This window comes from Tenrec ecaudatus, chromosome 14 (genome assembly GCF_050624435.1).
Source record: "Tenrec ecaudatus isolate mTenEca1 chromosome 14, mTenEca1.hap1, whole genome shotgun sequence".
Classification (NCBI taxonomy): Eukaryota; Metazoa; Chordata; class Mammalia; order Afrosoricida; family Tenrecidae; genus Tenrec; species Tenrec ecaudatus.
The window spans coordinates 118,833,961-118,905,865 of NC_134543.1; the positions used below are offsets into that span (position 1 = coordinate 118,833,961).

The 71,905-nt window shown below is 45.4% G+C and overlaps 1 protein-coding gene and 1 non-coding gene across 2 annotated transcripts; one reads left to right on the forward strand and one right to left on the reverse strand.

Moving 5' to 3' along the window:
• Positions 1 to 2,675: 2,675 nt before the first annotated feature.
• On the reverse strand, positions 2,676 to 2,864 carry LOC142426932 (U2 spliceosomal RNA). Its single transcript, XR_012779800.1, has one exon. It is a non-coding gene; the product is annotated as a U2 spliceosomal RNA (small nuclear RNA).
• Positions 2,865 to 28,583: 25,719 nt separating this feature from the next.
• POLR2M (RNA polymerase II subunit M) lies at positions 28,584 to 36,966 on the forward strand. The gene is made up of 4 exons (XM_075532342.1): positions 28,584 to 28,841; positions 30,616 to 31,233; positions 33,544 to 33,748; positions 35,426 to 36,966. The coding sequence occupies exons 1-4, from the start codon at positions 28,729 to 28,731 to the stop codon at positions 35,567 to 35,569; spliced, it is 1,080 nt and encodes a 359-aa protein (XP_075388457.1). The 5' UTR covers positions 28,584 to 28,728; the 3' UTR covers positions 35,570 to 36,966.
• Positions 36,967 to 71,905: the final 34,939 nt, after the last annotated feature.

Consider the following 71,905-nt stretch of genomic DNA (forward strand, 5'->3'; position numbering starts at 1 on the left):
AGGTAGGGACAGAGAGCAGCTTGGTGGGCGCCACGGGTTAGGAAGAGGGGAGGGTGGAGGTGACTGCTCATGGGTATGGGTTTCCTTTTGGCGTGATGAAAAAGTTCTGTATCTGGATATTGGTGACAAATGTACACCACTCTGAATGTACGTCATGCTACTCAATCACTCTTTTACATGAGGATGAAGGCAAATTTCATGTTGCTATCCCACTATTTTAATACAGAACATCATTCTGAAGGGACACATGCGCCAGCGTTTTAAGAGGACACCAGGAGCTGAAGATTTGAGCCAATTTCGTAGATATGGTATGTTAGTCAGGGTTGACTAGAGACAGAAACTCATAGACTCATATGTGTATAAGATAGAGCTTTATATTAAAAAACAATTGTGTATTGAAAAATCATCCCAACCAAGTCCAGATCAAGTCCATAAGTCCAATATTAGCCCCTATGTTCGATAACAATCTATAAATTCCTCTTCAGACTCACTCAAAACATGCAATGCCGCCTAATGCAGGAAGATCACAGGCCAGTGGGTGGAAACTCTTGTGGGTCCGGTGGGGGTGTAAGCATCCTTAGCACTGACGGGTCTCCATGTGGCTCCTCCAGCGCAGGGACTCTAGCATAGCTCCATGTGTTTTGTCAACAGGAAGATGAAGCAGAGAGTCTGTGTGTATCTGGCCTCCAGTGAGCTATTTATTTATCTCCACAGCCTCCAAATGAGGTCATCAAGCTGCGACCTGATTGACAGGCTAGACTCTACCCCTTCACAAGTTGACAGGAGATGATGTCACTGCCACATATGGTAAGGCCACGATGTCTTTACATACTTTTACGTGGCACAAACATACACCAGAAAGACACCACAGCTGTGGCAGTCTCATAGAGGGGTTTTTTAAGTAGCAAAAGTGAACTTCTCACTATTGTTTATTTTATAGGTTTTTTTGGCTTTGTTTCTTCTTGCCTCCAGGAGGGTTTTTAATACAATGAGAAATCTGAGGAAAACATTACTAGTGGCTCGGACAGCAGCTTTGCCTATGGAATTGCATCCTCCGCATAAGATAGTTATGTGAATCATGAGAAATACCAGCAAGGCGCTGATGACTGAAACCTGATATCAGTAATACTGAGGAACCCTGGTGGTGCCGTGGTTAAAGCGCTCCAACCATCCACTCTGAAGGAAAACTATGTGACATTTCTGTACTTGATTAATTTATTTGCTTGTCTTGATGCCAATACCACATTGTCTTGATGACTGTTGCTTTATGATAAGCCCCAAAGTCAGAAAGTATAGATTCTCCAACCCTGTTCTTTTGTTGCAATGTTACTTTGGCTCTCCTGAGTCCTTCGAATTTCCACACAAGTCTTACAGTCTGTCAAGTTCTATGCAAGGGGGGCAAGGATTTAAACTGGGATGACATGGAGCCTCCAGATTACAAAGGAGGTACCAGGACCCAGCTGGGATTGTCAGGCCAACTACCAATCCCCCCATGATCTAGCTGGAAGTCCTATAGACCAGTTCCTGGATGTCAGGGGCTGCCTTTTTCTCTCTTAGCGCGCAGAGTCCTAGGTTAAAAAAAAAAGAAGGTTAAAAAAAACCAACTTCCATAATGTATTTTGATAAAGGCATAGTATAATCTTTGTGGAATTCCGAACAAAATATTATAAGAAACATTAATTTGTGCCCAAGGGCCATAAAACTGATGTCATTTGGATGCAGTAAAACATAAATAAATGGCTAGCAGTTGTTGGGTGCTTTCTCTTAATTTTTCAACACATACTTTAGGGTTTTAACATGAAGCATTTACAGCTCACCTTCCTGAAGGAGGACTGGGAGCAGGGTTGAGAAATAATTAGTAGGCAATTTTTTGGCCCTGGGACATTTCTTGTAAATGTTTTCTTTGGCAGCCATACTCTTGAGAACAGGAAGTTACTCTCTTGTTACAGATTTAAGACTTTTCTGAGCCAAATCACAGAAAGCTGGATTCGTTCTGAAATGAAGTGGGGGGAAAGAAAACAACAACGCCGGACTGGCTGGAGATTAATGACATCTTGCAAATATTTTAATTCTCCCCTTTCCTCTCAACTGGCTACCTCCTCAACAAAGCTCATGCAGCCTGAAGACTGGAACTGGTTAAAATTTTGTGGGCCGAACCTAAAATAAAATATCTTTATGGTGCTCACAAATTCATTTAAGCATTTTTGGAAGGGAGCTTGGAGTAAGGAAACCAAGGTTAACTGAAGTTGAACTTTTAAAAAATTGGGTAACAACTTCCCAGGTACAGGATTTATCACAGAAAATGTAGTGACGATGCTGGTGTTTCCATGGTGTTGGAAGAGATGTGTGATTTGCTTGGGCTCCATCAAATGGCTCTTGTTCTAGACAAACGTGTCAGATGAAGCTTTGGAAACAATGCCTATGGAATGTTTGATAGGGTTCCAGTCAGTTCTGCTAGGAATTGTTCAAAATGACAGCAGTCTATAACCTTTGAAGAGATCACTTACTAATCTGACTATAAAGAACAGACACCAGTTTCCCCCCAGAACAGACTGAGTCTTTATTCATAGATAGAACTGCTAAGGTGGTAATAGAATGAAAATCTATGTTTTATGATTGATGCTAGGGGGCAGGAAAGTAGTCTTGATGAATCTGGGGGGTGTTATTATTATTTTTTTTGGTGCACCTCCTGAAAGTACTGCAATACCAGGTTGATGCGTGGAGTGGGCGGAGCAAGCTCCTATTCCAACTCCCTGCTCCAAAAATCCGTTTAATATATTGTCCTCAGATAGAGGACATATCAGATATTAAACTGATAAGAACAGATACTACACTTGATCTTAGCCAAAAGACTGAGAAGCGATCTGGGGGGTGTTATATGAGTTGTTTGAGAACCTTTTGTGAGGATTAACGAACATTGATCTTACAAAACTTTGAGATTCAGAGATAAAGAATGTCTTCCTGTTATGACTCTCCATCTTCTACCAAGAATCTACAGAGTTCTCGCGGTGTTCACAGTAGCCTCTCTGAAGGGAAAGGCGGGTACCCAGCTAAGAGATTCTGCATTTCCACTTCCATCAGACACCCAAACTCAAACGCACTGGGGCCCGTGTGTCATGGGAGTGCCCAGGGGGATGTTACATGCTGTCAATACACGCCCAGCCCAGCGTCACCCAAATTCATGATTATGGAAAGCTGAGTTTGGCTGAGGAGCCATCATTTTGAGACTCTTGATACTTGTGTGTGTGTATGCACATTATAACTAGTCTGCTTATTCTGTTTCTCTCAAGACAATTCAGACTTGTGACAATTCCATGGACCTCAAAGTAGAACCATGCTCCATAAAGCTTTTTCCTTGCTTTCGCCCTCCTTCCCTCCTTTCCTTGGTTAAAGTTTATTGTGCCAACCTGGCCAATAAACACATGTGGGGTTGATTGAAGGGCAGAAGGATAAATGGCTCAGTGAGCCTCGCCTTTCTAGTTCTCGGGTCTCTTGCTCTTTGATGGTCAGACCAGGATGCAGCTGCCTTAGCCAGTTCCCTGCTTCAGCTGGCAAGGCTCACTTCCTGCAAGACATCCCCAAGGAGAAGCCACATGGACCTACCCTGATGAAGCCCTGGGTGCTGGAGCACCGTGTGGAGACCCCTGCCAGTGTTGAGATGCTTACAAGCTCACTGACTCGGCTTTCCTCCTGCAGTCGGCATCATAGTGTGTGTTTTGTGAGATGGAGGAGGACTTTGTGGATTGGTGTCGGACATATGGGCTAATGTTGGGCTTGTGGCCTTGGGCAGCACTGGGTTGGAATGTTTTCTTGATGTGAACTTAACCTTTATATAAAACTCTTTTACACACGAGTTTCTGTGGATTTGTTTCTCTAAACACATTTCCTCCTACTCTTCTTTTTCTTCCTTCCTCCCTCCTTCCCTCCCTCCCTCCCTCCTTCCCTCCCTCCCTCCCTTCCTCCCTCTGTCCCTTCTTCCCTCCCTCCTTTTCTCTCTCTTTCCTCTCTCTTTCTCCTCTCTCTCTCTCTCTCATACATGTAACACAACACAAATGCATTATCTTAAGTGCTGGGTTTGAAGTCCTACAACAGATGCCGGCAGGGTACCTCCGTTCAGAAGGCACTATGCAAGCTTCCAGAGACCGCCCGCACGCCTTGGCTCCCGGCTTCACACCACACAGTCCTTTCTTTCTCCCTCTGCTTCCACCACCCATCACCTCTGTCTCTGACTGGCACTCGGCGTGTCCCTCTCACAAGGACCCTTGTGATTACCTTGGACCCACCCAGGTAATTCAGCATAAACACCCCATCCCGGGGCCCTTAACTTAGTTATGTGGGCCAGGTCCCTATCTCCATAGAAAGAAGCATATCCACAGATCGCAGGGACTAGGGCAGAGACATCTTGTGGGGGCCGTTACACAATCTACCACAGGTTGTGTTCTTTTTCAGAGATGTATTTGTGTCCACAGACTTGCGTTGTGTTTCTAGATTCATGGGATAACTTATTAGGGGGGGAGGCGGGGGGGTGTAGCGATGATCCAGAAGAGAGGGGACAACCATGAGAGTGCAGCCTTGAGGGATGGAGGGCATGGGATCCAGGGAGCAAAGGGAGGCCTAGCACAGCCAGGAGGAGCACAGAAGGCAGGCTAGTGGTTGGCCGAGGTACGTGGCCCCAAGCAAACGATAGCCAGTTAACCTGGTGTGCTGTGGAATCAATCCCGATTCACGGTGACTCAGAGCAGAACACTGCACCTCCGGGCGGACCTCAGCTCCAAGGGTGTCAGTGAACACCCAAGTCCACCCCCCAGAAAGGAACAGGACAATCCAGTCCTGAGCAAGTGGCCCAAAGAGATGCCCATGCGCACCCAAGTTAAACAAGAAGAGCCTTCACTGTTAAAACGTCCACCTTTCCTATTTCACAAAATGACTTGCAATGCAATTGTGAAAAATAATGCATCTTTCATGAAATGTAAAAGTTATACAGTTATAATTATACTAAAAAGCAGTTCATGAATAGTAGAATGTGGTCCTGTTTCTATAAATTGCACACACACATATATATACATGTGCATGGGTACATAGATATCCCAAAATCCAAAGTCACTGCTCAGTTGATTCCAACTCATATATAGGGATTACTAGGCTATAATTCTTTATGGGAGCAGAGCGGCTCACCTCTCTCTCAGTGGGTTTGAACCTCCAATCTTGAGGCTAGCAATACAAATGCTTACCTGACAGTACCACTAGGTCTCCTATATGCAGGTATTGATTCATCAGAATGTAAACTGTACCTGGTGGCCATCTAAAAATTGTGAGAATCTTCTTTTTATTATCTTCTTATTTATTTTTATGCTTAAATATTTGCCTGAAGAGCATAAATCACTTTTAAACTATAGCAATAAATCTTTAAACAAATATATTGGCCTCATTGGCAAAAGCAAAAAGCACACACTATAGCCTAATCACTAAAAAATTCAAATGATTTTTATGTACTTTATCTTTTTTATTCTTCAATGGTACTCTATCTCAGAAAATCTCAATCATAGAAAATATGTTGAGAACTCATTCAATTTGATAAGGGGCGTGTCATATACACACACCACATACATATGAAGTATATATAATATATGTATTATATAGCCCATAATTGTTTTCCACGTTGAGATTTCTGTTCATCAAGTACGGGCAGGAAGGCAAGCATTAGGAAGAGATCGCAGGGTGGTGGGCCATGAGCAAATACTATTACACTTACTTAATTTGACAAAGAACCGGGGCAACCATTTCTCTCTCCTTATCTAAGAAGAGGTGTGCTTAAATTGATATTAAAAATAGGAATAAAACTTATGTTCACAAAACAATCCTGAACATAGATATTAATCACTCTCTAGACTTTATTGTCTCAACTATAAGCAACTCAATGTCCGTTGGTGGGCAAATAGCGGACGTATGGTACATTCTTACACTCTTCTAATACTGCTGGGCAGTAAGAAGGCAGAGAAATAGAAGAACCTGGGTGAATCTCAAAGACATTAGATTGAGTGAAAGGCCTACTTCAAAAGGTTCCATACTGCATGATTCCATTGATAGGACTTCTCCAAAAGATGTGACTTTGGGAGCAGATCCGTGGTTACTAGGGGCTAAGAGTTTTGAATAAGGAACACTAAAGAGGAAGCAAGGCATTCGAATCATGGTGCCGGCAAAGAATATTGAAAATCTCATGGACTTCCCAAAGGACAAGCAAGTCTGTCCTGGAGGAGGTGCGGCCAGGGTGTTCTATCGAGGCCAGGATGGGGGTGGTTTGTCTTACATCCTTTGGACATATCAAGAGAGACCCATCCCTGGCGAAGGACAGTGTGCTTGGTCAATAGAGGAACAGTGTAAAAGCTGCAAGTTCTAGACAAGATGGATGGACACTTCAGATGGATGGGCACTTCAACAACGGGCTCAAGCAATAGGAATAGCTGTGAGGATGGCCCAGGTCTGGGCCCAGTTTCCTTTAGTTTTATATAGGGTCGTTATGGGTTGGAACCAACTCAACGGCACCTAAGCACAACAAGAGTGTGACTGAATGAATAGCAGAAAGGATTTGGTTGAGGGGGGGGGGGCGGAGGACAAAAGAGCTACACGATATCCTGATTGTGAGAGTGATGACATTACTATATTGACATGTCTCTGTGTGGAACCAACAGGTCACCCCTTTGACTGCCAACCCAAAGGTTAGGAGGGTTTCCTGCCTCCCAGCCATGGAGAACCACATGGAACACAGCTCCACACGGGCATACATGGGATCACTGAACGTTGGAATCAGCTCAGTAGCATATTAAAAATTCTCCATGTATTAAAATTAATAGAATTGTGTATTAGTCAGTTTGACTGTACATTAATTATCAAACAAAATAGTTTTTACCACCACTCTCACCAATATGCTTTTATCTACCATTTAATAGGTTGCTAAGTAATGCTCATACCTTTTGAAGGAATCACTGACCTATAGTAATCTCAATTGTGTCGTTCAAAGAGTTTTGAGAAATGTAACAAGTGTATAGCTTTGGACTTTTACTGTTTGAGTTGTTGATCTTCTCTTTTGTTATTCATTCATTCATTCATTTATTGAACAAGGCTTAGTAAATGTTTAATCTGTTGCCAGAGGGCTGCATGGGCCCAGATGGTGCAAGGCTCAGGTTTCTGAAGTGAAGGAAAAGGCTTTATAGGTAGTGAGGGAACTCCAACAAAGATGTTTTGAGTGATTGGTTTAAGCAAAAAGTATTTCATTGGGGGATAGGGATTATAAAAGTGGGTAAAGATGATTCACCAATTACTTTGGAATATTGTTTTTTGTATAATTGGCTCGGTCTCTCTTTTTATTATTATTTTTTAAAATAATTTTATCGGGGGTTCTTAGAGCTCTTATTACATTCCATGCATCAGTGGTATCAAGTATACTTGTAGATATGTTGCCATCATCATTTTCTAAACATTTTCTTTCTATATGAGCCCTTGGTATCAGCTCCTCTTTTTTCCCTCCCTCCCCTCTTCCCACCCTTGTGACCCCTTGATAAATTATAAATTATTATTGTTTTCATATATTACACCAATCGCTGCCTCCTTCACCCACATTTCTGTTGTTCATCCTCTTAAGGTGGGGATTATGCATCAATCATTGTGATCGGTTCGCCCTTTCTCCCCTCCTCCCCCCACCTTTTCCATACCCTCCTGGTATCACTTCTCCCAATTCTGTTCCTGAGGGGTTTATGTGACCTGGATTCTATGTCATGAGCTCTTATATGTACATGCTCCAGTCTATCCAGAACTGAAAATCAGGACTGGGGTCATGATAGTGGGGAGTGAGGAAGCCTCAAAGGACCAGAAGAATATTGTGTTTCATCGGTGCTACACTGCAGCCTGGTTGACTCATCCTTCCTTGTGGACCTTCTGTGAGGGGATGTCCTATTGTCTACAGACCCCAGACATTATATCTTTGGATAGCCAGGCACCATCAACTTTCCTCACTACATTTGCTTGTGCACCCATTTTGTCTTCAGCAATCATGTTGGGAGGGTGAGCATCACAGAATGCCAGGTTATTAGAACAAAGTGTTTTTATGTTGAGGGAGGGCTTGAGTAGAGGTCCAAAATCCAAACACATCCTCAGTGTATTGCCATATAAATATATGTACATAGGCCAATACCTCTATTTTTATATATTTAAATGATATTTTATATATTTACATGATATTTTGATATATTTACATGAGTGCACACCTATGTTTATACCTCTTCCTAGATCTTTCCTCTGTTTCCTTTTACCTTCCTCCTGCCCCACCATCATGCTCACCTTTCTTCTGCCTCATAGTAATTCCTCTCAGCTAGATTGCTGTTGCTCCAACATCACCAGGATCTCTTCATCCTTCCTCATTGTTGATTTTAATTCCCTGCTTGTTCCCCTGTCTATAGCATTGTTTGCTCACTGCTCCTTTCCCTCACCTCCTTCTCCCTCCAGAATCGTTGGTCCTGTTTCTTTCTCCTTGGGCTTGCTTCTTATGCCTATCTTATATAGGTAAACAGACCAACAATAACAGAGATGAAACAAAACAAATAATTGAATAAAAAGAGGGGGGAAAAAAGAAGAGGAAAAAAAACTAGCAAAAAACATCTGTAATTCCAGGTCTGTTCACAGACCTTTATGATTATCTCCCCACTGATCCTGTGGGTTTCTGAGAATTGCCCCTCCTAACCTGGTCTATTTTGGGGGCTCTCCAGGGATTTGTGGCTTGGCTTTGCACCTGCTGCTGATCTGTTATGTTCCCTTCTTGGTTCCCCCAATTGTGGGGGGTGCTCAGGCCAGTCTCACTCCCCACTGTGTGTCCCCAGGATGCTCAAGCAAGGGGACATCATGTCTTGAGCTGTTTTGGGCCCTACAGTCCTCTCTATGCCTTAGCAGCTCTGTGCAGGACGTCGTCCTCAGGGCAATCTTTTACCTATAAATTTTTAAATATTAATAGTTATTAGGACATAATCCAAATAGCATACAATTCAATAGTTCAAGCATATCAAGAAGACTTGTACAAACATCACCACGATTTTAGAACATTTTCTTCTTTCTTATACTCTTTGTGGCTTCTCTTGATGGAGTCAGAAGGATAAAAAAAAAACATTTTATTGTGGTTTGAATGAAAGTTTACAGAGAAAATTAGTTAATCATTCAAAATTTATAAACATTTTTCAAGGTATATGTTCCAACCCCCTCCATTGGACAGCACTCCTTCCATTTCTTCCTGACTTCCTCATTTCCATTAGTTCATCTTCCCTATCCCTTCTTGCCGTCTGAACCTTGTTTGGGGCAAATACTGCCCTTTTGGTCTTGTTAGGTGGGTTCTTCTGAGGAGTATGTGGTGTTATCGCTCACTTTATAGGTGTGTCTATTGTTGGTGTGATTTTTGGGTAAGCACTGAGCTGCTCTGTTCAAACCCATCTGCCATTCCACAGAAGGCAAATGAGGCTCCCTGCTCCTGTCAAGATTTATAGCCTTATTGGACAGCTCCGCACAGAAGGGCCACATGGTAGGGATGATATATCCAGGGTGCAGTATAGCACTGATGAAACACAAAACTATCCTCTACTTCTTTAATATTTCCTCCCTTGCTGTGTTAGTCTGGGTTGACTAGAGAAACAAATTCGCAGGCATTCATGTGTGTACAAGGAAGAACTTTATATCAAAGAGTAATTGTATATTAAGAAAACATCCCAGCCAAGTCCAGATCAAGTCCAAAAGTCTGATATTAGCCCCTCTGTCTGATACGAATCTACAAACTCCTCTTCAGACTCATGCAACACATTCAATGTCATTGAATGCAGTGAAATCACAGGCCAGTGGGTGGAAAGTCTTGGTGATCCAGTGGTAGTGGAAACATCTCAGTGCTGGCAGGGGTCTCCATGAGATTCCTCCAGCTCATGTGTCTTGTCAGCAGGAAGACTAAGCAGAGAGTCTGTGTGTACCTGGTCTCTAGTGAGCTATTTATCTCCCTGGTGCCTCCAAATGAAGTCATCAAGCTGCGACCTGATTGACAGACTAGACTCCACCACTTCTCAAGTTGACACCAGATTATGTAACTACCACAGACCACCCCTTTTCAACCTGACACATTTCAACAACTCTTTAACCATACATAATTTTTAGCAAAACAATAATAAACTCATAGGATAAAACTAAAATGCATGCAACTCAATATGTGCCAAAGCCCCATTTAAACATAATATTCTATAAGTGAACAACACAACAATAGTCTGTGCCTAACAATTGCAGTTAAATGAACATCTGAACTGTTATTCTAGACTCCTATAAATATTCCCCCCCAAACACCTATGAAAGCTTGTAATTCAGTCACTTCATGGCTTTATCCCCCCATTTTGGGTATACAATTTCTATACTGCCCACTTACATCAACCCAACACTCTGAGGAGACAATCATACTCTTTTTTTTTTAACAATTTATTGGGGCTCATACAATTCTTATCACAGTTCATACATATACATACATCAATTGTATAAAGCACATCTGTACAGTCTATGCCCTAATCATTTTTTTCTCCTCTTTTCTTTTTTTACATTTTATTAGTGACTCATACAACTCTTATCACCATCCATACATATACATACATCAATTGTATAAAGCACATCCATACATTCCCTGCCCCAATCATTCTCAAGGCATTTGCTCTCCACTTAAGCCCCTTGCATCAGGTCCTCTTTTTTTCCCCCCTCCCTCCCCTTTTCCCCCTCCCTCATGTGCCCTTGGTAATTTATACATCGTTATTTTGTCATATCTTGCCCTATCCGGAGTCTCCCTTCCCCCCTTCTCTGCTGTCCCTCTCCCAGGGAAGAGGTCACATGTGGATCCTTGTAATCAGTTCCCCCTTTCCAACCCACTCACCCTCCACTCTCCCAGCATCGTCCCTCACACCCTTGGTCCTGAAGGTATCATCCACCCTGGATTCCCTGTACCTCCAGCCCTGTACAAGTGTACAGCCTCTGTCCTATCCAGGCCTGCAAGGTAGAATTCGGATCATGGTAGTTGGGGGGAGGAAGCATCCAGGATCTGGGGGAAAGCTGTGTTCTTCATCGGTACTACCTCACACCCTCATTGACCCATTTCCTCTCCTAAACCCCTCTATGAGGGGATCTCCATTGGCCGACACTTGGGCCTTGGGTCTCCACTCTGCACTTCCCCCTTCATTTAATATGGTATATATATACATATATACATATACATATATACATATACACATATATACACATACATACACACACATATCTTTTTTTTGCATGATGCCTTATACCTGGTCCCTTGGCACCTCGTGATCGCACTGGCTGGTGTGCTTCTTCCATGTGGGCTTTTTTGCTTCTGAGCTAGATGGCCGCTTGTTCACCTTCAAACCTTTAAGACCCCAGACACTATCTCTTTTGATAGCCGGGCACCATCAGCTTTCTTCACCACATTTGCTTATGCACCCATTTGTCTTCAGCGATCCTATCATGGAGGTGTGCAGTCAATGATATGATTTTTTGTTCTTTGATGCCTGGTAACTGATCCCTTTGGGACCCCTCGATCACACAGGCTGGTGTGTTCTTCCATGTGGACTTTGTTGCTTCTGAGCTAGATGGCCGCTTGTTTATCTTCAAGCCTTTAAGACCCCAGTCACTATCTCTTTTGATAGCCGGGCACCATCAGCTTTCTTCACCACATTTACTTGTTCACCCACTTTGGCTCCAGCCGTTGTGTCGGGAGAGTGAGCATCATAGAGTTCCAATTTAATAAAAGAAGGTATTCATGCATTGAGGGAGTGTTTCAGTAGAGGCCCAAGGTCCTTCCGCCACCTTAATACTTGACCTATAAATATAGACACATAGATCTATTTCCCCATCCTCCTTTATATATTTGCATGTACATGTATTTATCTAGAACTCCATAAATGCCCTTTGACTCCTAGCTCTTTCCTCCATCTCCCTTGACTTTCCTCCTGCCCTACTACCATGCTTCATCGCCACCTGGGCTAGAGTATACCTTTTCTCTAAGCAACCTTACCCTTGATCCTTTTCCACCAGGCCTGCCACTCCCCCTTCTCTACCATTTGGGGTCCCATGTTTTTCCCTTGTCCCTGGGTTTGTTAACACCACTTCCTTACCCCCTCTGCCCCCCCACTCCAAGTCCCCCCAGAACTGTCGGTCCCGTTGTTTTTCCTCCAGATAGTTCATCCAGCCTGTCCTATTCAGACAGACCTGTGGAGACACTAACATGCATGAAAACAAGACAGAGGAAAACAAAGCAACAGTATACAACCAGGCAACAAAACAACAAAAACAAACCACTGACAAAGAACAGAACAAAACAGTTCACAAGAGAAAAGCTTGTAGTTAGTTCAGGAATCGTTTGCTGGCCCTTAGGAGCGTTTTCCAGTCCAGTCTGTTGGGGCACCACGCCCTGGCCCCAAAGTCCACTTTAAGCATTCCCTGGGGACCTTGCCACTCCATTCCCTTGCTGTTCCGCTGCACTCCCCCAGTGATTTGCCTCCGTGTGGTGGGATCAGGTCAGGTGCAATTCCCACACTCTGTCTCCGGTGCTGTCCCCTGTATCGCCCTTAGTCACTGATTGGCATCATTTCTCATAGTGGGGCCAGCCATGTTGTTCTCTCTGTGGACTGACTGCTCTACTCAGGAACATCATCATCACGGCCTGGTGGGCCAGGCTGTGCTCCACTCTCTCCTCCTGCCCCTTCATCTTCTCCCGTGTGCTCTGATCAGATATGTTCATCTCCCGGAGCTGCCGAGTCAATGTCGTCCTTTGGAACAAATTCTTTTGGGGGGAGGGGCAGGAATCCACTTAATTTATGGTGCTGGGGCCAGCCAATCATACTCTTTGATGTGAAGAATCTTCTTTCCAGTTGCAACCTTGTCAATTCTGCATCTATAAACAAAGTCAAATCAGGACAGGCCACCCATATAGTCAGCAACAATATGCACCAGTTCACAGGCTCAAAAATCTCCATCTGGTCGGGTTCTGGTCAACTCAATGTGGGCTGTCTCACTCAGCCTCCACAGGGTGCCCATTGGTCGCCGCACCTTTAAACCATGGTCACTGTCACAAATTCTCAACAAGCTAAGCCCCCTTGTGCTTGGTCAAGGACTTCAGATCAGTCAACCCACTCTCATCTTTTCCTCTAGTCCCTGTAAACCAGGCCCACGAGTGTCAGTGCCAGACTCAGTCCATGTCTTTATTGCTGCATTTCTCCCACTTCCACTCAACAAGTGTACCTAGGTGGTCACCTAGCAAGCACTTCAGCCTGTCCACGGGCTCCCTTTAACATTCAGTCCCAGAGAGGAGTTTTCTTCTTAGTTCCAGGTTTTTTCCAGCTTCTGACAAAAACCACTAGTTGAAAATTCAAAAATCCAAAGAGTTTTGTTTTTTTCCCCTTCAATATGTCAACAGCCCACTAGGCAAGTCTCTTTACCTTCGAACGGCCTGAGCATTCAAGACACTGGATGGGGCTTAGCTTTTCAGAGCCTTCTTTGCAGGCATGTCCTAAACCCATTTAAAGATTAGCTTTAATGGCTTAAGGCAAGTGGGCTTACAAGCTCTCTATTTTCATATGTACCAATAATAATTTCTATCAATCATTATATAAAAAATGATAAACAGAAGAAATCAGTATAAACAAAGTAGAATCAGATACTAAACTCAATTCTTAAAATAGTCAACTTCAATCCTTATTTAGCTTATCTTAATCCTAACCTAACTATTCCATTATTACAAAATATGTCCTTAGGCCTCTGGCTGCATCAAGCCAACGCCAGGTCTTCTGTCAGCCATTTTGACATTCTGGCAGCCATCTTTATTAAGCAGTATGGTCTCTGAGAAATTTAAATGGCGATTTCTAGCCCTGAGTTCAAAATATACATTAATCACATTCATCTTTACCATTTCAAACAGGAATAACCAAAGGCAAAAGCCAAACAAAATAATCAAAACTTTAACTTCCCATAGTCTTTCTAGAAAACAACCCAGTAAACTTTATGGCCATATCTGACTTCTGGCTAGCCAAAGAAGAAACCTACCACAAGGCAGAGGTCAAACAAGAATCCACTGTCCATCTTCATGTGATGTTTCTCTCGTACCCCACTCCCAAAGTACCATAATGTGTTAGTCTGGGTTGACTAGAGAAACAAATTCATAGACATTCATATGTATGTAATAGAAAACTTTATATCAAAGAATATTGTAGATTAAGAAAATATCCTAGCCCAGTCCATATCAAGTCCATGAATCGATATTAGGCTTTAGATCTGACACCGATCTATAAGCTCCTCTTCAGACTCACACAACACGTGCAATGATGCCGAATGCAGGAAGATCACAGGCCAGTGGGTGGAAAGTCTTGGGGATTCAGAGGCAGTGAAAGCATCTCAATGTTGGCAGGGGTCTCTATGTGGCTCCTTCAGCTCCAAGGCTGTAGTGTAGCTCCATGTGTCGTCAGCAGGAAGACAAAGCAGAGAGTCTGTGTATATCTGGCCTCCAGCAAGCTATTTATCTCCCTGCTGCTTCCAAATGAAGTCATCAAGCTGCAACCTGATTGACAGGCTAGACTCCACCCTTTTACAAGTTGACACCAGATTATGTAATTACTACACTTACTATTATGATCTTTGTTTTACCTCATTAATCTTGTTAGACCTGTGTGTGTTCATTTGTATAATTAAGATAGTTCAATGCATGAAAGCCAGGCTAGATAACCCTTCAGAAACAGTAATGGAAGTAATGCTTCTCTGAGGTATGGGAAGAAAGGTGTATGTGTGTGTGGGGCGGGGGGGAGCAGGGGCGGGGAAGGAGGGTTGGGGGAGCTGAGTAAAATGATGACTGTATAACTCTACTTGAGGGGAACAAATAACAGAATTGTAGGTGAACATATACATTAAATGGTGCAATATATGGAAAATAATAATATATAATGTAATAATAAGGGTTCCTGGGAAGTTGGGTGGGGGACGGAGGGGATGATGGGCAGCTAATAGCAAAGAGTTCTAAGAATAAGGAAAATATTTTGAAGCTTATGGTGACAGCAATTGTACAATTATGCTTGAGCTAATTGTATTATCATTATAATATTTGTAAGATGTCCTAATAAAATGATTAATTAAAAAGTCTTTTTATAAGTAAAAATGAATAAAAACATGGGAGAAAAAAAGATTTACTATGAGTCGGTACTGACTTGATGGCAGTGGGTTTGAATTTTAGGCTTTCATTGTTTAGCTGAAGGATGCTCTCTGGGAGTGGATTATAGTCCAGGTTTGAAAAGTGTCCAAGGGCTCAGACTAATAACTCTGATCTATTTTGAGTGTTGTCCTATATTTTTCTCCTACCCTGTTGAGAACTCTCTACTTTGATGCCTTTCAGTGCAGTCAGTAGTAGGGACCTGGTACCATCTCATTCCTCTGGTTTCAGACTAGAGGAGGCTATAATGTGTGTGGTCCATTAGTCTATTGGACTAATTGTGTTCTTGAGTCTTTGACTTTACTCTTCTTTGCTCCAGACAAGATGAAACCAATAGGTAAATTTTAGATGGCTGTTTGCAAGCTTTTAAGGTTCCAAGTGTTACTCACCAAAGTAAGATTTAGAGTGTTGAATGGTTTTCAATGAGTAATTCTTTTTCTTTTAATAAACAGATCACCAAACCTTTCTTCTGAGAAGGATGCCTCTGGATCTTTCCAAGCTTGATAACCCTTTGCACCTCCTAAGGACTACTCCACTCTAAGTAACAGCACTTACTCTTTCAAACTACCTTTTCCTTGGTTCTGCTTCAAGTGCTGTTCCTCCCACATCATTCATTATAGCTTTCTTGTGTTCTGCTGTTTCGACAACTTCAGCTCCCCCACCTTTTTTAACCTTATAAATAATCTTTAAATTACTCAGAGCTGTCATCCACTAGATTAAAAAAATAAATTATGGCCAAGAATTCTACGTGATGGAAAACATTATCCAGTTCCATAAGAGATGGACCATGATGGGAGTACCGCTAAAGCTGATAAAACCTGAAACCTCATCAGTGTTGGATGAGAATTTATTTAAAGGGAGCTACCTGCTTCCTGGTTTACTACATACCAAATATTTCTGCTCAACCTTTATGAGCTTAAATGGATGCAGATGTTGCCAAAGAATGTTTTATAACATTAATCATCCTGGAATCATATAATTTAAGTGTTGAAAGGCACCATGGAGTTTATCTGTCTTAATGCCTTCATTTTAGAGAGAAAGAAACTGAGACCCAGAGAAGTTATTGACTTGCCAACAAAAAGGAAAAATAATTAAAGATGACAATCCTCCTGCCCCCATCTCTGGTCTGGGCCATCATTATTGTCTTATATATACTGTTAACACAAAAACCATATTAAGCCAATAAAACCAAAATTCACTGTCACTGAGTCGATGCTGACTTACAGCAGCTCTCTAGGACAGGGGAGAACTGCCTCTGGGGGTTTCCAAGACTGTAACTCTTTACAGGAGCAGAAAGCCCCATCTTGCTCCTATGGAGGAGCTGGGGGGTTTGAATTGCTGATCTTTCAGATCACAGCCTAGCAATTTGCAAAGCAAGATAGGAGAAGAAAAATATGTCAAAGATGAGATCTTCCAAAACTTCTTATACCCCAGGCTGAGGAATAATGCTCACATCATAAAAACTTACCCTAAAACAGAGCTTCCAGTCTAACCCTGGAAATCCTGTGTCCTGAAACTGACTGAATTCTTCAAAGGAGTACCATGGCCAAGACAAACGGTATTTTGTAATTGGCAAGACTATTGTTTGACTTAAGATGGCTTTCAGGAGACCAGGGTGCTCAGGGCTTAAGGTCAAAAGAACATCTAAAGACAATGTCCTGGGTCTGGATTCCAGGAGAATTGAAACTATTTCTAAATACTCTTGAACTGTTCTTTCCTCTAGATTTTTGGCAAGAACATTGTGCATTTCCCCCAGATGAATTATTCTACTGCCTATGGATTACATGGATTGAAGGAAGAAGTCAAAGTTACAATCTTCTCTGGAGACCCTAGCTAAAAACAAGGCTCCAAAGATTGATGAATACCAATTAAAGTGTTTCAACAAGCTGATACGGCACTGGAAACCCTCATTAGTCTGTGGAAACAAATTTGGAAGACAGTTACTTGGTGAACTGATCGGAAGGGATCCATGTTTGTGCCCATTCCAAAGAAAGGCAATTCATCAAAATCCAGGAATTATTGAACAATATCATTAGTAGTATATGCAAAGAAAATTGTATTGAAGGTCATTCAAAAATGTTTGGTAGAAGACGATTATTGATAGAGAACTATCAGAACTTCGAGCTAGCTTCAACAGAAGTCATGGAAGGAGGGCTATCAGCAAAGAAAGGAGGAAATTCCAGAAAGATGTTTACTTGCTTTTTATTGACTATCCAAGGGCATTTGACTGCGTGGATACCATTGTGAAGAGTGGGAGAGATCTGGTGGTGCTGTTGGGCAATTGTTGGACTGCAAACTGCCAGGCTGGAGGCTCAAACTCACCAGCTGCTCTTCCGGAGAAAGATGAAGCTGCCTGCTCCCATGAAGATCTATGGTCTTGGAAACTCTATATAGAGACACTGTGATTCAGAATAGAATTGATGGCAATGGGGTTTTGTTATGTCCATGTGGCACCTGTGCACACACCAAAAGGCAGTCCTAGAACAGAACAAGGGAATATGGCATCATTTCAAATCAAGAAAGGCTGTGGTAGGATTGTATACAATCTGTATGCTGATATAAAGCTCTCTCTTAGACATAGATGAGTGTCTCGGGATTTGTTTCTTTAGTCAACCTGGACTCACACAGAGGAAGACTAAGTACAGGAAACTCTATGCTTCAGCATCGAGTTTGAATGAATCCTCAACAAAGCTTGCTTTTTGAGAGTGCCCTACTCCTTCTTTTGCCTGCCCTCTATAGTCTGAAAATCCTGGAGGCAGGTCCTCTCGGCCTTCCTCCTACCCTGCAGACACTCGCTGTTAGGACATTTTCTCTTATCTGACCTCCCCCTCAGATTGCTCAATATTCCCACCATATTACTCTGTTGTTTTCAATCAAGTTCCACTCTTACTTGTGTAGAAGAATTACCAGTTGACTGTTGTGCTGGGTGTCATAGGGTTGTTGTGCACTAGAATCCACTGCGTGGCAATGAGTTTGGGCATACCACCCAAAGTCCCACCCATAAAAGTATTTGGTTAAAAGGATCTTCCTTTGATACGTCCAGAAGCATGTTAGTCTAGTGAACATTGGGCTTGAATGACTGACCTTTTTGGTTAGAAGAAACGAAAGTCAGGCAAGTGGAGAAGGTACTTTAAACCGACCTCATCGGAGTCTCCTAAACTGAGAGGAGGAACGTGTACATCTGACCTAACTGTACATCCAGTCTAATTTCATATATGAGCTCCCTGTTGCCTTTGAATTTGGGAGACATGGAAAAAGGAGTTTTGTTAAAATTGCATGTGTTAGTCTGGGTTGACTAGAGAAACAAATTCATAGACACTCATATGTGTATAGAAAAGAGGTAGAATGATCGGTTCACATGGTCTTTCCAGGGCGTTTTCTGTATTGTGAGTTTATTCCTATGAAAAAATTGTACATGTATGCTATTTGTCAACCACAGTTAGCCACATAGTTAACCAATGACCTTTATTAATTAAGAAAATAAAACTGGAAATTAAAAACTCAAAATACATGAAATTTTAGACAATCAAATATTTCATTTTTCCGCCTCGAAATGTTCTCTTCTCCCCACACAATCAAGATCAGAAGTTCCACTAGTATCCTAAAATTTGTGACTTGTAACTAAATAACACTCAGGTGACAGTCTGAGAAGAAAAGAGTCTTTTTCCTCCAACTTGAAACTTATGGCGTGTGTGTGTGTGTGGGGGGGGTGTTCTTTTTAAAAAATCATGGAAACGTTCCATTATCTTTTAGTCCCACTTTTCCACAAACTTTTTAAAACCCCCTATTATTTGGCTTTGATTTTCTCACCAAAATATTCATACTTTTTCCCCCCTGTCCCCCCGGGGGGAATCTGCTCCCTTCATTAATCCCATTTCCCTTAGTCCTAGTTTTTCCACACAGCTGAGCAAACAAAGATGCAGGCAGCCAGTTGAACGTGCTTCCTCCCTCAGCCCCTCTGGGAAGGGCTGTCTGTTCATCCTGTTCATAAACCAATGACCTGACGGTGCTTGGAGAAAGCAGCAAGGATCCTCTGTCAAGATGAATTTTAATAGGCCACGTCCATCACTTGGGAACCATAGCCCTGGTAAATGGCTTTAAATTACTATTTGCTGATAAAGAGGGAGATGGATCAGTAATGCAAGCACTTCCTTTCAGTGTGCAGTGCACACCCTTTACAGCCCCAGCCCTGGGGGTGGGTGGGTGGGTGGAGGAAAACCTTTTGCTGCCTGGGGATCCCAGGGGAATGCAATGAGGGGAAATGTGACATTTGGTAGGAGGATAGAATTTTAGCTGGAAGGGAAATGAACAGTGTATGCCTGGATTCCCAAGCATGCAGAAGGCTATATTATTCTAATTTCTCTGTAGAGAAACGCTGCTTCTCTTATTGTCCCTCTCTTTGGGGTCTCCCTATTCATCAGCCCCTTTTCTTTCCTCCTGCCTTCCCCCCCATTCTTTTTCTCTCATATCCCAGTTGTAGGTTCCCTGCCCTCCCCCCGAACCCCACCCCCCAAACCTTCTCTTCTCTAAGGCCTAACTTAAGATACCTGTGCATGTGTTGTTTTGGCTGAGGATCAGGGAAAGCAACATCCAAAACCAGAAGTGGATGACGTAGAATTAAACCCTTCCTGCCACGTCAACATCTGACATAAATGTACATTCAGTCTAAGTTCATGTATGAGTGTCCTGTTGCCTTTGAATTTGGGATACAGACGGAAAATGGACTTTTGTTAAAATTGTATGTGTTAGTCTGGGTTGGCTAGAGGAACAAGTTCATAGACACGCATATGTGTATAGAAAAGAGCTTTACATGAAGACTAATTGTACATTAAGAAAACATCCCAGCCCAGTCCAGATCAAGTCCATAAGTCACTCATATGTCTAGTACCAGTCTGTAAATTCCTCTTCAGACTCATGCAACATATGCAGTGACGTTGAGTGCAGGAAGATCACAGGCCAGTGGGTGGAACGTCTTGTGGATCCAGTGGGGGTGGAAGCATCTCAGCACTGGCGTGGGTCTTCATGTGGCTCCTCCAGCTCCAAGGCTCTTGCTGCATTAGCATAACTCCATGTCAACAAAAATGTTTTGCAGGGAGTGAGCGAGCTATTTATCTCATTAGTGCCTCTAAATGAAGTCATCAAGTTGCGACCTGACTGACACGCTAAACTCCACCCCTTTACTCTGAATAAGCTCTAGTTGACAACAGATTATGTAATGATCACATTGCACAAAAATGGGAACCACTCCTGGTCAAGAAAGTGTATCATTTTTTTGTTGTTGTTGATCATGGTTCTAGAATATACACAGCAAAACATATACCAATTCAGTAGCTCCTCCATGTACCATCTGGTGACATGGGTTATGGTCTCCAAGTTAGGCAGTCACGCCCACCCTCCCCGGACTGCCATTGCAGTTGGGCATAGCGATCCTAGTCCCCAGATCTTAGGACTCTTTGTTTCGCCTGGTCTATCTGTCCTTCAATGCAGAACTCCACAAATAAACAACTGGAACCTGACCACTTAGGGAAAGGAAAGCATAGCTTTGGGTGGAGGGAGGGGTGCCAGGAGAGTACAAGGCATAGTAGCTGATTGTTGTTTTTACTTGTATTTTCCTAATCATTAATAATCTTAAGCACGCTGCTGTCTTTATTTTTCATCTGTACGTTGGTACATTGGGTGAAAGGTCAGTTAGAATCTTTTGTGATCTACTTTGGGAAGTGACACCCCATGACGTCTGTCATGTCCTTTTTTGTTGGAAGAGAGTTAATAGGTCCCACCCAGCTCAATGGGAAGAGGACTGTGCAAGGCTGGGTATCACATTGCACCACAGAGGCTAAGAATAAAATCCATGCTTCGTGCTTCGGCTGACAACCCCTCAGAGATCCAGCTCCAGCCTTCCACACTGACCTTCTTTTGGGGATGTGAACATCCTTGCAGGATCTGGGGTTTGCCATTCTTTCCATTTGGAATAGATTGCCATTGGATTTTCCCGAGGCTGGGGTTCTTCTTGTTATTCTCGGGTCAGCTAGCAAGTTGCCACTTCAGAGAAACCAGCTTCAGTCACTGAAAGTAGCCTCCGGGTCAACCTGTTCAATTCTCTGTGGGGCACTCAGTCTTATGTAAGAAATTGGAAGTTCCAATGGGGCCCATGCTTTTTGGTCTTGTTCAAAATTTTACCTATAAAGCTCAGAACAGTGATTTACACATGGTAGGCATCCAATAATGATCAGTTCCGTGAACAGATGAACAAACTCTCCAGGGGCGCAGGATGGGGTTTATAGCTCAGCTGGAAGTGTGACCCTTCAGTAGCCTGCCTGTTCCCATTGCTGTGGAGCATTACACCCCAATCTTAGAACAACGGCGAACTATCTTGTGCCCCTGACTTCTGTTGGTTAGGACTTCAGACAGGACATTGTGAGGAGACAGGCCATCATGAGGGGGGTTTGTTCCTGCTCTGGCATAATCCCGAGGCTTCTGTTTGTGAGTCTCAAGGTGGAGAAAGGACTGGACAGCTGGGAGCTTCCATCATCGAAAGGGCTGCTCTCTCACATGACTCTGGTGGATTCTGCCTGTTGGCCAAAACCTCAGTGTGGGATGACAACCAAGCCACAGAGTCGGGCTTCTTTATAGTTTGCCGCATTGGGTCCCAAGGTCAAGTGCCCAGAGAGAACAAAGCAGAAGCTACTTCACCTTTTTAGCACCTGCTGGGGAAGTTACTTTGGCTGTGGTCCTAAGAACGCCCAGATTCAACAACAGGGAGGAGGCAGATACTGTCGCTGTCTTTGGGCTGACTCCAGGTGTATGCGGGCCATGGGTGGCCACGTAAGACTGACAGCCAATGAAGAAAGCAGAGTGAACAGGCTGGGGTGCTGAGATGCACTCTGAGCCATTTTACAATGGACTGAGTCTGTTTGCAACCTAGTTACAGACTTTTTTTTAAATCGCATTCACATAATACTGTATCTTTGGGCAGCTTAGCGTCAATAGGACAACGAAGTCATCTTCTCAGCGCTTCCTGAGTTGGAGGAAATGGCCTTTTCCCTTTCTACTTTAATTTTTCTCTCTTTAGGGCATAGCCGTACTCGTGAGTTTGCTTTTGGGGACCATCACTTTTAAGAGGTCAGCAAGTACTGGCTCCACTGGAACGGGGATTTGGATTTGTTTATGGGCATTAAAAACAGAAACCCAGACCATTGGTCCAGATTCAATTTGATAGTAACTCAAAGCCAAATTCACTGCCTTTGACTCAATACCGACTCATGGAGACACTGGAGCACACGCTAGACCTGCCCCTGTGAGTTTCCCAGACCGCAACTCTTTAGGTAACCAGAGTAGAAAGCCCCTTCTTTCTCACTCGGAGAGCTGGCTGGTTTCGAACGTGAGATCACGAAGCCCGATGCCTAACCACTATGTCACCAGGGCTCCTTCAGGTTATAAACCATAATAAAATAATGGCAACGTGATTCTGTATGTGGTTAGCTTTGTGGTTTGTTTTTTTTTTAACAGAGATGAGGTGTCTGTGGTTCGTGGTCCCCATTTCTTCCCCAGGGTTCTCTGGGGTGGTTGGAAACTGGTCAAATCATGGCACTCAGTGTTCTTCAGTCGTTCATTGTTACATTTGTCCTGTTCATGTCCCTTCCCCTCAGACTAGTGGTTCGGAACCTTCCTAAGGTTGAGACACTTTCCTACAGTGCCTCATGTTGCCGTGACCCCAACCACAAAATTATTTTTGTAGCTACTTCATCACTGTAATTTTGCTACTGTTAGGAATCGGAATGTAGATATCTGATATACAGACTATATTAGGCGACCCCTGTGAAGGGTCATTCGATCCCCAAAGGGGTCGTGACCCACAGGTTGAGAATTGCTGCCTTAGACATTGCTGTTGAAATCTGGCTTCCTTCCCTTGTTTAGTTTGTCTTGTTTGGTGGATCATCAAAGACTACTCAGCCGGTTTTCCTTTTAAAGCCCAAACAGTCTGCTTTTATTTTGCTTCAGGTGCTCTTAATTAACTTGTCAAGCCTCTTGGCTGCTGGCAAAACAAGTGGACAGTTTGTGCCTGGGGTGTGGTTAGGAATTCAGATTTGTGTTAGGGCATCTTGACACTCTAAGCTGTGTTGTATAAAACATTCTATGCCACACCACTGAAAATAGTTTCCCGCTCATAACAGATAATACTTGTATAAAAGGCTTATAATCCATATATCATATATACGTTTGTGACATTTTATTAAATGAAAGTGGAATATGAGGGAAAGAGAGAGAAGAGAATTATGAGCGAGGGAGGGTCTGCTAGTTAAGGCTTGCTAAGGGAGCCCTGCAGGCCTAGTGGGGCACACACTGAGCTGCCAAACACAAGAGCTAAGGTTTGAACTCAACAGCTGCTCCCAGGAAGAAAGATGAGGCTGTCCACGCCTATGAGGCTTTAATAAGGTATTGGAAACCCAAAAGGCCAGGAATTTGTACCCAGTTCTTTAGAGTCCCTGTGAGTCTGAATGGGCACAGTGGTCGGGAGTTTAGTTCTGTGGTGGTAGTGGGTTCTGTGCCGGGCTGCTAACAACCCAAGAAGAGTCTGTGTATTCTCAGAACCCTGCGGGGACTGTCTGCTCTCTCTTTAAGAGTCGGTGTGCATAGGGATCAGCTGGAGGACAGCAGTGGGGTTTTGTTTTAAGGCGTTAGAGGCGACAGGAAAGCGTCATCCTGGCTCCCTCACCAAAAGGACTGGACAGGGCAGTTGTCGTTTGCTGTGGTTGCACAGACTCCCCCTCATGGCCACCCCCTGGAGGAAGAGTGGAGATGCTCCATCAAGGTTTCGGGGGAACAGATCACCAGGTCTGGCTGCTAAGGCACCTCCAGTGGGTTCAAGCCAACACTCTGTTCGTAGCCGAGCACCACCTAAGCTTTCTGTTTAGTAAGGAAAGAAGGAAAAAAAGGCTGTGCATAACACACACACACACACACACACACATTACTGTCTCGTGGATGCCAATAGAATAAAACGGCGCCATAGGGTTTCCGAGGCTGTAAATCATAGAGCAGGCGGCCACCACTTTCTCCCACAGAGTGGCTGTTGGGTTCCAATGACCAAGCTTTTGGTTAACTGCTAAGTGCTTAAACCACATGATCCCCAGAATTCCCTGTTTAAAAAAAAATCATTTTATTGGGAGCTCATACAGCTCTTATCACCATCCATCCATCCATCCATCCATCCATCCATCCATCCATCCATCCATTCATCCATTGTGTCAAGCACATTTTTACATTTGTTGCCATCATCATTTCCCAAACATTTTTTTCTACATGAGTCCTTGATATCAGCTCCTCATTTCCCCCCTTCCCTTCCCCACCTCCCCTCCCTCATGAACCCTTGATAATTTATAAATTGTTATTGTTTTTTCATGTCTTACATTGACCATTGTCTCCCTTCACCTACTTTTCTGTTGTCTATCCCCCTGGGAGGGGTTATATATACATCATTGTGATCTCCTCTCTTCTTCCACCTTCCCCTTCTTTTCATGGTATTACTACTCTCAATATTTGTCCTGAGGGATTTATCTGTCCTGGATTCTCTGTGTTTGCAGCTCTTATCTGTACCTGTATACATGCCGTAGCCAAATTTGTTAAGGTCATGGGGTCATGATAGTGTGTGTGGGGGAAGCATTAAAGAAGTAGAAGAAAGTTGTGTGTTTCATTGGTGCTATACTGCACCAGAACTGGCTTGTCTCTTCCTTGTGACCCTTCTGTAAGGGGACGCCCAATTGTCTACAGATGGGCTTTGGGTTTCCACTCTGCCCTCCCCTCCATTCACATTGATATGATTTTTTGTTCTGGGTCTTTGATGCCTGATACCTGATCCCATCGACACCTCATGATCACACAGGCTGGTGTGCTTCGTCCATGTGGGTTTTGTCCTTATAACACAGAGAAGCAGAATACGTCTCACATCGTGAAGTGCCAACTCTAGGCATTAAAGGTAAGTTAAAAAGAAAAGGAAATTTGGGCTGGAATGATCTAAAACTCAGGAAGGCATTGAAGTATGAGCCAAGATTTTTAATCAGCAGCAGGAGAATGCTCTACCCCAAAAGGACCCTGCCAAGGGCCAGAATTCTGATCCTGATGAAAGTGCATCCCTGCTCTGGACATCCCAGGTGCAGAGCAAGGGCAATCACTTAAACAAAACCAAAGCCATTCAGATAGGGCTTCTGAGGCTATAAATCTTAGCAGGAACAGAAAGTTTCATCTTTCTCCCACAGAGGGGTTGGCAGGTTTGAACTCCCAACCTTTCGCTGAGCTCCATAGGGAAATTAGTCCTGCGGGGGAATAGAAGCCTCCAGCTGGGGTCCAGGAGCAGGATAAGGGCGGCCTTGGGGAAGCTTGCTAGACAAAGACCTGCCTCAGAGGCATCAAAGTATGAGTATTTCTTAATTAGTTTGGTTTGGGCAGGTTAACCACGTTCATGAAAAAAGGAGGCTCCTGCTGAGAACATTTCTTCTGGTATAAGAATTAATCCGATCAGAAGGACTAAATTGGGAAGGATGCAGAAATGAAAGTGGGCTCCGTGGAGTAGTTCCAGATTCTCTCTAGAGCATCTGTCTGCTTGGCAGGGAGTTGCTTGTGCTTATATAGCACCTTGCATCATTTTGAGAATGCTTCTGTTTTCCAGATTATAGGATGGGAGGAGTGCCGGAGGTCATGGGGGTGTGCAAGCCTCCCAAGTCTCCTTGCCTGTGATTCTTGTGTGCTGTTTACCGTTTTTGGAGATAGCGCTGAACTGTAAAGAGAAGGCGAGAGCTGGGTGTGATGCTTGTTAACTGGCTTCCTCTTTGCACCAGCCAGGGGAGGTTTTTCTCCCCCTCTCCCCCCGCCAAACAATTGAATACATTTGAAATTAGGTCTGTGACATGTTTTATGTCAGCTTGGCTGGGCCTGGGTTCTCATTGGTTTGGCAGTTGAGGCTGGTAATTCTCTACGCTGTGACCTAACATAATGTAATCAACTCCACAGTGGGATCTGCAGTGAGCAGCCACTCAGTTATCCGAAGATTAGGGTGGAGTGCAATTCCCTTATTCAGGCCACAATACTGATGCAATGGAAAGGAAATTTCCTCAGGGGCTACTTATGCAAGGAGACTGCAGAAATGCTGGCTTGCTTTTTCTGTGTCTGGACCCGGCACCTGGCTCATTGACCTCTAGTTCTTTGGGCTTGAGTGAAGGGCCTGCCATGTGGCTTGCTGATCCTGGGGGTGGTCCTGGGCCTGCCATCTGACCTGCAGAGGTCACTGGGCTCTGCAGCCACAAGCCAAACCTGCTGACTTTGGATTTCTCTTGCTGGTTTCGGGGTCATCGGTCCCCATAGCCACAGGAGTTAGGAGAACCCTCAGCTTAACCTCTGACCCACTGACTTGGAACCTGCCTGAACTTGGGACTTGTCCACATGTACACTTGCGAGTCATTTCTTGACAGGGATTTCTCTATATCTACCCATGTGTCACTGGTTTGGCTTCTTTAGTGACCCCGGCCTAACACAAAGCCTAAGGTGTAGAGCATTTCTGAGTTGTGCATTGAAAAGAGCACCTGAGCATTGATTTTGAAATCTGAGGCTACCACTTACTGGCTTTGTGTCCCGGGAATATTCACTTCAGTGAATTGTGACGTGGTGTTTCTTTCAGAAAAATAGGAAATTGCCAACCGCCTTGCACTATACCTTCGGCAACTCTTGTGAACTTTTGGGAATGATGTTATGTCTTGGATTGCCATACTAATTTGGGAGGATGCGAGGCATTAGTGAGCAAGAGTCAGAGGCACTAAATACCCAGGGCACTGCTGCAAATGAAGACTTGTGCTGCCGCAAACAGCCTGAAGGAATCAAGGAGTCTTGAAACGGAATCATTTCAGGACCTCGCTAAGTCCTAGAGTGGGAGGAAATGACACGGTAGCCCAACCCAAACATATTGCCACTGACTCACGGGGTCTTCCAAGTAGAACTGCTGGATGTGGTTTGCTCGACAATAATCTTAATGGGAAAGCGCTCTAGTGGCCCAATGCTTAAGTACTCAGGTTTGAACCCATCAGCTGCTTAGAGAAGACCCGATGATTTGCTCCATAAGTACTATTGCTTTTTAAAAACCCCACTGCCATCCAGTTCGTTTCAACTAACAGAGACTCAATTGAGCAGAGTAGCACTGCCCTTTCTGAGATTTTAAATCTTTACAGAAGCTGATAGCCTCTCTTCTCCCAAGGATTGACTGGTGGGGTAGAACAGCTGAACCTGTGGCTAATAGTTCATTGGTTAGTCCCCTACAGTATTAGATTACCTGTGGCCTGGGAACCACTGTGTCACACGGGATTGTTATGCTTGTGAGTCAACTTGATAGCACACAATAGCAGTCTGAATGGGAGCCATCTTCTGAATGCTCCCTGAATGGGAGCACTTTGCCAGGTTTTTCTTCCCTGGTGCTGGTGGGTGGGCTCAAATCACCAACCTTTAGTAGTTCCACACAAACTGCATTATTCAGGGATAGTGATGGGCTTACTCGGCCATTCCTTTAGGTTTCAACAAAAATTTCATTTCTTTCCCCCACAGATTTCATTTCTTAAATGAATGCATTTCAGAATTCACTGCTATCGATTTCTGATTCATACCAACCCTGTAGGGCAGGGTAGAACTGCCCCTGTGAGTTTCTGAGATTGTTGTAACTCTTTATAGGAGTAGAAAGCTACATCTTTCTCCAGGGGAGCAGCTGACAGTGTCCAATGGCTGACCCTGCAGTTAGCAGTCCAACGAATACCCACTATGCTATACCCATCCCAATCTTTTATACTTTATTATTTGATTATTTAACCTGCTTCACAATACTGCAGGGACCAGTGGCTCTTTGTTCATCAGGACATGCTGTTTTCTGAGCCCTGGCGACGTGGTAGGTTACACATTGAGCTGCTAACCACAAGGTCAGCAGCTTGAAACCACCAGGTAAACCGGTGGTGGTGGGGGGGGGGAGAACGAAGAGGCTTTCTACTCCCAGTCTTGGACTAATTCCAGTCTTTGCTACGGTGTCGCTATGAGTCAGCATTGACTCAGTGGCCGAGGAACGAGACTATGCTGTTAGCTGGCTAACACGGAAGTCGTTTTTAAAAGACAACCAAATACATTTCGAGGAAACAAATAATGAAAAACGCATGCATCGAGGGACTGGAGGCGGGGCGGGACGACGAGAACGCCCCGATGCGCTGACGTCACCCACCGTCATTTCCGCTTCTCCCGGCAGCCCGTTCTCCAGGTCTGTGTTTGTTTCCGGTGTTTCAATAAAGCTCGATTCGAGCCGGAGGAGGCGCGCTCTTCCGGGAAAATGGCGTCTCCCGCCGGTGCCCCTGAGTCCTCGCCGGCCGCGGGTCCAGCGCCAGCGGCGGGGGCTGCGGAGGGAGCCGAGTGCCCGCCGCCTCGCCAGCCGCAGCCGCAGCCGCCGCAGAATGTCCTCGCTGGCCCGCGGCTTCGAGCCCCCAGCTCCCGAGGCCTTGGGGCGGCGGAGTTTGACGGAGCTGCGGGAGATGCGGGAGCGCCAGGAGAGACTTTTGCGCAACGAGTAAGCCGGGGTCCCGCCGCGCTCCCCGGGAAGCCGCCCCACGCCCTTCCCCTGCCCCGGTCCCTTCCCTAGGAGGTGACCTTGCCCGAGTGAGGTTCACGTTCCGTCCCGCAGGCCCGGGGACGGCTGCCAGCCCTAAGGCCGTTCCGCATGGCCCTGCCCGGCATGATGGCGCGGTGGCCCGGACGGCGCGCCAGCGATGGAGCCGTTCGGGCTGAATCGGGTTTGTACGAGTGTCCGGGCCGCCGCCCTTTAACCCCCACACACGTTCAGAAAGTTGGTGGAAACATTCTGTTTTCTTTCCATGTAATTTCCCCACGCACTTTTTTGAAGCCACGTGCGGTGCCCGATTTGGGAAAAGAGACCCAACATCTTGTCAAGTCCCCAGTTAGAGCCTGTTCCAGGACCCACAGAAACGAGATCAAACATGGCGAGATAAAACACGGTTGCTGGGCCGAGAATTTGACTCTGGCTCAGTTGGCCAACCCTGGCAGGTTTGAGCGGAGGAGTGATCTAATAAAAGTGGTATTTTTAGAAGGCTTAATTTCGCAGCAGGATGGTGTGCAGGAATCAGAGGCAGAAGACAGTGGGGAGATATTTTTAGTTAGGTTCCCAACAAGCAGTTGAAAGGAGGTGACTGAGTAATTCAAATTCGTGTAGCTTACAGGCCTGCCTGGGGAGCCATTCACACAACTAGGAAAATCCGTGGGCGTGTATGTTCCAGACTCCTTTTTAGAAAGTTGAGGGGTGGCAGGATAGGCATTAGGTTCATTTATGGCCAAGTGGTGGTGAAGCTACAGAGGAGGAGATGGTTTGAAAATTACAGGCATCTCAGCTACAGAGAGGTGCCAATAGTTGATGCTTTGGGAGTGGTTGTGGTGTCAGAACCGAGGCCCTAGCCGTTCATTTTGGTGAAGTTTCTTCCCCGTTTCATGTGTGACTAGAGTCAGGAATCTGAAAAGGGCCTTCGGTGTCAGCAAAACGGCCAGTGATGTCTTGGAGGTGTTAGTTAACATTGTGACCCTGAACTTTTCATTTATTGCATCGAATTCCCTGTAAGCTTTTTGGTCTCAGCACCCCTTTTTATACTTACGCCTATCTCTCACTATTTTATTGGTTTATTTGATATTACAGTGGAGAAATCTTTTTGTAAAAAGAATATGCAAACTCACCTTTCATTAACTCAGAAGAACAATGATGTAACTGCTGAGAAACTCCATGGCATGAGATGAAAGAGGCACCATCTCGCAGAATAATTATAAAAAGAGTGCTGATCCTGAAGACCACGTTTAGATTGAGGAGCACACTTAGATAATGGAATGGCTTGTATGTCAGAAAACCAAAAACCAAACTCATTTCCATCAGATCAATTCCAACTCATAGTAACTCCATAGGACAGGATAGAAATGCCCTTGTGAGTTTGCGAGACTAACGCTATGGGAGTAGGAAGCCTCATCTTTCTTGCCCAGAGCAGCTGGAGGTTTTGAACTGTTGACCTTGTAGTTAGCAGCCCAACCTGTAACCTATTACTCCACTAGGGTTCCTCTTTTATATATGATTATTACATGTTTAAAATGTGTTTGCGAAAATAACGGTTGAGTGAGACAACCAAGGCACATTCCTGGGTCCCCTTAGGAGATTTTTTTTTTCTGGGGGGGGGGTCCTTTGGAAAAACAGCCTTGTTTTGCCTTTGATGATGATGCTTTTAGCGTTTAAGTTTTGAATCTCAAGTTTGAGAACCTGGCTTTCATGCATCCTCTTTTCCATTTGACAGAAAATTCATTTGCAAATTGCCCGACAGAGGTAAAAAGATCTTAGAGTCGGTTGGCAAACTGAAAGCGGCCATTGCAGAACGTGAAGCGATTAGAGACCGAAGCAAACCCTTTCGTCCGATTAGAGTAGACTTCCAAGAAAGGCAAAAAGGGATTGCCGGAGTTGACGTGGACCCAGCTAAGGCTCCGAATTCTGACCAGATACTTGACATTTCATCACTAGTTCCTGGCTGTTCCTCTGTTGATGATAGCACATGTTCTAGAACTGCTCCACCCAAGCAGGGACTTGGATGTCGTCTCAAGGACCATGGAGAGCCTGGAGAGACAGAGGACACAATTCCGAGCAGCAGAGCCAGTGCGACTTCTGCCTCCGAGCCTAGCCAGCATGTCCCTCAGTGTCGAGCTTCCAGTCAAGCAGAAGCGAATGCCAGCCTGGTTATTGACAGGCTACAGAGGATTACAATTGCAGACCCCGGGGAACAGGCCTCAGAGAAGAGCCCTCGTGCCGACAACGTGACCGGCCTGCCTACTAAGACTCAGAAAAGGCCACATTACTTGGAAGTGTTAGAGATGCGAGCCCAAAACCCCGTGCCCCCGCTGCACAAATTCAAAACAAATGTGTAAGTACCCACGGGAAGCAGCTCTGCTGCGGAGTATTGTGGAAAGACAGTATTCGGATGGAGGGAGGTGGGCTGCGGTCTTCGTGTGAGAACACGTGGTTAGGAATGAACAGATTTTGAAAACAGAACAGCTTGGCTGGCGTGGAGGAGACATGTTGAAAAACACTTTAGTGTTTTAGCCAAATAGTTAAAAAGCTTTTAAATAACAGATGGGAGAATATTCAAGTTAGAAAATGTATTATGCTGATTTCTTCCCCAGAACTATTTTCTATCATTTTCATATCTCCCTTTGATAAAACTGAGCAAGGGGAAAGCAATCACAGGACTGGTAGGGACCTTCACAGGCTTCCCCCACCAAAAAAAAAAAAACCCCAACAAAAACAATCACAAAAAAAAACACCTTGAATGCTTACGATATAGAAGCAGCAGAAATGTGGTGAGACCAATTAAAATGTTCATTTTTCAAAGACTTTGGGAACTAGATGTGAATTCCAAGCTTACACATTTCTAAAAATATTACACTAAATATTATGACAATTTCAGGGACGAGGGGGCTAAAGAGCAGTGTGGAAACAGATCCAGAGAGGATGGGTGGGACTCCTGCTTTTAAAGAAGCGCTTTGCCCTGTAGTCTTCGGCAGGCTCCAGAGAGAGCAAAGCCCTTCAGAGAGTAAAGATTTGCTGCTGAGCGTTCAAATCAGGGAACAGCGATTGGTATCGGTGTCGGTCTTAATGTTCCTGGAGACAGGAACGCAGACTACTGCATGCTTTTGACAAATTAAAAAAAATTCAGGTAAAAATGATCAACATGTTTTATTATTGTAAATAGATTTAAAGCATAATTGTTCCCCACCGTTCATTTCTGTAACCTCAAAGCTTTATTTCTGCTGTATGGAGAGCAAGGATTTTATTATATTGATTTTTTTAGTTAAGAATTAAAGGGAAAAGAAATAATCTTTTATCAAGTTATCATCCATGTTGTGCAATAAGATGTGTTTTTCCTGACTTCTGAGAAAATCATCTAGTCTGTACGGACAGCAAAGATTGCGTATGCTGGTTCCAGTTCTCTATCAGAGGTGTTGGACTGCAGGGAAGAGCGAGGCCTTGCCCAAGGCGGAGAAGCTGAAGCTTGGAGAGAGTCCCTGTGCAGTTCGAGGAGGGTGGCCAAGTCAGGCTGTTGATAGGCGGTGGCTAAGGCCACCTTGATGCCCGAACACCAGCGGGCGGGAGGAAGAGCCTTCCCAGTGGCCCGCCCCACACTCTCCACCTACTCGTCGCCCGGTCCTCACCCAAATTTGAGATTTAGCAAATGACCTGTTCCCTCCGTCTCAGGCACAACACGTGTCTCGTATAATGTAGGCAAGCGGCTTCCTGCTGCCTCTTTTTGCTCAGAGTGACTTTCTTTCACTTTCTCCAGTGAAGTCCCATCTGCCCTTGTTTTCTGTTGGGTCTCTTTCCCCTCCACTCTCAGGTGTCATCCCCTTTTATTTCAAACCTGCTTGCCACAGAGACTTAGATCAGAAACCTCCTTGATCTCTTTGTAATCATGCTTCATCTTCTGTCAAAGTAAAGGTTCGAATCCCTTTCTTGGGCCATAATTTTGACCACCTTCCATCCTGTTGACCACTGCCAGAATGAGGCTTTTAAAATGCAAATCTGAACATGTTCTGTGGACTGAGCCTGGGCCCTTCACCGAGCCTAGTCCCAGCCACTGTCCAGTCTTGTCTTGCTGCTTTCTGTACCCTCCACCTGCTCTGCCCGGGTGAGCTGCAGCCTTGTTGGTCCTCCCCCCCCCCCCTCACCCCCTGCTGGCACTTACTTCCTTTGCTGGGTGAGTTCTTACTCTCCTAAGACTGCTTGCTTTCACTTCTTTGATGTCTCTTTGAAGCCTTTCTTCAAGACTTCAAATTTTCCCACCCCGTAATAGAAATGATCATTTTGCACATCAGTGATGTCCTAGAGCCTGTGGCATTAGGTGCCCTGAAACTGCTTCCCTTTGGCAGACTTTTATTGAATTAATAGTTGAGGAGATAACAGCTTCAGTTCACAGGCATAGGTGCTATGGAGGGCCTTGGAGGCAGGGAAAAGAACCCATGGTGTAGATATTTGTCAGAACAGTGAATTCACTATCAAATGAAATGGCTCTCCATAAGAATAGTTTCTTGAAATACTTCTATTCTGTAGTAAATACATTGAGACAAAGAGATTTTATCTTCAGCTATAATATGGGTAAACTGATTATTGTTACCTTTTAAACGTGTCTCGAAAATAAAATGATTGGATTGTATACCATATATTTTCTCCCTATCAGATTGCCTTCCCAACCAAATGCCCCGTGTGACCCATGCCCGAGGAGCGGGTCCCCTGTGTCCTCAGAAGAAAGGCTGCGCAGGGACAAGAAGCACCTCGACGACATCACCGCGGCCCGGCTTCTGCCGCTTCACCATCTGCCCGCCCAGCTGCTTTCCCTCGAAGACTCTTTAGCTCTTCAGAAACAGCAGAAACAGAGTTACGAGGTACTCCGCGTGTTAGCATTCGTCCACCATCACCATCTCAGTCTGTATCTTGGATGTGTAGCAGTCAGAATTTACCCCTGGTGGTTTAAAGAGCAAAGGATTCAATTAGGTTCTGAGGAAAGGCTGGTGAGGGCAAGTTGCCACAGAGCCCTTGATACTTACCTCTTGGAACCATTGGAAGATGCTGGAATGCCGGAAACTAATGGCGAGGATCACCGCTCCCTGCAACACCCAAGTGGTGATTTGCCAGGAAACGTGGGAACGCTAGCGCACACTGTCATCTCCCTTCTCGCTCGTCCACTATAGAAACTTGGGAGAGCCACCCCGAACCCTGAAACAGGAGCGGGCTTCACAAATTTCCTGGGGAAGGGGGGTTGAAGGGTAGTGGGACTTTTCCATGAAACATGCTCCTATAGCCCCCTTGTGTCCATCTCCTTCAGGGAAGAGCTGTCAAATGGCGGGGGGAGGGGTAGTGAAGAGTTGCCCACCAATGGTCAGACACTGCTTTGAAGCATACTCTGTGGGCACATCTGAAGAAAACATAATCTCTTATTTCTGGAGATTCCATTCAGCTTCTCCAAAGATCCAGTGTTGTGTGTAGAACTTTAAGTGTGCACGTTGGCCATTTGCATGCAGCCCTGGGGCAGGGGGTGGGGGCTGTCAGTGTGTGGACCATGAGGGAGAACTGAAAGAGAGGACTCAGCCTGCATTCAGTCAACTCTGACTCTGACCCTGGGTGTGTCAGGAGGGCTGTGCAGCACAGGCTTGTGAATGGTACCTGGCTCTGTTTGCTAAGTGTTGGGCTGCCAGCTGCAGGGTTGGTGGTTCAAACCCACCAGCCTCTATGAAAGAGAACGTTGAGGCTGTGCCTGTTCCTGTAAAGATCCCCGCCTCAGAAACCCTGCATAGTGCCGCCACGAGTGTTCACCAACTCGAGAGCAGTGTGTTTGGGTTTTGTTTTTGTTTGTGTCGGAGCCCTGGTTGTGTAGTGGCTGCATGTAGGTGGAGGGGGTTACACATTGGACCAGGGGTCCTCAAACTTTTTAAACGGGGCCTGTTCACTGTCCCTCAGACCCATTGGAGGGCCAGACTATAGTTTAAAAAAACAAACAAAAGCCTATGAACAAATTCCTATGCACACTGCACATAGCTTATTTTGAAGTAAAAAAGCAAAAGAGAAAACAACCTGGCGGGCCAGATAAATGTCCTTGGCGGGCCGCATGTGGCCCGCGGGCCATAGTTTGAGGACCCCTGCATTGGACTGTGAGCCACAAGGGCAGCAGCTGGAAACCACCGCTGTTCCTTGGTTGGGAGGAAGATGAGACTTTGTCCTTGTGTGAAGATTTACAGCCTTGGAAGCCCACAGGCGTCGTTGCATTCATGCTGCCCTGTAGGGTTGCTGTGAGAGTCGGAATCAACTCATTGGCTGTGAGTGAGTGGGACACACGTGTATGCTGCTGCAGTTCTTGTTGCTTTATCATGGGGGTTCATAAAGTTCATCGAAAATGGAACTACAAGAGAATGGAGTTGACTCACAAGCTTTTTGAAGCTCCATGTATTGTTTGAGAAAGTAGTGTGTGTGTGTGTGTGTGTGTGTGTGTGTAAGTGGCTTCCTGGTGAAAACCTATAGGGAAAAGATGAGATGTATAATGTTTTGCTTTGGTTTCTGCTTTAAAGGAAATGCAAGCCAAGCTGGCAGCACAAAAACTGGCCGAGAAACTGAACATCAAAATGCAGAGCTATGATCCTGAAGGAAAGACAATGGGGAGCTACCGAGAAGCCAGGGATGAAGACGGGCCGTCCTCTGACGATGAGTTGTGACCGTGGGTGTGGGTGATGTCACCGCTGAGATACCAAGAGCTCGCATCAGACTTTCTAACATGTGTCAAGAGCAGTGTCGACAGGCATTGTTAAGGCAAAGAATTTTATAAAGTTACACTTAGGTAGCTATTAAAAAAAAAGCCCAGTTCTTCTTTCAGAAGATGACTTTACCTGATTGAAAGTCTCATATTTGAGTATTGTGTTTAACCACCTTGTATTAAAGGTTTGCTGTATATGGCATATATAATAGAGCCCATTTTTTCCCCTTTAAGCCAAATGAGAGCAGGTACCTTTGCTTTTTTCCATAGTCTCACCTGTCAAGTGACATTAACTCCTTGCCTTTCAGGGGGATGCTTGCTTGTCCCTGGCATCGTCTACGATGAATCAGGAAGACACAGCTCCATACTTTCTTGCATAAAGAAGGAGGTGGTCTAGACAATTGTGTGCATGTTTGCACGGGGCTGAGTGGAGGAACTAAGAAGAAGGTCATAGAAAATGCTTTAAAATGGCTGTCAGCCCTTAGGAAGAATGTTACCTCTTTTTTCCTGAACAGGAATAAGGGTTAGATGCTGGGAGTGAGTGACAGGAGGTCTAGCAAAGCCTGAAATCTAGGTGAAAGAAGTCACCAAGCCTGTTTCTTTACCTGTTTGACTTCATTGTTCTGACAGGTGGTACATCGTTCAAGGGACAGTAAAGTTTGGTAGGGAAATGGAGGTTTTTTAAAGCTACAATTGTCTAGTCAGTACATCACTCTCACTCCCTGTGAAAGGTGAGCACAGAGACTGAAGAAACCTCAAATCATGTGCATAAGCACACATTCATGTCATCTTAAAGCATTACATGGCTATTTTTAATTATCAAAGATCTGTCTAATATGTTGAATATCTTTCAGTGGTGAAAGAATAAATCAGAGTAACTTTATCATGCTCATATAATTTTTTATGGGTGCTTAGATAGCTTCTTATGTGTTTAAAAAAGATGGTTCATATGTAATAGGAGCCCTAGTGGTCTTTAACCCCTGTACCGCCAGAACTCCTGATTTCCAAACCCACCCGCCATCTAGCTTGCTGATTCCTCATCGGGCAGAATAGAATGCTCTTCACGGTTCTCAAGATGAAATCTGCAGGGCGCAGACAGCTCCATCTTTCCCCTGAGGAGCAGTGGCTGAGTTCAGCTGACATGGGACTCCTGGAGCCCTCAGAATCCCTTCATGCACACCTACGTACAAAATCCACTGCCAGCCAGGAGGCTCCAGCTCAGCATGTTGCTGTTCGCAGCCCCACGCTGACCCGCCAGTGCCACCACGGCTCCTCGTGTGCGCAGTCACCTGTCATCCTCCCCAGCGTGTGTGTAGCTGTGTATTGTGTCATTAAAAGATGGGATTATGGTATACATTACTTCATCGTCCTTGCTAAATATTTTTACATCCTTTGCATTTCCTGGCTCCATTTCATGGGCGTACTATAGTTTAAAAAATTTTTTTAAATCGTTTTAGGAGCTCATACAACTCGTCACAATCCATACATACATCAATTGTGTAAAGCACATTTGTACATTCATTGCCCTAATTCTCAAAACACTTGCTCTCCACATAAACCCCTGGCATCAGCTCATTTTTCCCCTCCCTCCCCACTCTCCTCTCCCGACTCCCTCATGGACCCTTGATAATTTATAAATTATTATTTTGTCATATCTTGTGGGTGTACAATAGTTTTAAAGATGGATTTCCTATTTAACAATTTGGTTATTTTACTGTAACCTATAAACAATATGGTCAATACCTTAAAAGATCCTGTCTGCACAAAAATGATTTCTTTCCAAAAGGCGTTTTTCTAGAAGTGAAATTGCTAGGTGAAGCATGTAAGGTTTTGTGGGTCTAATGATACCCAACCCTCGCCACAGAGGTGGTGTACATTGACGTTCCCACCCACAAGACATCAGACTTACAGAATGGAAAATTACTCTTAGGAAACCAGTTATTAATTATAGAAGAGTTGCATCTAAAATGTCTAATTTTTACTAGTTTAGTGGTTTCTTTCAATCTTATTAATCATCTAGTTCATTTATAGTCACTGCTTATTATCTCTCCCTTTCTTAGTTTATCTTATTAAAAATTGATTTATACAAAGATTTTTATGAGTTAAAATGCCAATCCCTTGTCTTATACTGTAATTGTTTTCAATGCATTATTTGCCTGTTAGTCTTTTATGGTCTTCAGTACGGATGCTCTTTTGAGGGGTCTACCTTTGTGCATATACTTGAACATGTCTTTCCTACCCAGAAAATGGATCAATAGGTACCCTACTTTCTTCTAGTACTTTCTCTTGTCAAGTTTTTACACCTAACTTAAACTTAAAGGGGACTTTTAATTCATCTTGAACTGACTTGGGCGCAGTGTATGAAGTAGGCTTTTAATTTTTACCAGTAGTTCGTCCTTGGCTCAGTGTTCTGCTAAGTCACGGGTTCTCAACCTTCCTGATGCAACAACCCTTTAATACAGCCCCTCATGTGGTGGTGACCCCCAACCGTAACATTATTTTCGTTGCTACTTCACCACTGTCGTGTTGCTACTGTGATGATTTGGGCAACCCCTGTGAGAAAGGGTCCTTCGACCCCCAAAGGGGTCGCAAACCACAGGTTGAGAACCACTATTAAGGAAACCATTTCCATACTGATTTTTAATAATACTGTGCCTATTAAATTTCTCTATTTCTTAGGCCTAGCTTTGGTGGGTCTTCTAATTTGATTAATGCTATTTTAATCTATAAGGTGTTTTGTGTGTGTGTGTGTGTGTGTGTGTGTAGTTAGTTCAAGGATTGCTTGTTGGCCTTTAGGAGTGTTCTCTAGTCCAGTCTGTTGGGGTACCACGCCCTGGCCCCAAAGTCCACTTTCAGCATTCTCTGGGGACCTTGCCACTCCATTCCCTTGCTGTTCCGCTGTACTCCCCCAGGGCTTCGCCTGGGTGTGGTGGGATCAGGTCAGGTGCATTTCCCACACTGTGTCTCCGGTGCTGTCCCCTGTAGCGCCATGGGTCAGTGAGGGGCATCATGTCTCATTGTGGGGCCAGCCATGTGGTCCTCTCTGTGGACTGGAATCTATAAGGTTTTAATTGTTAATATTTGATAGAAGTCCTCCTTTATTTTAGTTTTAAACTTTATTGTGAAAAATAACTGATGAGAAAAACACATAACACAAATGAAGCAAACAGCAGTGTGATCACACGCAGAAGAGCTGGGTGTCCCTTCTTGACCCCCTCTCTCAAGAGATGCCAGACCTTCTGGGAAGGCTCCCCTGCGCCCCTTCTTAAATAGTTTTACAGTGTGGTTGCTGTTTGTTTTGTCTGCTTTTTGTTTTATGAAATTGGAGTTACATCATTTGTTTTATTGTATCTGATATTTCACTGTTTCTTATAAAATCCATGTTGTGTGTAATGTGGTATATTCATTTTCTTAGCTGTATGATGTATCATTTTACCAATACCACAACTTGCTTTATGCTGTGGCCGTCCCACGTGTGGGCTACTAGTGAGCATTTTAACACCCAAGCACATTCCTAAAGGACCTACACTTGGGTGGCGTCATCAGTGCTCGACTGCTAGCTGAAAGGTTGCTTTAACCCCCCCTAGAGGTGCCTCAGAAGACTGGCCTGGTGATGTGCGTCTGAAGGGCCACAGCCCTGAAGATTGCATGGGGCAGTACAGCTCTGGACAGTGGGCCGCCAGAAGTCAGAGTCGCCTGTGACAACTCAGCAATCATGCCTGGGAGCAGAACTGCTGGGTTGTACCTACCAGGTTTATACACTTCCTTTGTTAGACTTTAAATCTTAACCAATTGGATATTTGCTTAGTAGAAATCATTGTGATTTTTGCATTTCTCCGGTCAGTAATGACATCAAGCATCTTAGGTTTAATAGCTACTCCCAATTTCTTCTTTTGAAAAGTGCCCATTTGAATCTTGCCCATTTTTCTATTGTATCTGCTGTCTCGCCTTCCTGGTTTGTAGGACTCTTTACTAGTCTTTAGTTGGTTATCTTTGGTTTTAAAATGAGTGACTTCGTTTTATTCATGACTTCATTTGATGAATAGAATTTTAATTTTAAAGAGTTTTCAATCTTTATGTTTTGTGTCCGTTGTGTCTATTTAAAAGGAATTGTTCCCTAAAGTCCTGAAGAGATTTTCATCTTTATTTTCTTTTAAGAAATGCAATTTTATTTCAACTTGAGTTTTCTGAGAAAAAAGGGAAATGATATTAGAAAGATACTCCTCCTTAGGTAAATCCTTGGTTCACTCATTAGGTTGATAACTGCAAGATTGGCCTTTCGAACCCAGAGCATCTGCTCCGAGAGAAAAAGATGAAGCTGTCCCTGTAAAGATTTGCAGCCTCAAGCCCTCTATGGGGCCACTCCGGGTTGGAGTCAACTTCACAGTGGTGGATAGGCTTAAGTGGAAGGCTCCTAGAAGGTCCAAAATAACAAACTTTGGAGAATGAAATGGTCTGACTTTTGTCTGGGGTTCACTGCACCTCACGGAGCACGTACTGGACGGATGCTCCATGAGAGAAGGGCTTGAATGCTGGAGGACTGCATAAAAGGACTACAGTCTATTGTGGCTTCTCGGTCTCTGGTAAGTTAATTTGACATAGGTACGGCGGTAGGTTTAGAAAATTACTTTATTTTGGTTGTTGAGAATACACACACAGCGCATATACCAACTGGATAATTTCTACCTGTACGATTCTGTAACATTGCTTGTTTTCTGTCACCGCTCACCCTCCGTTTCTGAAATGTTCCTGCCCGTGAACATCAACTCACTGCCCCTCAGTTTCCTAGCTAATGTTTTGAGTTGTCCGTCTGATCCCGTATAGATGGCTCTTCAAAGAGCACAATGCTCAACGCAGACATTCTCTTTTAAGCTAAAATACTGCTTGGTTTTAAGAAGGCTTTAGGAGTTTAAGGTTTAAAGATTCTCTCCAGACAGTTTTAGTGGTTTATCCAACCTCTGTGGCTTCAGAACATCTGGATCCCATGAGAATATGAAATGATGTGCTAATCACCCCCCTTTTGATGAGAATTTTCTTTGGAATCTTTGATCAAAAGATCCCAGGCACTGTGAAAGAAATGAGGTAGAACAGAAGTACTAAACAATGATATTGGAAACCATGATTGATAGTAAACCTCCAAACCAAGGAATCAAATTCCTAAGTTTGTATGTAAGAAGCCTCAGCAGCTACAGTTTTTTCCATTGTAAATATATCACGGCTTTTGCCAATTCAACATTTTGCAGACATATAATGTAGTGATTGCAATTACAACTATTGTGCAATCCTTTTTCTTTCTGATATTGGTAATCCCTCCTTTTAAAATTAAGTACTTTCATTGGGGGCTCTTAGATCTCTTAATCACAATCCATACATTTATCCATTGTGTCAAGCACATTTGTACATAGGTTGCCACCATCATTTTCAAAGCATTCTCTTTCATCTTGAGCCCTTGATATCAGCTCCTCATTTTCCTCCTCCCTCCCCTGCCTGCCCTGCCTCATGAACCTTTGTTAAGTTATCGATTATTATTTTCATATTTTACATTGTCCTCTGTCACACTTCACCCACTTTTCTGTTGTTCATCTCCCTGGGAGGAGGTTATATGTTGATCCCCTTTTCCCCCTCACCTTCCCCTAATCCTCCTGGTATCTCTATTCTCATTGTTGGAACCCTGAGGGATTTATCTGTCCTGTATTCCCTGGATTGTGGGCTCTTATCTAGCAATTCGTATGTTCTGGTCTAATCCGATTTGTAAAGTAGAATTGAGGTCATGATAGTGGTGGGGAGGAAGCATTGAAGAACTAGAGGAAAGTTATGTGTTTCATCGGTGCTATACTGCACCCTGGCTAGCTCATCTCTTCCTTGTGACCCTTCTGTGAGGGGATATCCAATCATATACAGATAAGCTTTGGGTCTCCACTACACCCCCACCCCATTCACATTGGTATGAGTTTGTTCTGGGTCTTAGATGTCTGATACCTAATCCTATCAACACCTCATGATCACACAGGCTGGTGTACTTCTTCTATGTGGGCTTTGTCGCTTCTCAGCCAGATGGCCTCTTGTTTTATCTTCAAGCCTTTAAGACCCCAGGTACTGTGTATTTTGATAGCTGGGCATCATCAGCTTTCTTCACATTTGCTTATGTACCCATTTTGTCTTTGGCGATGGTGTCGGGAAGGTGAGCCTCACAGAATGCCAGATTATTACAAGTGTTCTTGTGTTGGAGTACTTGAGTCGAGGCCCAATGTCCACCTGCAACCTTAATTCTTAACATATAAATATAAGTACATAGATCGATTCCCCTCTCATATATAAATATATTTACCTAGTACATGCCTGTATCTCGATCTCTATAAATGCCCTTTGCCTCCTGGTTCTTTCTTCTATTTCCTTTCAGTTTCCTCTTGTCTGTTTGGCTTCATTCGGATATAACAATTCCTTGCTGCTACACTGCGCTTGATCACACCCCACTAGGCACCCTACCCCCTTCTCTCCATTGATTTTAGTTTACTTGTTGTTACCTTGTCCCTGGGCTGGTTTCTGCCCCCCTTCCTTTCTCCCACCTCCCTCTCTCCCATATCCCCAGCCCTCCAACCATCTGTCCCATTCTTTTCAACTCCGAATTGTTTGTCCCGCTTATCTTATCTAGCTAGACATGCAGAAAGCACAAAAACCAGGCCAAGCCAAACAAAACAACAAAGGAAGTCAAAACCAACAAAACAATAACAACTGAAAAGAAAACAACAGCAAGAAAAAGAAAGCCACTGACAAAAATGGAAAAGCCTACAAATAGTTCAAGGTCTGTCTGTCGGCCTCTGAGTGTCTTCCATTCGAGTCTGATGGGGTGCCACACTCTCCAAAGTCTATTTTTGGTATTCCCCGGGAATTTCATCACTTTGCGCCCCTTGCTGCTCTGTTGTGTACTCTTAGTGTTTTGCCCCAGTGTGGTGGGGTCATATAGGGTACGATTCCTGCACTGTGTCTCCAGTGTTGTCTCCTATAGTGCTATGATTCAGTGAGGGATGTCATGTGTTGTGGGGCCAGCCCTGTGGTCCTCTCTGGGCGTTGTCTGCTCTGAGCAGGAATATTGTCCTCGGGGCTTGGTGGGCCAGGATGTGTTCCACTCTCTCTCCATCCCTCTTTGTTTCTCCTGTGTGCTCTAATCAGATGTGCCCCTCTCCCAAAGCTGTAGCTTCAGTGCTGTCTTCTGAGGTGTATTCTTTGGGGTGGGTGGGGGTGGGGTGGTGTCCACATAGATGTGGATGGGGCCGGCCCTGCAGACCTCTCTATTGGTTCCCTGGTACTTGCCCATATGTTGTATTCATGTGGCATATCAGGTTGAAGCCTGGTCTCTCCCTCTCCTGTGGAGATATAAATAATATCCTCCCCTTGGGTGGGATAGTGCCCTGCTCCCCCTACCCAGGTCTTTTTTTCTCTCTCTTTCCCCCTTCTATTTAGTTGGCTGCTGTGTGTATCCCTGGATTGGGTTTGACCCCTGCCATAGTACCTGTACCTCACCCCAGTAATGTATGTATATAGTAGCTTTCCCCATTTTTTTTAAGCTTACCTCAGTGTACTCATGTTGCACTTGTCCTTTTGTGTTTGGTTTACTTCGCTTAGCAGGACTTCCTCCAGTTCTTCCCATGCGGCAATGTGCTTCATACGTTCATCGCTGCTTTTTAAGGATGCATAGTACTCCATTGTATGTATATATCACAGTTTTTTGATCCATTCTTCTGTTGATGGAAATTTGGGTTGTTTCCAACTCCTTGAAATTGTGAACTGTGCCACGATGCACATTGGAGCACAGATATCTGGCTGTGGTTTGTTTCTTGCCTCTTCTGTGTATTTGCCCAGTAGGGGGATTTGTGCATTCCTCTTAATGTGATTATTTTTCATCATTATAAACATCTCCCCCTGCTCTCCTTTCCCTGGTAACCACCAATAAACTAGAATGTATATTCTCTGTTCTTGTCTGCCTATATAAACGAGGTCAGGTAATATCCTGCGATTGCCGTATTTTGCTCAGCATAATATCCTCAAGCTCTGCAGTGTTGCATGTCCCAAAGCATCCATCCATACGTAGCAGCTCATTTTAATGTATGTGCCCTGCTTTGTGTCGCCATTCATTCGTTGGCGGACATTTAGATGGGCTCCGCCTCTTTGAACCTTGTGTAACAGTATAGGGTTAAGTCTCTGCTTCCAAGTCTTGGAATTGCTGAGTCAAATTCTGTTCTTGGTATTTGAAGAACCACTTACATGTTTCCACAATGGTGGCACCCTTTTGCATTCCCACCAGCAATGGATAAAGAACAAACAAAAATCTCACCGCCATCAAGTCAATTCTGACCCATAGTGACCCTACGTAACAGTCACACTCCTCCCACGGTTTTCTGAGACGCCATCTTTATGGGAGTATGAAGGCTCATCTTTTGAGCAGGGTTGCTGGTGACTTTGAACCACTGACCTCACGGTGAGCAGCCCAACGTGTAACCTACTCTGCCACCAGGGCTCCGTGCAGTGACTAAGGGTTCCAATGTCCTCTATCCTCACCAACATTTGTTATTTCCATTTTATCTTTTAACCTTTTATAATTTTGCCATTCACAGTGGGTCTTTGATTCCACCTGGGCTTTATTTGGGAAGGGTTCTGATTTCATCTTTCCATACGTCCTTGAACGATATGCTGGAAAGACAGCCAGCCTGTCACCAACTCGTGCAGAGAGTGCACTTCTGCACACACCAAGCATCGGTATACACATGCGGCTCTCTGGCTTTCTTGGAGCAGAGATTTATTTGTGCTTAATGTTGCATCCCCTTATTTATGAACGCTTCATGGTAAGGCTTGATGGAGCCTGCTGAAGCAAACCTCCTGAAGAATCGGGACTTTGCTGTTTTGGGCTCTTACACAGTTTCAAAGGAATTTTAACATCAGCTTTTCATACTTAAGAAGAAAAAAATACTCTTGGTAGTGAAAAACCGTCATAAAAAAAAAGTCTGTCACTTAGGTCCATTACTTTGTAACTGTGGAGACAGACATTTTGGAACGTTGCCAATTGCTGAAGTGTCCTTGTTTGAATTAGGGTGATTCACTTAATTTGAGCCAAATAGTTGAGCATACTGTTTTAGTATGGGCACCTACAGCACTTTCTGTAGTGTGAGAAGCGTTAGCAAACAAGGGAGAGGGGAAAAAAGGATAAAAACATCCAAAGTCGGTGTTTTAGTAGCGGGAGACAACCACACTCGTGCTTCTCTTTCACTTGCTAGTAAGTTACGTCCAGAGAAAGGAGTAGGTACTCAAGTTTGGAGCTTAACCCGAGCCTTAGAAGTCATTGGGAGGATCAGTCTCATTGTATATTAGTTTTCCCTGAGTAGTAATAGTTCATAGGACCGGCCTCCAGTCCACATCATTCTCGGGGGAGCGGGGCGGCTTGCTGTGAGTCAGTGTGAGGGGTGGGCAGCGGGTGGGCGTCCCTTGGTTTCCTCCAGCTGAGGCGGTGGCTGGAGGCCAGGCGGAGGCTGGCAAGGGCGGAAGGGAGCCCTCAGGAGTTCTGGGCACCGGACTGCAAGGCCCTGCGTGCAAATTCCCAAATCAATGCTGCTGCAATTGGGCTTCAGAAAGTGCGGACAAACGCCAGGCAATGGCTCAGGTTACTCTGGGGCATGTATCGTATCATGTCTCTGATTTCCCCGAGGAAAGAGGGTTTTCTCCTTCCAATGGGCTTTGTGTTTGGAAGGTACTCGGTTGGAAGCATTTGAGGATTGTGTGACTGTTAGCTCTTCCCTCCTTCCTTGGCTGCCTACAAACTTTTTAGGAGCGATGGCATGAGAATGCATGACATGAAGCTTCACAGGCTCTGTCCAGCAGACCAGGGGTGAGCTGGCCGATTCTCTTCACAACCTAGTTGAGGACCCTGAAGGCAAGTCAGGTTGCCGGGGTGGAGGGGAGGGTGGTGGCGGCCGATCCTGTCTTGGGCACAGGAAAAGTTGGAGAGGACGCCTGTGCCAAAGCAATGAAAGGATTACATTTGCAGCTGTTCTGGGGTTGGGGTTGGGGGGGCACATAGAGTCATTTAAAAATATGACAAGTCTCATTAATGGCCAGCTCCTTGACAGGAAGGAGAAACGTAAAGCTATTATTTCAGTTTCTAGCTAAAGTGAGGAAGCTTTGATACTGTGCTGATGAAGAAAACCGAGTGTTGGATAATGCTGAACTAGAGCCAGACCACAAATCATAAGCGATTCTGAAAGCACTGCATAAAAGGCTGAACAATTAAATATGATCTATTACTTCCCTGGTGATTTTAGAAAACTTGGGATTAAAAAAAGAAAAGAGACGGAAGAGAGGGTAACCCTCTGGAACAGCATCCGATTATTAGATTTAGGACTTAAAGGACACTCTGTCCTTGGCGTCTAGTGACTCTTAAGTCGGTAAGATGAAGTCAGCGACCTCTTACCTAATGCATGGGGTATGTTTTGAGAGAACACCATTTCACAGTGTGGTCTTTATAGAGCACTTTGAGGTTGCGAAGCGATTCTATATGAAAACCTTCTTGTAACGATGGTAACAATTATGATGGAAATCGTTTAGGAGGCACCTCGTGGCATATGAAGTAAAGTGGCTTGAAATCACCACCAGATGAGAGAGTTTTAATTTAGTGTTAAAATTAACTGAGAACAATAGAGTCGCCCTTAAAAAGCTCTTCTGACAAGGGGAAATTAGGCCGGGGAGCGAAGGAGAGGCCAGCTCGGTATGGAAAAATTGCACATTCTTAAGACAAAAGAATGAGAGTCATAAATCAAGCCCTAATTTAGTGCATAAAGACATGCTCCTGAAAAGGTGCAGGCCCGGCCCAGCGCTTATAAATTTTGTCTGAAATTATTGCTAGTAAATATATCAGTTCTCTTAATCAGTACCCCAAACACTTGTGTTGAATTACGTAGCTCTTCTAGCGATGGGATTGTACAAATGAAAACATGTCTGCTGTTGATTATGCAGGCTTTTAATAAAAAGCTTTCTTCTCCTCTTTAGCTACAGTGAGTTGGACCAGAAAGGAAGCCCCTTTAGGAAACGGACCGGCCAGAGAAGGCAACTCGGATCTCAGAGAAGCATCTTTGACTCCTAGGGAAGAAAGCAAGTTTAATGGTGACAGGGGACTGTCCCAGCCTCACGGAGGCTGTGCGCGGGTTCTGACGGAGCCCGCTCTTTCTGTCCTGGTCCATGGCGCTTTCCTTCAGATGCAGTCTATGTGACAGTTCATTCCTGTACACATTAAAAAAAAAGTTACAAAGGCCACTGCCAGAAATCCATTTTGGATTTGAAGACTATAGAGGTGGGAAGGTAATTTCCCTCTGTGGGCAGAATGATGGCGACTAGTCTCTGCCGCCATGAAAAGAGAGGGTGCACTGCCCATTATTGACCAGCCCGTCCCCCTATTTCCTCTTGCACTGCCTGACTTGGTCTGCGGTGGGTGGCTGTCCCCACCTTCTCAATACCTCTCCCATTTGCCTTCAGTTTGGCATCCAGCGGCCACCCCCAACTTCTCTCCTCCTTCTTGGCCATCTCCGGCTACTGCCACCTTTCCAAAGGTAACAGGGGTCTTGGCACGGGCACTGATTCATTCACATCATTCATAAAACTTGCAGGAAGTCCACTAGCTTCTGCGAAGCAAATGCATTTGAGAGGGAGAGGCTTCCTTGAGAGTGCGGAAGGGCCCCTTGAACGGCGTCATCTGAATGGCATGTCTGTGACTAGAGCCAAGGGCACGCTCAGTGGTGGCCCCTCCATTTTCTCTATCAGGAGCAAGAAGGGCGGGATGAAAGTTTCCTTCCTCCAGGTGCTTCCAGATCCTCTGGTTCTGGCATCCTCTGGCAGGTGATCTCTGCCTGTCTTGTGAGCACTCACTCTGCGGCCAGGCTTCCAGGAGGGGGTGAGACTGCCTTGCCTTACTCTGGTTGTTCTTGTGCAGCTCACAACCCCCTTACTAATTTATTATTTTATTTGACGGGGGTGGGGGTAGGGGCGGGGGGATGGGGATGGGGAGCAAGCCTCTTGTGCATGATCATGACAAAATCATTTCAATGGATGAAAAATTATTTAATTACTGTTCCAGAGTAGCATCAGCACTGTTCTTCAAAGTTTCCACTTCGCAGACTTTTCCAAAGAGGAAATCTGGATCAGGGTTGTCCGGGGCCCAGCCTGGCTGGGACGAGCTGTAGGAGACGGGCAGTCCTCAGCCCACAGGCTGGATATGCAGTTTGCCTTAATAATCCCCCTAAGATAGCGGTTCTCTACCTATGGGTCATGACCCCTTGGGGGGGGGGGTCGCCCGATTCAGAACAGTAGTAAAATGACAGTGATGAAGTAGCAACGAAAATGCTTTCATGGCTGGGGGGTCACCACCCCATGAGGAACTGTATTATAGGGTCACGACATTAGGAAGGTTGAGAACCACTGCCCTAGGAGAACCCAGTGAGAACCTTGTTCAAATGAAGGCTGCCTTAGAGGATGTACAGACAAGGGAAGCCCACTTTGACTGTGGCACTTGGCACAGTACTTAGAATGGCTCACAGCTGATGGAGACAGATCCCCCTGTGTGTCCTGATACATCCCCTTGGGTAGCATAGATCTAGCAGTGATCTGAATGCATCCTTTCTTTGGGATGAAAATTAATTTCAAAGGGGGAAATTTCAGATTTATAAACTGTGCACATGGAAAGTAGGTGTTGGAGAATGATGAGGGGGACAACGTGATGTTCCTGGTTCTATGTGTTTCTCCCTTTCAATCTGTAACTGCCATGTTTTCCTCTGGGAAAAGGCTTCTCTGTCAGAGTGGGTGTAAAAATACACAGCAACGCACCAACCAACTCTCAGTATGTCCCCAATGCATTATCGGTTTATTAGAGAACTTTTTCCAGAAGAAAAGTCACCCTTGAGGGAATGAAAGATGGAAGAAGCAGATTTTCATTTCTTTCTCTCTCTCTCTCTCTCTTTCTCTTTTTTGGGGTGGGAGAAGGTAAGAGGAGAAATGGACAGTGGAAGAGGAGGGCAAAGATAGGTGGAAGGTCCAGATCCACTTGATGGCTCAGGGTCAGCCAAGATATATAACTCAGAAGAGTTATCTGCACTTGCTGTCTCCCAACTCTTCTCTCCCCATTTTCTCATGAACCCTCTCCAAAAATGCTCTCGCAAGCCATTTTGCCAAGGGTCACCAGTGACATCATGTGCATAGATTCTCAGCCCTACTTTTTCTGGACATCTCACAGCAGCTTTTGACATCGTTGATGATTTCCAGTTCCCAGAAACACATTTTTCTCTTGGTTTCTGGAACACTATTCTCTGCGGAAGGCCCTTAATCACCACTTCCTCTTAGTCTCTTTTGCAGGTTCCTTCTCCTCTTCTCAGTCATGAAACATTGGGATATCAAGGATCTCCCCTTGAACTTCAGATTTTCAGCTATAACCAAAACACTCTTAGGAGACTCCTGGGCTAAGAATCAGGATATATTGATGGCAATGGGGTGTGGAGGGTGGTGATGATAGAGATCTTGTTTTGTTAAGAACATTTTGAATAATCTTGATCCAGTTATTTAACTTCTTGGGATTTGAGTAGCCTGGTTTTAAAAATGAAGAAGTCAGTCATCATCTCTCAGAAATTCAGAGAAAAATGGGATTTGGTGATCCAATGAAGCACCGTGCTCTCTGACCTTGATTATGGAGGGGGCCTTCTCCTTGGCTTATTGCAGGGATCTCTTCCTCTGTGTCTGGCCTCCACATTACAGGAGTCTCACCCCAGCACAATCTGTAAAGGCCAGTTCTCGGCTCAGCGCCCTGCAGTGACTCCTATCTCATGGGGTAAAAGAGAGTGCTCTTCTGATGCCTGGCAGGATCACACTGACCTTGCTGTGGCTGTGACCCGTCAGGAGGGCTCCCTCTCGAGGCCCGAGCGCAGTTCTTGTCTCCACTTGAATATTCTTGCTCCAGATATCACGGAGCTGGCGCCCTCATTACCCACAAGAATCCATCCATGGGTCACCTTGTCAGTGATGCCAAGGTATGCTGTCGTTCCCTGCTTGTTTGCTCTCGGCCTTTCTCTCCTGGAATCCGAGGGCTCTCAACTCAAAGCAGTGCCACCGAGTCGATTTTGACCCCGCGATCCCGAGGGCACGAGGCAGGGATTTGTCTTTGTTGTGTCCAGCGCTATATCCCTAGTGGTCCAGAACTGTGCCCAGCACGGAGTTGCTACTCCACACTTCCTCCCTGAGCGTGGGGAGGAGATGAGCAGATGGAGAGGAGGCGCCATCTCACTCACACGCATGCCTGCCGCTTCTTCCCTCTGGTTGTAATTGTAACGTCTTCCAGTTACCCCGCAGTGTATTGTTTGTGACATGATTTCACATCTGTGGTCACTCTTACTTTTCATGTCTACCCTGCGAGCTAGATAGCATTCTAGCATTTTCCAGAGAAGGAAACTGAGGGTCAGGGAGGCGGTGACTTTCTCAAGGTCATGTACCATTAAGGTCTACATCTGGTTTTCTCTAAGTCAAGTGCCCTTTCCAATTTCCCATGCTGCCTTTCCTATTGGCTCTGTTTGTTTGAATTCCAGAGTTAGTGCTTTCCCTGGTGGGAGGGCGGGGATGGAGGGGTGGGGACATATGGGGGGGGATGGAGGAACCCTAGATCATGTCATCCTAAGTCCTTTTGCATCACACAGTACCTCCCTTTTGGCCCTGAAGTATGGCGTCAGCAGGCAGTGACTCTATCAGATAGATCCCTGAATGATACCCACTGCCCTCAAGCCATTCTGACTCATAACGACCCACAGGGCAGAGAATATCTGCCCCCTGGGCTTCCCAAGTCTGTAAATTCTGATGGGCGCAGGTTCGCACTGCAGTTAACAGCTCAAGAGTAACCCACTGACTGTGCTGCCAGGGCGGCTTCCTTCATGATCCAGGAGAACAAATAGAAACAGGGAGAGGAGCATAGAAACAGCCAGATGTCAGGAGTCATGAGGCCCGGCCATAACCTCGCCTGTCCGGAGCCGTGAGGCCCGGCCATTGTCTTGATCTTTATTGCCTGAGCTCTGTAACTTTCCACAGGAACTGTTTTATCTGCGGTCATTGTTCTCAGGGAAACACCTGCGGCTTGTTTCCCTTTCCCTGGCCTATATAAGCTGTAGCCTTTTACTCAAGAAACGAGACTTATCAGACTGCTGTCTTGTGTCCATTTCTCATGTCTCTTGTCCCCCCAATTTCCACTCTCTCCTCCAGGGTCTGCGTTGAAGTTCCCGCGGGTCGGGACAGCCAAGGCTGTAGTCCTTCTCCAGCTCCCAGGTCTCAGGCTCTCCACTCGCCACTGCCTCACCCGGAGGTGGGAGAAGCCGCTCAGATCCACCACTCCCAGGGTGCCCTAGTGTTTCCTAGTGCTGCTATATTGTGGCTAAGTGCCTTTAAGGTGACTTTAGACTCTTTGTGAGCCCTAAGGTGACTTTAGACTCTTTGTGAGCCCACATGACAGAGTGGAGCAGCCCCATGGGGCTTCCTAGGCTGTGGTCTCCATGGGAGCAGATTGCTAGGTCTTTTTCCTGATGACCCACTGGTGAGGCTGAACTGCCAACCATTTCGCTGCCAGCAAGCACTTAACCCAGCGGTTCTCAACCTGTGGGTCATGACCCCTTTGGGGGTCGAATGACCCTTTCACAGGGGTCGCCCGATTCAGAACAGTAGCAAAATGACAGTAATGAAGTAGCAATGAAAATCATTTTATGGTTGGGGGGGTCACCACCACATGAAGTATATGAAAGGGTCACGGCATTAGGAAGGTTGAGAACCACTGACTTCACCTCACATGAATGCCTCAAGAGGGTGTCTTTAAAGATCAGAAATTTATTTTTTCACCATTCTGGAGGTGACAAGTCCAATCAGGGTCTCCACCACACCGATTCCTTACTTATAATTAGCGCTGGGTATCCCTTCCTTCTAGGGATACTTGTGTTTGTCTTCTCCAGAGTGAGTCCACGTTTTGCCCAGGTATGACCGGCTTTGACTATCCCTCAGGTGATTGGGCCACACCCTACCTTTGGTCTCATTAACACAGCAAAGGAAGCCTTCTTTCGGATCCCAGCATGTGGTTCAGAGAGACACAGTCAGTCTATATAACAAGGGATAATCTTGGGTTCTGTAGTTCACCTCCTGTAAAAGGAGGATGTGCCCCCCCATGCCCCCCCCACCGCATTGTCTCTCCTTCATGGGCCTGTTGTGAGGATGAGGTCTTCCTGGTGAAGTACTGCTTAAACACAGCGCTGGATGAGAAGATGTCATTCTTCCTGCTTTCTTCTTGTTTCCATGACTTCCTCCAAATACCTGCCTGCCCCAAGACCCTGTGTCCCTCTCCTGTCCAGAAGAGATCAGTTAGAGCGCTGTGTCCATCTGTCTCCCCATGTGCTGGTTTCCACACAGTGGGTAGCTTCTCAGCACAAGCATTTCTTGTCTGCTGGTTCTGGAGGCCAGAGGTCCAATCAATGTGCTAGCCAGGCCCAGCGTCTATGTGTAGATCCCTGCGTGTCTTCCTAGCTTCTGATAGCCTCCATAGCTCCTTGGTTGGCACATAGCCACCTTCTTTTCCCCTTGTCTCTTCTCTTGTAGAAGACCCTGACGGAGATGGATTGACACAGCGGTTTCAGAAACAGGCTCCGACATAACAATTGTTCAGAGAGTGCACAACTGAGCACTGTTTCATTCTGCTGCACGTGGGGTCTCTCACAGTCAGAGCCAACTCAATGCCACCTAACAAGGACAAGGTCCCTTTTATAAAGACACCACTCAGACTTGATTATGATTTACCCTACTCTAAGATGATCTCATGCTCATCGATAACATCTTCAGAGACCTCATTTCCAAGCAAGGTCTGACTTACACGTACCATGGGGTCAGGACTTCAACATATCTTTTTGGGAAGACACACCCAATGTATCACACGTAGCGTCAGGTGACACTGAAGCAGTAGCATTCAAAGAGCAAGAAGTAGACATTCCTTCAGTATTGGGGCCTGCCCTGTCACATTGAGTTTCCCGAGTCTGGGAGGTGGCGTGGGAAGAAGTGAGTTTGCAGGAAGAGAACAGGGTTAGGAAATGGCAATAGATGTGTGCACCTTTGAACTTGCCTGTCTGGAAATCTTGCAGACATATTGCGTGGGAGAGAGGCCAGGGCTGAAGACCAGGGAAGGGACCCCCCTGAGTAGCTAAAGCCCATCGGTTGTATGTCTAAGTAAGGAGACGGCACCCACGAAGGGAAAAGAACATTAAAAGAACCCTGGGAAGCACACTGGAGGGTAAGCAGGGTCAGGCTAACGTGTGGCCTACTCAAGTTGGACTGAAATCCTGCCCGTAAGGGCAGCCCCAAATGTGCCCACAATTCTTATCCAACGTACAGGGCCAAGGTCTTGGGTGGTGTAGGTATTCTGTGTTTGGCTGATGTGTTAAGCAGCGTTCTCTAGAGAAACAAAACCAGGACACTTATGATTTTATATATATAAAGGCTAGGCTTACCCAGTGAGAAGGACTCAGTTCAACTCACAGACTGCAGGTCCAAGGTCACAGAGCAAAAAGCAGTGTTCCTTAAGTCAAGACAGGCAGAGTCAGCCCTGCAGGCAGCAGACAGCAGGGTGGGGCAGCAACAGTCATCAGCACTGGGAGCTTAGCCATCCAGGCCCTGATCTCAAACTTAAGCAACGTATGGATGGCAACATGATCCACCAGCCTCCTGGAGCTCAAGCAATAAATGTACCACAGCACAGCAAAGCAGGTCTCGAAGGAGCCTTAAGTTCCGGTGACAAGATCTATGGGTTGGCTCGGCGCACAGGCAGTGCAGCATGTGGTTGAGGCGAAGGACTAGCTAAGGAGCAGCACCACGGACCAATCACCAGGGAGGAAAAGACACGGGATGCTCGCCATGGAAAGTACTTATCTCAGTTGCCCTCCAATCAAGCATTGTCCTGATTAAACTCAGCCCACATGTTCCTATGGAGCCCTAGGTAGCACAATAAACCCATCGCAGCTGGTAACTGAAAGGCTGGCGGTTCAAATCCACCTCGTAGCCCCGCAGAAGAACCAGGCTTGGTGATCAACTTCCTTCAAGATTAAAAAACAACCCTACTTTGTAGCCAATGGGATTTTTCCAAGTGAACACAACAATAAATGTGTCCCTGGGGAGAGGGGAATAGGAGCAAATGATTAAGAGATGCATGTGTGTGTGTGTGTGTGTGTGTGTGTGTGTGTGTGTTGGGAGGGGCGGGCAGGTAGAAGGCTCAGTAGGAGGGCATTTGAGTTGATCTCTGACTCTCAGTGGGCATGGGCTTCTGGGAATCAGAGAGGGGTAGGGACAGCCTTAGGCAAGGCAAGGAGGCAGAATGTCTGGAACCTGTGAAAAGCTGATAAATATCGAGACAGTCGGAGCCATAGAATCATGCAGAATTGGATTAGAACTCAACAACTTAAACTTTTTTTCCCTTAAGTTAAAAAAAAAAATATCTGGGTCATAGTCTGTAGTGTAGGGGTGCTTTGAAGTGATTGAGGCAGCCCCTGAGATGAAGACTGGCATGTAGGCCAACTCAGGGAGAGCTCCTGAAAGGAAACCGCGTGGGAGGGAATTGGACGGAAGGAAGCAGGATTGGGCTCTGGGGCAGGCTGTGACGAGTCTCCTAAAGGTTGAAGGTGACTTCCCTGGGAGCTCAGAGGATGGACTTTCAGAGCAGTTTTACAACGAGAGCATAGCCCTGGAAGAGGGCTGCGAGCATCTCGGTAGCCGAGGCAATCCCGAGAGAGCTGAGAGCTGAGGAATTCGCTTTTCATTCCTGTAGGCGTTTCAGGCAGGGCATTAGAGTCCACTCCTCTGTCCCTCAGTTTCCCCATCTACACAATGGAGTAACACTACAGGATAGGTTGGGATGGTAAATTAGATGATAATACCAAGGGCTAGCATTCATGGAGAACTTCCTGTGCTTAGATGCCACTACACACGTGCACCCATGCACGTTGCCTCGTAGACACTACGTACCCAGTACATGGTGGTTATTATTGTTATTTCACCAGCTGGCTGTTGGTTTCTTGCGGTACCTTGTGTGCTGCCATGATGCTGGCAATGATGTCACCAGTATTACCAGTACCAGCGGGAACCACCTGGGTTGGACAAGTTTCAGTAGTTTTTAGACTAAGACAGACTAGGAAGAAAGGCCTGGCAATCTACTGCAGAGAATTCCTCCTGCAGAGAAAACCAGGGTATTGTCTGGTTTCGTCTTTCAACAGTGCTGGATGATGAGTCACCCAGGTTGGAAGGCACTGAAGACACGCAGTGGCTGCCCCCAGTGACTCAAACATGCCCGTGCTAGTGACAGTGACGCCCAACAAGCAAGTTCTGTTCGTGGGGTCATCAGAGCTGATTTGGTGGCAATGAAACGATGATTACAATAACAATAGTTATTGTTAGGTTTGTCCATAGTCACATAGCCGCCAGAGCCAGGACCAGGGCCCAGATTCCCTGACTCTCAGGTAAGGAAGGCCCATCCTGCTACAGAAGATCTTTCTACATACGCCTGATCGTGGCTTCTTTGTCAGGCACCGATAGTATGCTCCTGCAGTTAAGCAAAATGTGCCTTTCAGGAAAGAACCAGTATCTTTTGCTGTGCTACCTGAGCTGTCAAGCTTTGTGTTGTCTGAAGTTCACTCACAGCCTCTCAGGCAGCGGCGGTGTGACCAAAACCATTCATTTGTGAGACAGGTTGGGGGGGGGGGGGAGGGCGGGTGGACAGCCAGGGTGGGCACAGCTCCCTGCGGCCTCCAGCTAATTGGCCTCTGCAGGCCCCACCCCCAGCCTCTGCTGACATGGCATTCCTGAGAAGTGGGGGGGAGGCCAGATACTATCGTTGTTTTTTTTTAAAGAGGACAAAGTGAAGGACAGAGAGATTAGTCGATTTGCCCTCTTAATTATGTGGTGAGCTAGAGATGGAGCCAAGAATTGAATCCAGATTTCTCCAGTCCCAGATGGGCTTTTTCCTCGGAGGTCCTGCCACATTCCTTCTCCTGGAACCACCCCCACTGCTGGTCCCAGAAACATTTACCTGGGCGGAGTTCAGGGGGTTGTTTGGGTGTCATGCCTCTCTACGTTTTGGGCTGATTCTTAAACAAAACAAAACAAGTTCTATTGTTGGAAACCAGTCGCTTAATTGAGACCACCATAGATACTACACAGATGGTGCAAATGCTCCTAAGATCATCTCTTTTTCAACATTTTTGGCTTGGTTTGTCCGCGGCTCCAATGGTAGAGTTCTTAGATTTAACCCAAGCACTTCCTTCCAGAGGGATGTGCTTCCAGAAGCAATGTGCAAGCTCTCATTGTTAACAGGCGTTTTCTTCTCCATTCAAAACGCTGAGGCAAAATTCATGTGGGGGCACAACCTGGGAGAAAGGCTTTCCAGAAATTTCCATTTGCAAATCCTCTCCATTCAGAGGACTGTTTAAGAACAATATGCAAATCCTCTCAGAGGACTGTTTAAGAACAATACTAAGAGCTTCCAGCACTAGGGGGCTCCACTTAACACAGGTAAACATGAGTCATCCCCATCTCCAGATTGTTCAGTAAAGTTTGCTTCCTGACAAGATAGCGTAGTCATGACGGGTCCTGTTGGTTTGAGAGATTGTTCCCTGTTATGTGGACCTCTTCCCCCAACTTAGTGTGTGTGTGTGTGTGTGTGTGTGTGTGTGTGTAAAAGCATAAGAAGCAAAACACAACCAGCCCCATAACTTATCTAATGGCTACCAATAACACTCTTCTTGTGAACCTGCCAAGGTGATGCAGCTCCTTTAGAAGCTGACCCAGCTCTCTCTTCACAGCTTCTGCTGCTGCCGAGTGAGGGGATGCTTAGACATTCTTCCCTTCAAAGGCAGAAATGTTCTTTAAGGCAACACACAACTCACTGACTGTTCAGTTGGTCACGCATTCTTTCTTACACTCAGCTGATGCTCCTGAGCACCATATATACCAGGCACGTGGATAGGCTCTGAGTTCCATACCTCGGATACTTTGATTTGATAGGCCTAGTGAAGAATACAAATAATTACATTTAATCAAGGGGTGCTATGGAAACATGACTATCCCTCATTCTTTCTCCTCAAAGCATTAACTGCACCCTTTACTGCCACCCAAGCTTAAAAGAGACCACTGACCTTATTGTGCTAAAACAATTACAGCACATGACTGGGTAACATTGACTCTCCAGTGTTGGATTTATAAATGTTGGGTTTAAAAGCATTCCCCCTTGAACATTCCTTCTGGGCTTTATTTGAAGTAGAAACAAATGTATTAGTAATCACAGGGGAAGTTTTACCCTGTCCTGTAGAGTCACCATGAGTCAGAAGCAACTCAACTGCAGTGAGTTTGCATTGGTTTGCTTTGGGGAGCAGCAGACGTGTTCTGAAGGAGTTCTGGCTGTTGATTGGGCTTGGAAGGAGACTCTCTTGGGAGGAGAGTGGGAAGGTGGCAGAGCTTTTGCTTTCTATTATCCCTGGTGTGGAGCCCTGGTGCATTGCGGTTACCCATTGGGATGTGATCCGAAAGATCAGCAATTCAAAATCACCCAGCACTCCAATGGAGAAAGAACGGGCTTCCTACTCCCATAAACATTTACAGTCTCAGAAACTCACAGAGCAGTTCTACCTTGTCCCAGAGCAGTGGTTCTTAACTTCCTCATGCCGCGCCCCTTTCACACAGTTCCTCATGGTGTGGTGACCCCCAACCATCACATTATTTTCGTTGCTACTTCATCACTCTCATTTTGCTAGTGTTATGAATCATCATGTCAATATCTGATATGCATTGAACATAATTAAATATAATTAAAGCATAGTGATTAATCACAAAACAATATGTCATTATATATTGTGACATAGTTATGTGTTTTCCAATGGTCTTAGGTGACCCCTGTGAAAGGGTCATTCGACCCCCCCTTCAAAGGGGTCGTGGCCCACAGGTTGAGAACCACTGTCCTATAGGGTCACTTCGAGTCGGCATCAACTCGATGGCAGTGAGTTTAGTGTTTCCCTTTATCAAGCCTGCTGCTGTTGCTGGGTAAGCATTGGCTGAGGTTGTCTGCTCCTGTAAAGCTTTCCAGCCTCAGAAACTTTACAGAGGGCTAGTGTCAGTCAGAATCTTCTTGGTGGCAGTGGTTTAATCAACACATTGAATACTTAGCCAAGTCACTTAACTGCTTGGGACTCAGAGTTTCCAGTCACTAACTCCTAAAGGGGCAGCAACTAGCCAACATCTCCCAACATTTGCCCTTCAACTAGAATCCTGAGAAAAATGGCATTTAGTGGTCATATGGAGGTGAACATCCAGCATGATCTCTTCCCTCACCATGCCATGGGAATGAAAAATCACCTTAGCATATTCAGGTTGAAAAAAAATAAAAAGGCTGTTTAACTTTATTTAACCCAGCATTTCCCAAACTTATTTGCCTGGTGATCCCATTTTGTGTAAGACCAATGAAGATAATGCAGAAATGTACTAGACGTTAATTCCAGAGCCAATACACATTTATGGAGGGCCTGTTTTGTGCTTGGACTGCCTCAGGAGTCCATGACCCTTAGGATCTGATCAGCTAACAGTGCAGGAGCAGATTGCCCTATAGATAACACCCTCTCACGAATCTGTCTACAGCTCCCGGCGTGACTTCGTTCCTTCCTGCAGTGGTGGCATTGCTCAGTATCACTGGTGGCTTTTTACATCACGGCCAACTTGCTTCTCCCCTCGCACAGACCTGCAAAGAAAACCCCAGCTTTTTCATTGCTATCACGACACAAAAGCACAGCACAGTTGTTGTCGAGGGGATCCCAAGTAGTGGGACCCCCAGGTGTGTCTCAGGGAGTCAATGGGTGGTTGCTCAGAAGGGGGCGGGGCAGCCCTTTCTTCCAAGCCCCTCCTTCATGGATTGGAACCTCCAACCTTCTGGTTTGCAACTTGGCTGCCTAAACCACTTACAGCAGCCAGGGACTCCGACAGAGTGGACAGCAGAGAGCAGATATGGGGCCTACTCTGTGGCCAAGGCATTTTGAATCGCCTCATCTGCACGCACAAGCTGAATAAGGAGGCCAAAGAATTGATGTCTTCGAAGGGCGGTGTCGACGGTGAATATTGAAAAATACCACCGGACCGCCAGAAGAACAAAACCAAAGCTGTCCTGGAAGAAGCAGAATCAGGGTGATGGTCCTTAGAATCGAGGATGGTGGAAGTTTGTCTCAAGTTCTTTGCAGACGTTACGAGGAAGGACCGGTCCGCGGAGAAGGGTTTCATGCTTGATGACATAGAGGGTCCAGACCACGGGGAGGAAGCGCTTCAATGGGATGGACTGGAAATGTGGCTGCAGCGTTTCAAACCGAGCGAATGGTTATGCGAATGGCACAGGACTGGATGGCGCTTTATTCCATCGGTCATAGGATCGCTCTGAGATGTAGCTGACTGACCACACCCCAGTGCAACCACAACTTCATGCTGGTCTTTAATTCCCCCCCCCCCCCAAACCTGGTCTCGCATGGAGAGCTTCAGATGCACACACCGAAAAAAAAAACCCACACAACCCCCAAACAACCAAACCAAGACTGAGGAAATGAAACAAAACACGACAAAAGGACCAAACCTGTTGCCATTGAGCTGATTCTGATTCCTGGCAACGTGGTACAGAGCAGAATGGCTCAGGAGATCGCCAGGCCTTTCTTCGGCAGTGCAGCAGGCTGGATCGAATGGCCAATCTTTAGGTTAGCAGTCAAGTGCAAACTGTTCACCAGCCCCAGGTCCCCAGGCTCTGTCAGTGCTCATGGAACCGTCCTTAGTTTAAGCCCCCTTTCCTTTGAAATCTAGGGGCTTTCCCAATTTTTGTAAAACCCCCCAGTACATCTTGGGAAGGAGACTGCTTCAGTCCAGGTTTCTTTTCTGCAGCCGAGTGAGGAAAAAATAAATCTTTTTTTGTTCGGCTCAAAAATACACTGTTTGTCCTTTTGCCATTTTCACACCGAGGGGAAAGACATCGTGTCATCTAGTTTTAACATGTTCTCCCTGGTATCTCACCCTGCAGAAACTTTCCAAAATGAGTTTTCACAGAGATCCCGGTCTCCTTTATTTTAAAGTTATCTTCCTTTTTAGGTTTTAAAAAGACAGGGCGGCACGAGAGGAGCCAGGGCGAGGTTGTGAGGGCGCATGGGCTCTTGCGGAGAAATCCCCGCCTGGTCTAACTTTGCCTTGCCTAAGATTCAGAAACAAGCCTGGGCAGGAAGTTAGAATCCGCTAGTTAAGGCATTCTTAAATCTGGATTCCATATTCCACTAAAAAAATTCTCCTAAATTGATTTTATGCTGCCGATTGTAATGCCTAAGTGCCAGCTGCTGATAAATATTATCTTTGTGCAGACACAGGACATCATCCTATGTCAAATCGGCAGACTAATTTTTTATGCAAGCCCAGCAGATTTTTGTGGACAAGGGCCAGGAATTTTAATGAAAGCAAACATCAAAGATGCAGAAGAAATGAGAATATTCGTCAAGGAAGATACACAGCGATGCTCTCTGATAACCCCTGGTATTGACATTAGGTCTCTGGGGGAGCAATGTAAATAAACATCTGGACACTGAGTTTAGACAGGTCCAGTGACGAACCCCAGACAGATCTTTTCGACTTGCAATAATAAATATTTCAGAGGCTATATGAATCAACTGGAAATCCTGTTTTCAATTATTCCAGTTTTATAAATAGAGCATAGTTAATTATTCAAGTATAGAATTTCTTTTGAAGATTAGGCGAATTTTATATTTCCTTTGTCCATGTTATCCTTCAGTTTTATTATTCAGATCAAATTTATGTCTCTGTGTGCAAAAATAATATAGTTGGCTTGCCAGCTACTATTAAATCAGAATCTAACTGTGCCTTCCCCCGCCCCCTCCTGATTTTATTTTCTGAAAAGGCCCTTTTACAACCCTCCGCACTGCCCCTCGGTAACCTGGCTCAGCTGGCCAGCCACAGCAAAGGAGATCTAAGTGGCCGGCGGAGCAGGAAGACCATCTCCCTAGTCTTCTGACTTCGTTTCTTTGGGCTGGTTTGGCTTCTGGTTAGCCACGAAGGGAGCAGAGCTGTGCCAGCAGTGTTTCAGGAAAGCCTACCCTTATGCAGAGCTTGACAGACGTTAAAGTAAATGAATCATTTAACTAAATTGACGAATATGACTAGGATGGTCTTTTGGATTGCTTTTGTAAATTTTGTAATGCTAATACAGGATTTCCCCTAAAAGTTGAAAATTTCTTTGAAAAGTAATGTGGTGAGTTGCATGTATTACCTCAAGAGAGGTCACAATCTTAGGCATTAAAAATTAGTGTCCATGGCTGATAGTCTTCAATATCTATGGCCCACTCAGTCCCGGCTGCCAAACTATCGGGACTGTGTTTACCAACGTGTCCACTGTGCAATAGGTGTGTTTGACCTTGCTCACCACCCCTCGGCACCAGACTGTGAACTTGTGGACTGGGCCGACCTCAACTCTGGGTCTGACCCAACAGATGCCCTTTTCAAATGCTTTGAACCAAGCAGTTGCCGGGAATTTCCGGCGTGATGCAAGTGGTTAAAGCACTCCATTGCTTGGAGGGCAGACCTGGTAATCGACGTCTGAAAGCCCCGCCACTGAACGCTCTACATATACACTGAACACAATAGTATGACATGTCTGGGGTGACCATGAATCCAAATCCGTTCCACGGCCGCTGGTTCCTGCTTTTCCATTTGACTGTTCTGCTTCCAGACTCCCTGGATGACTCATGTGTTCACTCCCAACTTACATGGTGGTGCTTCAAGTCCCTTCAGAATTGCCTCTAGAGAAAGGCCTTTCATGACAACACCCACTGGAGACCCTGTAGAGCCCAGCTTTACCCTGCCATCTGCGGGTCATGGAGAGTTGGAGTTGGCTGGAAGGCAACTGATTAGTTGTGTTTCTGATCCTTTTGGCGGGGGGAGGGGTGTCTATGGGGATGGTGGGGATGGGGATGAGGCTGTAGGAATCGAGGAGAGGAGCCTTTAGATCAGCCATCCTGTCTTCATTTGTCCACTTAAAAATGTAGCGTATGATCATATTGGTTAACGTCCACTGAACTCTTTACACAGGAACTTAGCCAAAAGGCTGAGAAGCGATGCCAGTGATCTCTTTGGATGCAGAACGTTGTGTAAGAGCTACATGGAAGAAGAAATAGATGTGTGTACTGAAAAAGCCAATGAAACACGATGGAAAAAAACAAAACAAATTGAAAGGTTTTCAATAACACCGCCCCCACCCCCATGCGTTTTTTTTGTCAATCCCTTTCACCCTTAAGAAAACGATTTTAGTTCTCAGTTATTCATCCCCAGATTTCTAAAAAATGACCTATGGTGGGTGCTATAAATTATTAGTATGAGCACTATCCATGGATTGAAGAGCATGGCTTCCCTTGGATAGCCCCATGCACCCCTTCCGCTTCCTCTCCTAGCCTCATTTTGGATGAAATATTGTCTCTATACTGTAGTGACTCTCAGTCATATTTCTCTCTTTTTGAATTATTCCTTGCTAGCTTTTCCTTGTTAATTGGTCGACCTTTGGGGGAATAACTTTTTACATTAAATGACTAATGTTTTGATATATTTTATCTTAAATTTCCTATAGCAATATAAAATTATGACATTTATATTGAGTTCACACATTATTCACTATGTTTTATTTCAAATCAGCATTGCCTATAGGATCTCCCATAATCTGTAACTCAATAGGAAATGAGGTTTTTAAAAATCATTTTCATTGAGGACTTGGATAGCTCTTATCTCAATCCATCCATCCATTCATCCATTGTATCAAGCACATTTGTACATCTGCGGCCGTCATCAGCCATGACTTCTTTTAGCAACATTTCCAAAGCCTTCTAAGTCCACATTGTCTTCTTTAGATGCTTCGTACATTGAGCTGGACAATCGCTTGGTTTGCTCAATTTTCTATGATGGGGGTGGGGTGGGGAGGCTCAAGCTTGCCAATAGAGAGAATCATACGCCTACTCTCCGACTGCCCAACAGAGCAAAGAAGCTACCACTCTGCTCCTCCCCATCACCTACAACCTCCCGGCTGCTCTCTCCATCCGGGTCCCCTTGATTCCAGTGTTGGTCTGCCCCATAGTGCCATCCTGGGATGCCCTTTATCCGCGGCATGCTCTTTGCCTCATCTCTGCGATGTTCTTGTTCATCTGAATTGCAGTGTTCTGTGGTTCTTTCCCCTTTAGTGATCTCTGTCTCTTTTAAGCATCCACCCCCCCCTTTCTTTCTCTTTTCCCCTCACGTTGAAGTTTCTCTACTGACTTCAATCCTAGCCATCTAGGGAGCTACTAGAATTTTGAGGGGAGACCCTGGCTGAGAAAGCCTAGAGTGAAGGGAACACCTGGTCTTCTGAGGAAGCCTAGAGTGAAGGGAACACCTGGTCTTCTGAGAAAGCCTAGAGTGAAGGGAACACCTGGTCTTCTGAGAAAGCCTAGAGTGAAGGGAACACCTGGTCTTCTGAGAAAGCCTAGAGTGAAGGGAACACCTGGTCTTCTGAGAAAGCCTAGAGTGAAGGGAACACCTGGTCTTCTGAGAAAGCCTAGAGTGAAGGGAACACCTGGTCTTCTGAGGAAGCCTAGAGTGAAGGGAACACCTGGTCTTCTGAGAAAGCCTAGAGTGAAGGGAACACCTGGTCTTCTGAGGAAGCCTAGAGTGAAGGGAACACCTGGTCTTCTGAGGAAGCCTAGAGTGAAGGGAACACCTGGTCTTCTGAGGAAGCCTAGAGTGAAGGGAACACCTGGTCTTCTGAGAAAGCCTAGAGTGAAGGGAACACCTGGTCTTCTGAGAAAGCCTAGAGTGAAGGGAACACCTGGTCTTCTGAGGAAGCCTAGAGTGAAGGGAACACCTGGTCTTCTGAGGAAGCCTAGAGTGAAGGGAACACCTGGTCTTCTGAGGAAGCCTAGAGTGAAGGGAACACCTGGTCTTCTGAGAAAGCCTAGAGTGAAGGGAACACCTGGTCTTCTGAGAAAGCCTAGAGTGAAGGGAACACCTGGTCTTCTGAGAAAGCCTAGAGTGAAGGGAACACCTGGTCTTCTGAGAAAGCCTAGAGTGAAGGGAACACCTGGTCTTCTGAGAAAGCCTAGAGTGAAGGGAACACCTGGTCTTCTGAGAAAGCCTAGAGTGAAGGGAACACCTGGTCTTCCTTTGGAAGATTTGCAAGTATCTAGTTCTCTCCAGCTTTCCCCGTGATGACAGAGCCTCCATGCCTCCGGCCAATTCTGGACAGCAGAGCAGGGTGTTGGGACACTCACTGGTCAGCCTGCAGTTCTCTTGCTCTATTCCCCCTACTTTTCACGAAGTCACCTCACCTGCCATCACTGTGTCCAGTGTCCTTGAGTCTAAATCTCTCTGGATGTCTCTCCAGAGAACCCATCATTGCCGCAGGGGCAGGGACCTGTGGGTCTCCTCCTTATGCAGACCATCAGGAGTCTGTTTCTCAGCTCCACCCTTAGGCTGTCTTGTAGAAGATCCCGCTGCACCGATTGCTGAACCGTTCTGGGAGTTCCCTGGAGTCAACTGGCTGGCTTTTTGTTGGGGTCCCTCCTGCACTGCTCTAGGAAATTTGTAGCTGTCCTGGTGGTGGAGTGGGTTATGGGTTGGTCTGTGTGTTAGTCTGGGTATTTTAGAGAAACAAATCCACAGAAACTCATGTATAAGAGAGAGTTTTATATAAAGGTTACGTGCATATTAAGAAAACATCCCAACCCAGTGCTGCCCAAGCCCACAAGTCCAACATTAATCCATATGTCCAACACTAATCCACAAAGTCCTCCTCTATTTCACAAAAGAGATGGAATGATGCCAACTGCAGGAGCAAAGCTGAGTCAGTGAATGTGTAAGCAGCTCAGCACTGGCAGGGGTCTCCCCACAGGTGCTCCAGCACCCAGGACTGCATCGGGGTGGGTCCATGTGGCTTTTCCTTGGGGATGTCTTGCAGGAAGTCAACCTTGTCAGCTGAAGCAGGGAATGGCTAAGGCAGCTGCACCCTGGTTCACCACCAGAAAGCAAGAGACCCGAGAACTAGAAAGGCGAGGCTCACTGAGCCATTTATCCTTCTGCCCTTCAATTAATCCCACATGTGTTTATCGGCCAGGTTGTCACAATAAACTAAATCAGTCTGCTAACCACAAGGTAAACAGTTAGAACCCAGGAGCCTCTCCATGGGAGAAAAATGAGTCTTTCTACTCCTGTAACGACCTTGGAGACCCCAAGGGGCAGTTCTACGCTTTCCTGGAGAGTCACTCGATGTCGGAATCAACTCTTTGGCAGTAAGCTGGGGAGTAGTACATGGGTTTGTACAATTTTTATTCTCGTCTCAGGATTGAGTGGATTGAAATGCATGGGTTCCATCTGCAATGTTTTCCTGGGAGTTTGACCTCATGATATTCAACTCTTTAAGGTAAGTAGAGAGGTAGAGAGGAGGAGAGGAAAAAGCACAGGTAAAGCCACGCAGCTAGGAAGTGACTGAATGGGACTTTAAACAGGTTCTGACTGGCCCTGAGGGTGACTTACTCTCGGCCTCAGAGACCCGGGTTTACTGTAGTTGGGCTCCGTTGGGTCCGTTCTGGCTCATAGTGACCCCATGTGACAGCGTATAACTGCCCCGTAAGATTTTCTTGGATGCAACCTTTGAAAAAAGTGTTTAGCAGTTTTATTGGCATATAATTCACATAATTTCATGGTTTAAATTTATTTAAAGGAGTTGTGCAGCCATCATCACCATCAATTTTAGAATATTTTCTTTTTTTAATTAAAATTTTTTTATTCTTCTTTCTTATACTCATTATTAATAACTCCCCATTTCCCCCAAACCTCCCCTGTGTAACTTTACAAAAAAACAAAACAAACTCACTGTTGTCAAGTGGATGCCAACTCATAGCGACCCTGTAGGGCAGAGTAGAACTGCCTCTGTGAGTTTCCAGGATTGTAAGTCTTTTTAAAATTTTTTATTATTAAATCATTTTATTAGGGGCTCACACAACTCTTATCACAATCCATACATCCATCCATTGTGTCAAGCACTTTTGTACATTCGTTGCCCTCATCATTCTCAAAACATCTGCTCTCCACTTAAGTCCCTGGCATCAGCTCCTTGTTTTCCCCCCTCCTGTCCCCCCATCCCCACTCCCGTCCTCCCTCATGAACCCTTGATGATTTATAAATTATTATTTTGTCATATCTTATACTGTCCGATGTCTCCCTTAAGTCTTTATAGGAATAGAAAGTGGAGCTGCTGGTGGTTTTGAAATACCGACCTTACAGTTACCAGCCCAATGCAAAACCACTATGCCACCTGGGCTCCCCTTAAGAAACAATTAATCTTGCTACTGTCTCTATAGACTTACCTATTCTATATTTCATATAAGGAAAAATGTAACAAAAAACAAAGCCCCACAACAATAACAAAGTAAAACAGAGAAAAACTTCAATCTATAAGAAAGCAGAAAATAATAATAACTGGGAGAAATTTAAAATGGGTTCAAAGGGAGAACAAATGATGACGTGTTAAATTTTAACCTAACGACATCTTCACGAATCCACTTTCCAATCGTCTGAGAGCAAGGCTGCTCACATCCCTGGTCGATGGTCAGACGGGATTCACAGGAAGCCAAGCCACCCGGGGACCCTGCCAATGGACCTGTCGTCCAGGTGCTCAGGATTTAAGCTCTTAATGGAAGCAGATCCCAGGTGTTATTCGCGTGGAGCTGTCGGCTGGGTTCAAACTGCCCACCTCAGTGAGCAGGTGAGTTGTGCCACAAGGGCTCTTCAGGCTGGGCTTGGTTGTCTCCAAAACCAGGTCTTCAGTAGATTTGACATGGGAACCAGTCAAGGAGCTTTAAAAAAGCAAATTCCTACAACCCCACCGTGACCAATTAAACTTAAATCTGTAGAGTATGGTAGCCTGAATCTCTCAGAAGAGCTCCTCCACCCCTTCCTCAAGGGCCCTCCCTCTCGCTCTCTCCTGTTTAGTTTCCCACATGCTCTAATCACATAGAGTTGCCAGATTGAGCCACTAAATACAGGAAAACGCAGGTAAATCTGAGTTCCAAACAAGAACCAAATAATATGTACATATACTCCAGATGCACAGAGAGTCAACATTTTCATCTGTTTGGGAAGTTGACGGACCTTCCACAATGAGGTTTGTCATCAATCAGCATTTCACCTTTTTTGAAATGAGGAAACCACTTGTACATTTGAGTTTTTCCCATAGTGCTGTCCTTGTAAGCTGTGCTCAACTTCCCAACAGTTTCTGTGGCATTTTCCCCAAGCAGGAAACAAAATTTCACAGCCGCATGCTATTCTCTTAAATTGGCCATCACAAAAAGTGTGGTTCATAGAGAACTGCTCTTACAAAAATTCATCCTGACCTGAGAGAACCTTCCCAGGTGATGCCACTGGGTGCACCAACTCAGAGCAAGTTGCCGGATGCTCGCCTAGGGGGAAAGATGCCTATTTAGAAAGCTCCACTCTGTCCAGCGTAATTCTGTTTGGGGCTACTCTCTTGTATATGGCTCATGTAATATTGGGGGTATGTATATTAAAATTTATTTATGGATGCTTTGAAACTCAGCCTTCCATGTGGAGCAGCTTGCCTTCATTCTGTCTTTGTCCCCGAGACTGGAATCACATTGCCACCTCTCCTTTAGTGAAATCTGCTGTCTGGGTAGGAACTTTGCTCCCAGCTTGCCTCTGTCTACTATTATAGAGAGTGCCTTCATCTTTCTCACCGCACGTTTATGACGGCTCTTCCTCAATTCTTACTCTGTGTCCCTGCTATGGATTGAATTGTGTGTCCTCAACAGCTATGTTCAACTTCTACCACCTCCCACAAACTGTGAATGTTGTCTAGTTGAAGGGTCTTTACAGGTCTTCTCAGTTAGTTTGATATGAGCTGCTGGGTCCTATTCAATATGAATGCCACACACACACACACACACACGCACACACACACACACACAGACACCAGGAAGAAGATGGCCATGTGTCCAGGAAAGCAAAGATGGGAGTGATGTGTACATGTGAAAGTGTTCCTTTGAGTCAAATCACCTCGATGACATGCAGCAGCGACGTACAGTCACATAGGGGTAAGTACAAAAGGATGGCAACCAGGGATTCGGTTCATACACGACTGGGCTTATTCCACACAAAATACGTGTAAACGCGTCTCTGGGATCAGTGGATGGCTGCAGAGAAGTTCACTCAGTAAAAAGCACACGATGCCTTTAAAAAGCACTTTTAGACAAGAAAAAAGAAAAAGGTTGCTTGTGTGCCTCGAGGACAAAGACTTGAGGCCAGAGTTTACATCAAATTTGTCACCAGCTTCAAGGAGACGTCTTCCCACATTATCGAAGCTTTGCCACACGTTTGCAGGCAGGCAGCCTCACGGAAAACAATGAGTTTTAGCTGAAGCAAGGGGTTGAAGGAGATCGAGAAGACCTCAGAGACGAGCCCAGAGAGGGATGATCATCGACCTCGCCGATGGAAGAAACTGTGGCTGGCTTCCAGAAGCTGCTGGAAGAAGACTGTGAAGCCATCATTGCTGTGAGAGCTACTGACGTTGGGATCTCACCTGGCTTGGAATTTTCAATTTTAGGTGAGCAAGCTCGCCTGAACAAGCTCTGGTTCAGTGCACGCCACCATTGCTGGGCTAGCTCCAAGAGCTGATCTTTCCATCATCCGTCTGTTAGGCAAATGAACGCTGTTCCACGGAATGGCTTACAACCCGGAAGGAGTATTGGATTTACCAGCAAGAGCCAGAGACTAGAAATGCATTCTTTCCCAAATGCAGACAAAACCCTGCTGCATTCTCTTTAGCAGCAATAAGCTCCTGGAGGCCCTTAACGGGCGGTGTTCTTTTAGCAGCCAGTTAACCTCGTGGACTTTGCTTTCTTCCTTTGTAAGATGATGGAGAGTTACGTGAGACAATCTCTATGATCCCTCTATGTTTTAAAAAAAATCTCATAATTTCTCTTTGTGTTTCATTTCCTACTAAATGGGCATATTTCCCACTGAGCAACCAACATCTTTTCAGTTCTGATGTCTTTCTTGATTTATCACTTGTTTTAATCTAGTCCCACATTTGGTATACTTCTTTGTCTGAAACCTGTATTTTAATTTTTTTAAGATGCAATTTGTCCTTTATAACTCTTTTTCATGTCCCATAAAAATGACAGATAGGGGAAGGTAGATAAAGCTACAGATCAATCTTAGATTCTGATAATCTAATAAATGCTTTGAGCACCAATCTTGCAGTTTATGACCTCTTCCCAATTGATTTATGGCCTTGTAGTAAATTTTCTCTCCCACTTATCCAATATTTATTGGAACATCTTGTTCTTAACAGACGAAGCACTGTATAAAACATCTGTCAAAACAAAAGCCAATTTCATTAAATATCTTTTATTTCCAAGTCTACTCCACTGGTTCCAGCGTCCAGATTGCAAAACAGCAAGCCCTTTGATGCACAGCCTTTGAGCGAAGTCTCAGGAACATAAAATGTTCTTGAGGAAAACAACGTCATTGGACAAGGGCTAATCTGAAAGGGGTGGGAAATCTCCATTTATTCCATATTGGAGGGCTGGCCCCACATTGGTCCTGGCTCCCCGGTGGCTCTCAGACTTGTCCTCAAGAAGAGCTCTGTGATTCAGTTTCCCACACAGGCACCACCGTGGGAGAGATGTTCCCCGGAAACAAACTTCACTCACTTGGTAGCAATTCGTTAGTTGCCTCTTTAGTGATTAACCCACAGACATACATCAGCACCTCTCCCCTCCTTAGTCTGTGAGAATCCATCTTCCCTCACAGAGTCAATCGAATGCTAGTCGTGATCCAAGACAAATTCATGCGTGTACATCTCCTTTAAGGGATTTGGAAATACTGAAGATCATCTAAGGGTATTTTCATGACTGCCATTGAAGGAACCACCAAGCAAGTGTACAATGAGAAGCTTTTCACCCTGATAGATCATCTTTTTTTCCTACTCGTAAGTCCAATAGGGAAAAAAAAAAAAAGAGCCTAATTCTCCAAGAAGTGCAGTTGAGAGGGAAGCAGGGACTATTGTAGCCCAGAGACCACGTGACCCCCCTTCTTGGAATGTCTCTTGGAAGACATGTCCAGATGGATCCCTCCAGCCCTCCTCTTGGCTTACAAAGATGATCTTCAAACCGGTTCTCCCCTGTGGAGTCATACTTGACCAGCTGAAACAGGAGCAGACTGGAATTGCAGCATATGAACCGGAATGCTGATGGAATCAGGAAATGGCGTGGGTTGCCACCCTGCTGGACATGCAATCTTCCCCTTAGAAAGCAAGGGCAGTGCGGGTTGCAATCCAGTCTCTGACCAGGAAACGCTGGTGTCCTGCTCATGGTACCATGATCCATCACTTTCAATACATGCTGCACGCCACACCATCCCGACGTCCTCACCCAGCTCCTTATTGGGCGGGACGCACTGTGCTTTGTCGGAGTCTTCTGCTCAGGGCTTCAACCATAGTCTCTCTCATTGTGGTTATTATTCCACTTTACTTTAAATGAAAGAATTCAGGTCTGTTCCCAGTTCACCCTATTGGCTGGGGCAGAACTGCTTCGAACCACCTCAAAGCCTTGCTTCCACCCCCTGGGCTCTGCTCTGAAGGTCCGTTTACGGATGGTTGGTGTGTGTGGTTTAGCGGCACTAAGTTGCTAAGTTTCCATCATTTCAGAATACAAGGTTCCAATTTTTGTTGCGATTGTTGCTAAAGGCTGCTTAAATGCAGCATGACTTGAAGGCCTATTGAAAACATATGTACGTTTACCTCCGAGTTGACGTGGTTTAGTATAATCCCAGGGCTTTTAAGTGAGGCGCTGGCAGGTGGAGTGTAAATAGCAGTCTGAGCAGCAGCAGAAGCGAGGCAAACACCACATGGATTTCAGGAGAGGCCTAGACTATTTTTAAAGCTCAAGCTGAAACCTGAAATACCTGCGCCCCTTAAGGAAAACAGTCCAGCTTGTAGATATGAATGCTTCCTGAGTGCCGTGCAGTGAATGCCTTAACGCGTGTGGTTCTTCTAGCCATCGCCCTGGTACCCGCCACACAACGACTGGGGAGGCCTTTGCAAATGCGTTGCTTGTGGCTCACCCAGGGGACTGGAGAGCTTGCCAATAATGTAAACGAGGTGGATGCCACCTTCATGCGGGGCGAGACCATGCAAATATGGTGTATGGGACCCTAATGAGGTGATTGGCCAGTTTTGCCAACCCAGGAGGCTTAAAAGAAGACAACGGAGAGAGGGTGGGGCAGGGAGACAGTGAGAGGCAGCAGCACAGCAGAGCCAGAGCGATGGCCGTGGCAGACAGCAGGAACCAGGAGACTGGGGCAAGATCGATGCAATGGGGCAGGCATGCTGATCCATGCAGCTAAGGTGTATAATACTTGTCCGGGTGGCTCCCAGCAGGACCCCGGGGCAGCGGCCAGTGGAAGCTGCCCTGAGTAGAGGAACTACATCTTGAGTTGCTCCTTTGATTTTCAGCTTGATCCCAATCCCAAGTTGTGAGTGTGGTGAGAGAACTTGCATTGTGAAGGTGGGAGGGAGCGGGGAGAGGGGATGGGCAGCTGATGCTTGAGATGATGGAGTCGTACAGCAGGTTGGGAAAGTTGGACATTTGGGACATTACGAACCCCCACCTCACGGGGACCAGCTTTGGGTTGATCCCTGTAACATGCCTCCTTCATTTACTGAGATGCTCTCTCGACATCCTAGGAAACTTGGGGAACAGTGTTTGCTGAAGACCTTTCATGCCACTTGCCATGGCAGACATGAACCTCTCCATCACAATTTTCCCACATGTGCAGTGGAAAGGCCTTGGGCTGTGAGCCACAGGGTCAACAGTTCAAAAAGAGCAGCATCTCCGTGGGAGAAAGACCAGGCCTTTTCTTCCTGTTACAGTCTCAGAAACCACAGTGTGAGTCAATGCCGTGAGTCACATTGACTCGATGGGAGCAAGTACAGGCATTAAACAGGTCACTCCAGTCAACAGACGCTCACACTGTGGGCCACGTATTTCCCATGAGTTGTTGACAACTGAAGGGCAACGAGGGGGAAACTCAAGGTAGGACGATTCTGACAAACCAACCAAGCCCAAACCAGCTGCAGTCGAGTTGACCTCGTCTCCTGCTG

Bases quoted from the DNA above. Each gene is read 5' to 3' on its own strand.
- POLR2M (XM_075532342.1), top strand. From the start codon at position 28,729: ATGTCCTCGCTGGCCCGCGGCTTCGAGCCCCCAGCTCCCGAGGCCTTG. The intron at 31,234-33,543 runs GTAAGTACCCAC...TCTCCCTATCAG, and splicing joins CACAAATTCAAAACAAATGT to ATTGCCTTCCCAACCAAATG. The intron at 33,749-35,425 runs GTACTCCGCGTG...TCTGCTTTAAAG, and splicing joins AGCAGAAACAGAGTTACGAG to GAAATGCAAGCCAAGCTGGC.